This window comes from Triticum urartu, chromosome 6, assembly GCF_003073215.2.
Source record: "Triticum urartu cultivar G1812 chromosome 6, Tu2.1, whole genome shotgun sequence".
NCBI lineage: Eukaryota > Viridiplantae > Streptophyta > Magnoliopsida > Poales > Poaceae > Triticum > Triticum urartu.
In genome coordinates this window covers 486,112,738-486,184,646 of record NC_053027.1, presented here as the reverse complement: position 1 = coordinate 486,184,646, position 71,909 = coordinate 486,112,738, and the positions used below count along the sequence as shown (strand labels likewise).

The window sequence follows — 71,909 nt, the reverse complement described above, 5'->3', positions numbered from 1 at the left end:
CATTATGCTCCCTAAGACTTTAATTGAGCTACAGAATGGCCAACTGCTTGCTTACTTCTATGCAACGTGCTGTCTAAATTTGTAACTTGTCTGTGTTTTGGATTGGGCCCCAACATCATGCTCCTCTGGTGAGCTAAGAGAGATTTCTGTATGCAGGCTGCACATACTACCTTTTTTATAATTTTTAAAATATCACCTGCTTATGCTTCATGACGTGTAACATTATTGTTAGTCCTGTTTTGCCATGTACAAAATAGTTTGTCTTGCTCGCTTCACTGCTGTAACTATATTTTTGCCCTAGTCATGTGTACTTATAGAAACATTTCAGGATGACGTGACATCAACACAAAGATCTGCGAGCAGTGCGGCATGGCCGTTACCGAATGATTATGGATTGGAATTGGAATGTGCTGATGTTCTCGAGCATCAACTAGAGGTGGCAAGACAACGTGTGCATGATTCTGAACGTACAATCAACAAGTTGAGACTGGACATGCAGGTATTAGATGCAGGAGTCAAAAAAATTAAACAAGACACTGAGGTAACAATGAAGGAATTGGAGATTTTGCAGACTGAAATTTGTGCTATCTAAATCCGGCCAATCCTATTTTCTGAAGAGATTATAGTTCAAATGGTAAGTTATGTTGATGCGCGTCCATGATGTATGAGCTGTATTTGCCTAGTGTATGTAATTTGTTGTTTGTGTATGCTTTATTATCACTGGTGCCGGACCATAATGCCCAGTGGGTATAATCGGCTGTAATTTCTTTTTGTATAGTGTAGGATTATTCTACGTTTCTATGCCTTAGTCTCTTTATTGTATAGTGTATGTTTTTTAGAGGTGATAGTATAGAGTAGGATAATTCTTTGAATATGCTATATCGTTCAAACGGGGGCCAACTCGCCCAAACGTTGTAGTGACCATGGCCCTCCACAGGCCGTACGATCTATGGGCCATCTACGGGATGGACGATCCATGGCCTTCTATGGCCGTCGGATTCGTGGGCCTTCTATGGGTTGTCGGATCCGTGGGCCTTCTATCGGCTGTCGGATCCATGGGCCTTCTATGGGCCAGCGGATCCATGGATTTCTATGGGCCGTCGGATCAATGGGCCTTCTATGGGCCGTCGGGTCAATGGGCCTTCTACGTCTCGTAGGATCCATGGGCCTTCTACGGGTCATCTCATCTATGGGCCTTGTACGGGCCGTATAAGGGACCGTAAACGGGCTAGAGTGGAAATCGTACGTTTTATGGGCTAACCATAACGGGCCGTTAATAGGTCGTATTTGATGATGCTATGAAAATGGCCCAACAGATTAACGGGCCACAAATGGGCCGACTGTATCCACGGGCTGAATTTGGCCCACAAGCAGAAAAGGCCAATAATGGGCCGTAAGTAACCGAATGCTGAAAATGAGCCCAAGAATAAATGGGCCCTCAGAAGGCCGAAAGGTAACACGGGCTGGAAATGACCCAATGGAATAATGGGTCGCTAATGAGTATAAAGCGATACACTGTTCATTACGGGCCAGTTTCACCACGGGTCATTAATGGGCCAAGAGTTACAAAGGGACTCATATGGGCCGTACGTCATGGGCCATACATGGGCCGGAAGTTAAAACGGGCTGGAATTATATTGGACAGCCAGATGACACTACTGGGCCTAACCCGGATAGGCCATAAACGGGCCCTGGGTTAGCGGGTTGTAAATGGGCTATATGCGAACAGGCCGTTAATAGGCTTGCCGTGGGTCGGCCCGCCACCTTTTGACCAAGTCAAACGGGCCGGCCTTTTCACAGGAATGGGCCTCTATTGGGGTCGTGCCACGTGTCGATGTATCATAGGCGCTTTGGGTCCAATGAGTAGATGACATCTGTCCCAACGGTGCCGACACGTGTTTCCTCCAGCGAATGATGATTTTACACGTGGAAAATCCCCATTGGTCGGGGCTGTTAACGGGTTATCGGATCCAAAAGTGGACCCGATAGCTTAACGGCATTCCGTTATGGTGGATGCCACGTGTCGGTCACCCTTGACAAAAGCACTTCTGTGACGCGCGATTTATCGTCATGGAAGTGGAACACTTCTACGACAGCACATGTATGACTATCTTGATTCTGTCATAAAATTGTCATGGATGTACATGCATGACAGAAAACGTGACCTACTGTGACAAACACGTATCATCACGGAAGTGTATTTTTTTGTAGTGTGAGAAATATTCCACGGCCGACGGGTCTCCTCCTCCGACTTACGTGAGTCCTTGTGGTCTCGAACATCAATAAGATAATATGACCCATTATGTAGATTCTTGCTGACCACAAAAGGTCCTTCCCAAGGCGGGGATAACTTATGCATATCTGTCTGATCCTGGATGAGCCGGACTACTAAGTCGCCTTCTTGAAAGGTTCTGGTTTTGACCCGGCGGCTGTGATAATGACGTAGGTCTTGCTGATAAATCGTCGAACGAGCCGCCGCGAGATCACGCTCCTCATCCAACAGGTCTAGTGCATCTTGACGTGCCTTTTCATTATCAGCTTCAACGTAAGCCGCCATCCGGGGTGAATCGTGGCGGATGTCACTAGGGAGAACCGCCTTTGCTCCATAAACCATGAAGAAAGGTGTGTAACCCGTAGATCTGTTGGGGTTGTATTGATACTCCATAACACTGAGGGCAACTCCTCCATGCAACAACCCGGCATTCTTTGCAAAGGAACCATAAGTCAGGGCTTGATGCCTCACAGGATCTCTTGATTAGCTCGCTCCACTTGACCATTAGATTGAGGGTGAGCCACCGAGGAAACGTCAAGGCGAATATGCTCCCGTTGACAGAATTTTCTCATAGCGCCTTTAGAGAGATTAGTACCATTATCTGTTATAATGCTGTGTGGAAAGCCAAAATGAAAGATCACCTTCTTCATGAATTGAACCGCCGTTGCTGCATCACACTTACTAACCGGCTCTGCTTCAACCCACTTAGTAAACTTATCAACCGCCACCAAAAGGTGGGTCTTCTTATCCTTGGACCTCTTAAAAGGCCCAACCATATCAAGCCCCCAAGTTGCAAACGGCCAAGTAATTGGAATCATCCTCAATTCTTGAGCCGGCACATGAGACCGTCGTGAAAACTTCTGACAACCGTCACATTTACTTACCAAATCCTCTACATCAGCATGAGCCATCAACCAATAGAAACCATGAAGAAAAGCCTTGGCTACAAGAGATTTAGAGCCGGCATGATGACCACAATCTCCTTCGTGAATCTCCCGTAGAATCTCACAGCCTTCTTCAGGAGAGATGCAACGCTGAAACGCCCCTGTGACACTGCGATGGTGCAACTTGATACGTCTCCAACGTATCTATAATTTTTGATTGTTCCATGCTATTATATTATCTTCTTTGGATGTTTAATGGGCTTTACTATGCACTTTTATATTATTTTTGGGACTAACTTATTAACCAAAGGCCAGTGCAAATTGCTGTTTTTTGCCTATTTCAGTGTTTCGCAAAAAAGGAATATCAAACGGAATCCAAACGGAATGAAACCTTCGCGAGGATCGTTTTTGGAACAAACGCAATCCAGGAGACTTGGAGTGGACGTCAAGGAAGCAGCAAGGAAGCCACGAGGCAGGAGGGCGCACCCTAGGGGGGTGGGCGCGCCCCCACCCTCGTGGGCCCCTCGCAGCTCCACCGACCTACTTCCTTCGCCTATATATACTCATATACCTTGAAAACATCCGAGAGCACCACGAAACCCTATTTCCACCGCCGCAACCTTCTGTACCCGTGAGATCCCATCTTGGGGCCTTTTCCAGTGCTCCGCCGGAGGGGGAATCGATCACGGAGGGCTTCTACATCAACACCATAGCCTCTCCGATGATGTGTGAGTAGTTTACCACAGACCTTCGGGTCCATAGTTATTAGCTAGATAGCTTCTTCTCTCTCTTTGGATCTCAATACAAAGTTCTCCTCGATTCTCTTGGAGATCTATTTGATGTAACTCTTTTTGCGGGGTGTTTGTCGAGACCCGATGAATTGTGGGTTTATGATCAAGATTATCTATGAACAATATTTGATTCTTCTCTGAATTCTTTTATGCATGATTTAAATATCTTTGCAAGTCTCTTTGAATTATCAGTTTGGTTTGGCCTACTAGATTGATATTTCTTGCAATGGGATAAGTGCTTAGCTTTGGATTCAATCTTGCGGTGTCCTTTCCCAGTGACAGCTTCTACCTCTTGAGCACTGCGTTGGTTTTCCCTTGAAGAGGAAAGGGTGATGCAGTAAAGTAGCGTAAGTATTTCCCTCAGCTTTTGAGAACCAAGGTATCAATCCAGTAGGAGATCACGCACGAGTCCCTCACACCTACACAAACAAATAAGAACCTTGCAACCAACATGATAAAGGGGTTGTCAATCCCTCAACGGTCACTTATGAGAGTGACATCTGATAGATATGATAAGATAATATTTTTGGTATTTTTATGATAAAGATGCAAAGTAAAATAAAAGGCAATAAAAATAATAAGTGTAGAAAGATTAATATGATGGAAAATAGACCCGGGACCATAGGTTTCACTAGTGGCTTCTCTCAAGAGCATAAGTATTACGGTGGGTGAACAAATTACTGTTGAGCAATTGATAGAATTGAGCATAGTTATGAGAATATCTAGGTATGATCATGTATATAGGCATCACGTCCGCGACAAGTAGACCGAAACGATTCTGCATCTACGACTATTACTCCACACATCGACCGCTATCCAGCATGCATCTAGAGTATTAAGTTCATAAGAACAGAGTAATGCTTTAAGTAAGATGACATGATGTAGAGGGATAAACTCATGCAATATGATATAAACCCCATCTTTTTATCCTCGATGGCAACAATACAATACATGCCTTGCTGCCCCTGCTGTCACTGGGAAAGGACACCGCAAGATTGAACCCAAATCTAAGCACTTCTCCCATTGCAAGAAAGATCAATCTAGTAGGCCAAACCAAACTGATAATTCGAAGAGACTTGCAAAGATAACAAATCATACATAAAATAATTCAGAGGAGATTCAGATATTGTTCATAGATAAACTTGATCATAAACCCACAATTCATCGGTCTCAACAAACACACCGCAAAAGAAGATTACATCGAATAGATCTCCACGAGAATCGTGGAGAACTTTGTATGAGATCCAAAGAGAGATAAGAAGCCATCTAGCTAATAACTATGGACCCGAAGGTCTGAGGTAAACTACTCACACATCATCGGAGAGGCTATGGTGTTGATGTAGAAGCCCTCCGTGATCAATGCCCCCTCCGGCGGAGCGCCGGAAAAGGCCCCAAGATGGGATCTCGCGGGTACAGAAAGTTGCGGCGGTGGAATTAGGTTTTTGGCTCCGTATCTGATAGTTTGGGGGTATGTAGGTATATATAGGAGGAAGAAGTACGTCGGTGGAGCAACGTGGGCCCCACGAGGGTGGAGGGCGCGCCCAGGGGGTAGGCGCGCCCCCTGCCTCGTGCTCTCCTGGTTGATTTCTTGACGTAGACTCCAAGTCCTCTGTATCACGTTCGTTCTGAAAATCACGTTCCCGAAGGTTTCATTCCGTTTGGACTCCATTTGATATTTTTTTCTGCGAAACACTGAAATAGGCAAAAAAAACAGCAATTCGGGTTGGGCCTCCGGTTAATAGGTTAGTCCCAAAAAATAATATAAAAGTGTATAATAAAGCCTGTTAATCATCCAAAAACAGAATATAATATAGCATGGAACAATAAAAAATTATAGATATGTTGGAGACGTATCAAGCATCCCCAAGCTTAATTCATGCTCGTCATCGAGTAGGTAAATGATAAAAATAGAATTTTTGATGTGGAATGCTTACTTAGCATAATTTTCAATGTAATTATCTTAATTGTGGTATGAATATTCAGATCCGAAAGATTCAAGATAAAAGTTTAATATTGACATAAAAATAATAATACTTCAAGCATACTAACCAAGCAATTATGTCTTCTCAAAATAACGTGGCCAAAGAAAGTTATCCCTACAAAATCATATAGTCTGGCTATGCTCTATCTTCACCACACAAAGTATTTAAATCATGCACAACCCCGATGACAAGCCAAGCAATTGTTTCATACTTTTGGTGTTCTCAAACTTTTTCAATCTTCGCGCAATACATGAGCGTGAGCCATGGACATAGCACTATATGTGGAATAGAATGGTGGTTGTGGAGAAGACAAAAAGGATAGTCTCAGATCAACTAGGCATATCAACGGGCTATGGAAATGCCCATCAATAGATATCAATGCGAGTGAGTAGGGATTGCCATGCAACGGATGCACTAGAGCTATAAATATATGAAAGCTCAATAAAAGAAACTATGTGGGTGTGCATCCAACTCGCTTGCTCACGAAGACCTAGGGCATTTTGAGGAAGCCCATCATTGGAATATACAAGCCAAGTTCTATAATGAAAAATTCCCACTAGTATATGAAAGTGATATCATAGGAGACTCTCTATCATGAAGATCATGGTGCTACTTTGAAGCACAAGTGTGGTAAAAGGATAGTAACATTGTCCCTTCTCTCTTTTTCTCTCATTTTTTTATTTGGGCCTTTTCTCCTTTTTTATGGCCTTTTTTTATTTTTTATTTTTTTTCGTCCGGAGTCTCATCCCGACTTATGGGGGAATCATAGTCTCCATCATCGTTTCCTCACTTGGGACAATGCTCTAATAATGATGATCATCACACTTTTATTTACTTACAACTCAATACTTAGAACAAAAATATGACTCTAGGTGAATGCTTCCGACGGAGTACCGGGATATGCAATGAATCAAGAGTGACATGTATGAAAGAATTATGAACGATGGCTTTGCCACAAATACGATGTCAACTACATGATCATGCAAAGCAATATGACAATGATGAAGCGTGTCATAGTAAACGGAACGGTGGTAACTTGCATGGCAATATATCTCGGAATGGCTATGGAAATGACATAATAGGTAGGTATGGTGGCTGTTTTGAGGAAGGTATATGGGTGGTGTATGATACCGGCGAAAAGTGCACGGTATTAGAGAGGCTAGCAATGGTGGAAGGAAGAGAGTGCGTATAATCCATGAACTCAACATTAGTCATAAATAACTCATATACTTATTGCAAAAATCTACAAGTTATCAAAGCAAAGTATTACGCGCATGCTCCTAGGGGGATAGATTCGTAGGAAAAGACCATCGCTCGTCCCCAGCCGCCACTCATAAGGAAGACAATCAATAAATAAATCATGCTCTGACTTCATCACATAACGGTTCACCATACGTGCATGCTACGGGAATCACAAACTTTAACACAAGTATTCCTCAAATCCACAACTACTCAACTAGCATGACTCTAATATCACCATCTTCATATCTCAAAACAATTATCAAGCATCAAACTTCTCATAGTATTCAACACACTCAGAAGAAAATTTTACTAATCTTGGATGCCTATCATATTAGGACCAATTTTTATGATTAAAGAAAATTACCATGCTGTTTTGTAGGAATCTAAAAATAATATAAGTGAAGCATGAGAGAACAATAGTTTCTATAAAACAAATCCACCACTGTGCTCTAAAAGATATAAGTGAAGCACTAGAGCAAAAACAATATAGCTCAAAAGGTATAAGTGAAGCACATAGAGTATTCTAATAAATTCCGAATCATGTGTGTGTCTCTCAAAAGGTGTGTACCGGATGAATGTGGTAAACTAAAAAGCAAAGACTCAAATCATACAAGACGCTCCAAGAAAAACACTTATCATGTGGTGAATATAAATATAGCTCCAAGTAAAGTTACCGATGGAAGTAGACGAAAGAGGGGATGCCTTCCGGGGCATCCCCAAGCTTTGGCTTTTTGGTGTCCTTAGATTATCTTGGGGTGCCATGGGCATCCCCAAGCTTAGGATCTTGCCACTCCTTGTTCCATAATCCATCAAATCTTTTACCCAAAATTTGAAAACTTCACAACACAAAACTTAACAGAAAATCTCGTGAGCTCCTTAGCTAAAGAAAACAAAACACCATTTCAAGGTACTGTAATGAACTCATTATTTATTTATATTGGTGTTAAACATACTGTATTCCAACTTCTCTATGGTTTATAAACTATTTTATTAGCCATAGATTCATCAAAATAAGCAAACAACACACGAAAAACAGAATCTGTCAAAAACAGAACATTCTGTAGTAATCTGTAACTAACGCAAACTTCTGGAACTCAAAAAAATCTACCAAAATAGGAAGACCTAGACAATTTGTTTATTGATCATCAGCAATTGGAATCAATATTTTATCACGTTCTGGTGATTTTTAAAAATTGTTTTCGTGAACAGAAAGTTTCTGGAATTTTCAGCAAGATCAAATAACTATCATCCAAGAAGATCCTATAGGTTTAACTTGGCACAAACACTAATTAAAATATAAAAACAAGTTTAACCAAAGGCTAGATCAAATATTTATTCCTAAACAGAAGCAAAAAACAAAAAACTAAAATAAAGTTGGGTTGCCTCCCAACAAGCGCTATCGTTTAACGCCCCTAGCTAGGCATAAAAGCAAGGATAGATCTAGGTATTGCCATCTTTGGTTTTAGGGAAGAAAAGAGCAAACTTATTATCTATGGAATTAATATTTCTATTTTGATAAAGCACATGGCTATTAATGGTAGAAGAAAGATTAAGCACATTACGGAAATTTGCATCTAAGCTAGCCTTCATCTCTTTGATAGATTCCTTTTGGTAGGAGAGCAAAAGAGATGTAGATTCAACTTTCTCATTCATGGGGTGCCCAAATATGGTCTTCATCTTTTCATAAGTATCTACGACATCCCCTTCATGAAAACCTTCTTCAAAAATAGAATCTAAGACATGCTTAAACGAAGAAGGTAGGGCAACATAAAAGCTCTTTAAGTAAATTTCAATTTGGTATTGGGGCACATAGCTGGCCCGGATCCTTAATAGTCTATCCCAAGCATCTTTTAAAGATTCATCGAGTAAGTAACGAAAATTCTGGAATCATCTTCATCAAAATTATTAAGACTCTCATTGATAACTCCGGCAGATTTATCCATAGTATCTTTATTTATGAGTTTAGATAGAATAGCAGGATTGTCTAAAGTGCTAAAACTCGGGAGAGAAACCCCACCCCTTTTTTATTCCGACATGGCGAAAGGAAGACGAGCAGAAAAGAGAGGGTGAATAAAACGGCAAGGGTGAAGTGGGGGAGAGCAAAACGAGAGGCAAATGGAAAATAATGTAATGCGAGGGATAAGAGTTTGTGATGGGTACTTGGTATGTCTTGACTTGACTTGACTTGGCGCGAATCTCCCCGGCAACGGCGCCAGAAATCCTTCTTGCTACCTCTTGAGCACTGCGTTGGTTTTCCCTTGAAGAGGAAAGGGTGATGCAGTAAAGTAGCGTAAGTATTTCCCTCAATTTTTGAGAACCAAGGTATCAATCCAGTAGGAGATCACACACGAGTCCCTCACACCTACACAAACAAATAAGAACCTCGCAACCAACACGATAAAGGGGTTGGCAATCCCTCAACGGTCACTTACGAGAGTGAGATCTGATAGATATGATAAGATAATATTTTTGGTATTTTTATGATAAAGATGCAAAGTAAAATAAAAGGCAATAAAAATAACTAAGTGTTGAAAGATTAATATGATGGAAAATAGACCCGAGGGCCATAGGTTTCACTAGTGGCTTTTCTCAAGAGCATAAGTATTACGGTGGGTGAACAAATTACTGTTGAGCAATTGATAGAATTGAGCATAGTTATGATAATATCTAGGTATGATCATGTATATAGGCATCACGTTCGCGACAAGTAGACCGAAACGATTCTGCATCTACTACTATTACTCCACACATCGACCGCTATCTAGCATGCATCTAGAGTATTAAGTTAATAAGAACAGAGTAATGCTTTAAGTAAGATGACATGATGTAGAGGGATAAACTCATGCAATATGATATAAACCCCATCTTTTTATCCTCGATGGCAACAATACAATACGTGCCTTGCTGCCCCTGTTGTCATTGGGAAAGGACACCGCAAAATTGAACCCAAAGCTAAGCACTTCTCCCATTGCAAGAAAGATCAATCTAGTAGGCCAAACCAAACTGATAATTCGAAGATACTTGCAAAGATGACCAATCATACATAAAAGAATTCAGAGGAGATTCAAATATTGTTCATAGATAAACTTGATCATAAACCCACAATTCATCGGTCTCAACAAACACACCGCAAAAGAAGATTACATCAAATAGATCTCCACGAGAATCATGGAGAACTTTGTATTGAGATCCAAAGAGAGAGAAGAAGCCATCTAGCTAATAACTATGGAACCGAAGGTCTGAGGTAAACTACTCACACATCATCAGAGAGGCTATGGTGTTGATGTAGAAGCCCTCCGTGATCAATGCCCCCTCCGGCGGAGCGCCGGAAAAGGCCCCAAGATGGGATCTCACGGGTACAGAAGGTTGTGGCGGTGGAATTAGGTTTTTGGCTCCGTATCTGATAATTTGGGGGTAAGTAGGTATATATAGGAGGAAGAAGTATGTAGGTGGAGCAACATGGGCCCCACGAGGGTGGAGGGGGCACGCCTAGGGGGGTAGGCGCGCCCCCTACCTCATGCTCTCCCCGTTGATTTCTTGATGTAGACTCCAAGTCCTCTGGATCACGTTCGTTCCGAAAATCACGTTCCCGAAGGTTTCATTACGTTTGGACTCCGTTTGATATTCTTTTTATGTGAAACACTGGAATAGGCAAAAAATAGCAATTTGGGCTGGGCCTCCGGTTAATAGGTTAGTCCCAAAAATAATATAAAAGTGTATAATAAAGCCCGTTAATCATCCAAAACAGAATATAATATAGCATGGAACAATAAAAAATTATAGATACGTTGGAGACATATCAACAGCAGGGGCAGCAAGGCACGTATTGTATTGTTGCCATCGAGGATAAAAAGATGGGGTTTATATCATATTGCTTGAGTTTATCCCTCTACATCATGCCATCTTGCCTAATGCGTTACTCTGTTCTTATGAACTTAATACTCTAGATGCATGCTGGATAGCGGTCGATGTGTGGAGTAATAGTAGTAGATGCAGAATCGTTTCGGTCTACTTGTCGCGAATGTGATGCCTATATACATGATCATACCTAGATATTATCATAACTATGCTCAATTCTATCAATTGCTCAACAGTAATTTGTTCACCCACCCTAAATTCTGCTATCTTGAGAGAAGCCACTAGTGAAACCTATGGCCCCCAGGTCTATTTTCCATCATATTAATCTCCCGCCAACGTGCTATTTCTGCCGCCTTTTATTTTGCAATCTTTACTTTTCAATTTATATAACAAAAATACCAAAAATATTTATCTTATTATCTTTATCAGATCTCACTTTTGCAAGTGGCCGTGATGGGATTGACAACCCCTTTATCGCGTTGGTTGCAAGGTTCTTGATTGTTTGTGCAGGTACGAGGGACTTGCGTGTAGTCTCCTACTGGATTGATACCTTGGTTCTCAAAAACTGAGGGAAATACTTACGCTACTTTGCTGCATCACCCTTTCCTCTTCAAGGGAAAACCAACGCATTCTCAAGAGGTAGCACAACTCCCAATTGACAATTGACATTGACTTAGACCGCCGGGTTATCTGCCTGGCCAAGATTTCATCCTCTGGCAACTCACCCCGGGTCATCTAAGCCAAATACGGAACTGTCCAATCGGGAATAGCATGAAGAGCCGCCACCAATTGTGCTTCCGGGTCAGGGACAGCAAGATCCTCCTCTGTAGGTAATTTGACAGAAGAGTTAAGCAAAATATCCAGGAACATGTTATGTGGCACCGGCTTGCGCTGAGACCCTGACCGACTTAAAGTATCATCCGCCTCATTCTTCCTGCGATCAATATGCTCAACTTGATAACCCTTGAAATGACCAGCAATAACTACACTGACTGCCCGGCTATTAACAACCACATATAACAACAGAGGCTCCTTATCAATAGGGGCAGCAAGCACGGGCGGCTCAGCCAACTGTTTCTTCAGTGCCTCAAATGCCTCATTAGCAGCATCACTCCAGACGAAATGATTTGTCTTTTTCATCATCTGATAAAGAGGAATAGCTTTCTCACCTAACCGGCTTATGAATCGACTTAGGGCCGCAATACGACCCGCCAGACGCTGAACATCATTAACACATGCCGGCTTAGCCAACGAAGTAATGGCTTTGATCTTCTTCGGGTTAGCTCCAATGCCTCTGTTAGAAACCAGAAAACCCAAGAGCTTGCCTGCTGGTACACCAAATACGCACGTGGCCAGGTTAAGCATCATCTTGTAGACCCAGAGATTATCAAATGTCTCCTTCAAATCATCAATCAGGGTCTCCTTCTTTCTGGATTTTACCACAATGTCATCCATATAAGCATGAACATTACGCCTGATCTGATTGTGAAGGCAATTCTGCACACACCGCTGGTAAGTCGCCTGGGCACTCTTGAGCCCAAAAGGCATAGACACATAGCAGAAGGCTCCAAACGGAGTGATGAAAGCTGTCTTCTCCTGGTCCTTAATTGCCATCTTGATCTGAGGATAACCAAAATAAGCATCCAAAAAACTCAAACGCTCACAACCCGCCGTAGCATCAATGATTTGATCAATACGGAGAAGAGCAAACGGATCAGCCGGACAAGCCTTGTTTAAGTCCGTGTAGTCCACACACATCCGCCAAGTGCCATTCTTCTTAAGCACCAACACCGGGTTAGCCAACCACTCCGGATGAAAAACTTCAACGATAAACCCAGCCGCTAAGAGCCGGGCCACTTCTTCACCAATGGCCTTCCGCCTCTCCTCGTTAAAACGATGAAGGAATTGCTTGACCAGCTTAAACTTCGGATCAACATTAAGAGTGTGCTCAGCGAGTTCCCTCGGTACACCCGGCATGTCTGAAGGCTTCCATGCAAAGATGTCCCGGTTCTCACGGATGAACTCGATGAGCGCGCTTTCCTATTTCGGATCCAGATTAGCACTAATGCTAAACTGCTTAGATGAGTCGCCAGGAACAAAGTCAACCAACTTAGTTTCATCTGCCAATTTAAACTTCAACGAAGGATCATGCTCTATTGTTGGCTTTTTCAAAGACGTCATGTCTGCCGGGTCAACATTATCCTTGTAAAATTTCAGCTCCTCTGTTGCACAAACTGATTCAGCATAAGCTGCATCACCTTCCTCACACTCCAAGGCCACCTTGCGACTCCCATGCACCGTGATGGTGCCCTTATGACCTGGCATCTTAAGCTGCAAGTAAACATAACAAGGCCTTGCCATGAACTTAGCATAAGCCAGCCGCCCAAACAGAGCATGATAAGGGCTCTTGATCTTGACCACTTCGAAGGTTAAAGTTTCAGACCTGGAATCATGCTCATCTCCAAAGGCAACCTCCAAAGATATCTTACCCACTGGATACGCCGACTTACCAGGTACCACTCCATGAAAAACGGTGTTCGACGGCTTGAGATTCTTATCAGTCAGTCCCATACGACGGAAGGTCTCATAATAAAGTATGTTAATGCCGCTGCCTCCATCCATGAGTACTTTAGTAAATTTATAGCCCCCAACCTGAGGCGCCACCACCAGAGCCAGGTGACCCGGATTATCAACCCGGGGCGGATGATCCTCACGACTCCACACAATAGGCTGCTCTGACCACCATAAATAACATGGCACCGCCGGCTCAACAACATTCACTGCCCTCTTATGAAGCTTCTGATCCCGCTTACACAAGCTGGTGGTGAAGACATGGTACTGCCCACTGTTCAATTGCTTCGGGTTGCTCTGGTAGCCAGACTGCTGCTGATGATTCCCCTGATTATTCTGCTGGTTGTAACCACCTTGATTGCCTTGGCCGTGAAACCCGGAATTAGAGCCGCTGCCTCCATGACCCGGACCATGAGAGCCAGATCCTGAACCGCCATTTGGGCCATGGTTGTGTTGGATGGACTCCCTGAAGCTTCTCATTATGCTTGTCCCTTGAGCCGGCGGTCCCTTATGACGCTGGTTATAATTGCACGCACCGGTGTTAGCCACAAAATCATCAGCCTTGCGCTTACCGTTGCCGCCCTGATTGGTAGGGTTATACTGCTGTCCCTTCATGCCGCTGCTCTTCTTTCCCTTTCCCGATCTTTCATCCTCAGAGTCGGGGTCCTTGGTACCATCAGAGTCGGCATACTTAACAAGAGCCACCATAAGCTCCCCCATGTCGTTGCAATGACTCTTAAGCCGCCCAAGCTTCTGCTTAAGTGGAATAAAACGGCGATTTTTCTCCAACATTAGAACTGCTGAGCCGACGTTGATCTTATCTGAAGAATGTATGATAGTCGAGACCCGGCGCACCCAGCTGGTCATTGACTCGCCCTCAGCTTGAACACAAGAAACCAAATCCACAATCGACATAGGCTGCTTGCATGTGTCTTTGAAATTCTGGATAAACCAGGCCTTCAGCTCTACCCATAATCCGATGGAGTTAGCCGGTAGCCCCTTCAACCAGGTACAAGCCGTCCCCTCCAGCATCATGGTGAAGTACTTAGCGTACGCAGCCTCACTAACATCCAGCATCTCCATAGCCATCTCATAACTCTCAACCCAGGCCTCAGGGGGCTGATCTACTGTATAATTGGGCACCTTGCGAGGGCCTTTGAAATCCTTGGGCAGACGCTTGTTCCGTATAGTCGCCGTTAGACACGGCACACCAAAGGCTCTAGAAGTTACACCTGCCTCAACTGAAACCGTCGGGTAAACCGGCGCATGCTAGTGAGCCACCAGCTCGGTCTCCCAGCGCGCTCTGCTCTGGTCCACCAAATCCTGTGCATTGCCACCATTGCACGCCGAGTTATGTCCATGAGGCTGATTACGGCGCTGCTCAGTACTCGAGACTGCTGGCGAGTCAATGTGCCTACTGTAACTCCGGCTTGGACGAGGGGTCGAGTGAATCCGGTCATGACTATAGGAATAAGCCTGCTGTTGTACCAAGGCTGTTTGAAGAAGTTCCCTGGCCCTTCGGGTTTCAACCGTCGTCGGAGTCTCGCCCTCAACTGGCAGAGCCGCCAATTGCGTAGCTGCAGCATCATGTTGTCTAGAGGGGTGGAGTAATGACCCGACGGCGTCACTACGTGCTGAGTGTTGGGGAACGTAGTAATTTCAAAAATTTCCTACGCACACGCAAGATCATGGTGATGCATAGCAACGAGAGGGGAGAGTGTGATCTACGTACCCATATAAATCGACAGCGGAAGCGTTAGCACAACATGGTTGATGTAGTCGTACGTCTTCACGGTCCGACCGATCAAGCACCGCAACTACGGCACCTCCGAGTTCTAGCACACGTTCAGCTCGATGACGATCCCCGGACTCCGATCCAGCAAAGTGTCGGGGAAGAGTTCCGTCAGCACGACGGCGTGGTGACGATCTTGATGTTCTACCGTCGCAGGGCTTCGCCTAAGCACCGCTACAATGGATTATGATGGAAGGGGGGCACCCGCACCACGGCTAAGAAATGATCAACGAGGATCAACTTGTGTGTCTAGAGGTGCCCCCTCTGGCCCCCCGTATAATAAAGGAGCAAGGGGGGAGGAGGCCGGCCCTAGGAGAGGCGCGCCAGGTGTGGAGTCCTACTAGGACTCCCTAGTCCTAGTAGGATTCCACCTCCCATATGGAATAGGAAAGGGAAAAGGAGAAGGAAGGAAGGGGGCGCCCCCCTTCCCTAGTCCAATTCGGACCAGACTAAGGGGAGGGGTGCGGCCACCCTTGAGGCCCTTTTCCTTCTTTCCCGTATGGCCCAATAAGGCCCAATACATATTCCCGTAACTCTCCGGTACTCCAAAAAATATCCGAATCACTCGGAACCTTTCCGATGTCTGAATATAGTCGTCCAATATATCGATCTTTACGTCTCGACCATTTTGAGACTCCTCGTCATGTCCCCGATCTCATCCGGGACTCCGAACTCCTTCGGTACATCAAAACTCATAAACTCATAATATAACTGTCATCGGAACCTTAAGCGTGCGGACCCTACGGGTTCGAGAACAATGTAGACATGATCGAGACACGTCTCCGGTCAATAACCAATAGCGGAACCTGGATGCTCATATTGGCTCCCACATATTCTACGAAGATCTTTATCGGTCAGACCGCATAATAACATACGTTGTTCCCTTTGTCATCGGTATGTTACTTGCCCGAGATTCGATCGTCGGTATCTCAATACCTAGTTCAATCTCGTTACCGGCAAGTCTCTTTACTCGTTCCGTAATACATCATCCTACAACTAACTCATTAGTTGCAATGCTTGCAAGGCTTAAGTGATGTGCATTACCGAGAGGGCCCAGAGATACCTCTCCGACAATCGGAGTGACAAATCCTAATCTCGAAATACGCCAACCCAACATGTACCTTTGGAGACACCTGTAGAGCTCCTTTATAATCACCCAGTTACGTTGTGACGTTTGGTAGCACACAAATTGTTCCTCCGGCAAACGGGAGTTGCATAATCTCATAGTCATAGGAACGTGTATAAGTCATGAAGAAAGCAATAGCAACGTACTAAACGATCGAGTGCTAAGCTAACGGAATGGGTCAAGTCAATCACATCATTCTTCTAATGATGTGATCCCGTTAATCAAATAACAACTCTTTTGTTCATGGTTAGGAAACATAACCATCTTCGATTAACGAGCTAGTCTAGTAGAGGCATACTAGTGACACTCTGTTTGTCTATGTATTCACACATGTATTATGTTTCTGGTTAATACAATTCTAGCATGAATAATAAACATTTATCATGATATAAGGAAATAAATAATAACTTTATTATTGCCTCTAGGGCATATTTCCTTCACTGAGGCGGGGTGTTATTCATATGCGGAGAACCTGCCACGCGCGGCTGACCCGACACTCCACCTCCTGGTGCCTCAACCGTCTGGTTTATCACCGACGGGTTACTAGCCCCCGCTCCAGGTGTGTTGAAGAGGTTCCTCGACTCATAAATCGAGGGCCGATGACTCTAGCGTTTTCTTCTCAAGACTTCGTTTGAAGCGTTCTGATCCACCATAAGCCGGTACGAATCTGCTTAAATCCATTGTGCCTGGGCGTTTAAGATGGCCCGCTCTGCAGCCATCCTAGTATTTTCCGCTACCAATTCCGCCTTAGCTTGCGCTATCTCATCACGCAACTTAGCCACATCCACCTTATTCTATTCCTGGTTGTCCGGGGTTACCTCCACCCCCATTAGAGTCGCCAGATCATCCAACAGATCCGTCAAAACTTATTGAATTCATGCTCCAGCCAACTCATCCAAAAGTCCGAACTGATGGAGGGAGGCGGGCAATATACTTCAACACCCCCCCTCATGTCTAGGCTATTTTAGTCCTTAGACGTGGTGTCGGTGTCAAAACCGGCGGATCTCGGGTAGGGTGGTCCCGAACTGTGCGTCTAGGCGGATGGTAACAGGAGACAAGGGACACGATGTTTTTACCCAGGTTCGGGCCCTCTCGATGGAGGTAAAATCCTACTCCTGCTTGATTAATATTGATGATATGGTAGTACAAGAGTAGATCTACCACGAGATCGAGGAGGCTAAACCCTAGAAGCTAGCCTATGGTATGATTGTTGTTCGTCCTACAGACTAAAACCCTCCGGTTTATATAGACACCGGAGAGGGCTAGGGTTACACAGAGTCGGTTACAATGGTAGGAGATCTACATATCCGTACCGCCAAGCTTGCCTTCCACGCCAAGGAAAGTCCCTTCCGGACACGGGACGAAGTCTTCAATCTTGTATCTTCATAGTCCAGGAGTCCGGCCGAAGGTATAGTCCGGCTATCCGGACACCCCCTAATCCAGGACTCCCTCAGTAGCCCCTGAACCAGGCTTCAATGACGAGGAGTCCGGTGCGCAGATTGTCTTCGACATTGCAAGGCGGGTTCCTCCTCCAAGTACTTCATCAAAGATTTTGAACACAAGGATAGTGTCCGGCTCTACAAAATAAGTTCCACATATTGCCATAGAGAGAATAGTATTACACAAATCTAATCTGCTGACGTATTCCATAGCGTGACATCACACCACGACCAACCCTTTATTCGAATCATTTTACTGTCCCACCTCAGCGCGTTTAGCGAGGCGGTTTCCATGGCACGTCCTTTCGAAGCAGAGACCGTGTCCCCCTTTACTTACGGGATTCTCATCAATACGGACGTGGGTAACCCAATCGTGCCCGTTGGCATGTTTTCTCGATCAAAGGCGAGTCCCAAACGGTTACGGGGAGGGCCCTTGGTATTCAACCTCTTATAAAGAGACCAAGGCCTTACCCCTTTCTTTCAATCTCAAACGAGTTCGCCCCTTGCCTCGAGTTCCAACACCCAAGGCTCCAGATTTCAGGCGCTTCGGACCTTCGACAATGTACGGTTCCGACCTTCGAGGCCGATGGATGCCCTCCTCCGTCACGGAGGAGGACGTGCTAAAGTTGAGAGAGTCCAGGTTCTTGACCGGCAGAATCTTGCATAGGCTGCCTGCTCAAGGGCAGGTCATTCCCACTCCCAAGCCTGGTGAGAGCGTGGTGTTCATGTCTCACTTCCTTCGGGGGCTAGGCTTTCCGACGGATCCCTTCGTGAGGGGGCTCATGTTTTATTATGGGCTGGAATTTCATGACTTAGCTCCGGAGTCCATCCTCCATATTTCTTCATTCATCGTCGTGTGTGAAGCCTTCCTCCGTATTACTCCTCACTTTGGACTATGGCTCAAGACCTTCAAAGTAGAGCCGAAGATGATCGAGGGACGGCACGCGGAGTGCGGAGGCGCTGTTCTAAGCAAGAATGTTGATGCTCCATGGCCCGAGGGCTCTTTTCAAGAGGAGTTCGGCTTATGGCAACGAGAGTGGTTCTATATCACCGCTCCCAGGGGCACCAAGTGGGTGGCGCCACCTGCCTTTCGCTCGGGTCCCCCACCACAGCTAGCGTCATGGGTCAATAAAGGACTGGACTGGGGGCCATCCAAGGACATGCCCTTGTTGTAGGGCCGCATTCGAGATCTCTTAGAAAGAGACATCAGCCTGGTCGTGGTGATCCGCCGAGCCTTGCCCCGCAAACGTCGCCCCCTTCGCCTGTGGGAGTTCAATCCGGAGGGACCACGAGCTCTCCAGCATTTCATGGGCGCGACACCCATGAAGATGTACAAATTGTTCTTCTAATCACACGCAGTGTGTCCGGACTTGACCGAGGACACAGGTCTGAGCTGCAATCGCCCGGATACTCAAGTAAGTAGCCTTGTGCCCGGACTCGCTATCCGTATATTTATCATAAAATTGCCCCTAAAAGAGTTATCCTTTAAATAGGAGTGGATAGCGAAAGCAAAGCTAATCAGGTGTCCGGCCCCCCTCCCCGAGATCATGCCAGATCCCGTGCTAGTCAGGATGTTGGAGGTTGTGCCTTTAGAGGAAAGCGAGGGAGGGGACAAGGAAGCTACGACCTCCTCGAAGGAGGCTGTTTGGAAGGGAGGAATCGAAAATTCCTCTCCTCAGGGGAAGAAGAGGACCACCTCTAAAGACCCGGAGACCATGGCCTCAAAGCGGGGGAAGAAATCTTCATCAAAGGGTCCTGCGCCGGGGGATACTTCGGCCGAATTATGCCCTCAAGGGGATCAGCCCTCCACCAAGCCGTAAGTAGAGAGGGGTTTTCTTTTTAAGAGATGAGAGGAATCATTGCTTTATATCTGAGAAGAGTAACCGAAAATTTACCTTGTAGCTCGGACCTCAGCCCTTCTTAGCAGAGCTCGTCTTCGGGGGATGATGATGGAGAGCGGAACGCCTCCCCCTGTCATACCGCCTTGCGAGGCAGGCGACCCTGAGGTATCGTCGCGGAGGGTTTCCCCGAATCCGGCAGGGCCGAAAGGTAGTCATATGGCCCCGCAAAGCCCTCCGCGTCCGGCCTTTGAAAAAGGCCATAGGACGAGTCCGGCACCATCCGGTGCACGGTCGGGGGAACTGAAGGATCTGCTAGGGCGAGCATCTATCTTAGAGGAGCACCGTGCATTGATGGGCACGGTGATTGAAAGGATTTCATCCGCGGAGAGCGGATTGCACGAGGCCGTCAGGAGTTTACTGAGAGGTTTTGAGGTATGTGAAATAATGTACCCTTTTTGACAGTTGCGCATAGATAAGATGCGCCCTGTGTAGATAGTAGCCCCTGAGACTCTGTGCGTTGTCAAAAGTGACGGCGCGCGGAGGATCATAATCCCAGGTCTAATATGCTGCCTTCATACGTAGGTGGCGAAGTGTCCGGTGGCCAGCCGGACTGATGAATTTGTCGAGCTAAAGCGGCAACTTGACGTGGAAGATGCTGACATCGCGCTTGTCAACAAGCGGCTTGACGAGGCACAAGGTATGTAATTCCTCCGGCGGCACCTGTAATAGGAGCTTTATGCCAATATCTTACAATGTGTGCGTTTGATACATATGGTCCCGCTGCCATGGAGAATCTTCGGGCGGAACTTGCCCGAGCCAAGGAGCAAGCCAGGAAAAGTGATGCGGCTACCGGAAAGGCAATTGAAGAGCTTAAGGCCGAACAGGCTGCTCACGGCCGAAGCAAGAAGGAAATGGCCGAGATGGCCGTGAAGCTGAAGAGCGCTGCTGACTGTTGCAAGCTTCTTGAAAAAGAAGACCGGGCGGAACAGACGGACCTGGAGAAGGCCGTTGCGGATGCCAAGGATGCTCGCTCTGCGATGAGAGCTATGAAGGAGGAGCTGCGTCAGGCCGGAGATATTAAGGGCGAAAAGTCCTTTATGCTGCGGAGGAAGTTCTGTGATCCTAAACATGCTCCGTTAGACCGGATGTGGAGTACGGCGGACACCTATCTGGATTTGGCAGCGAGTGCCGCAGATGCGGCCGAACACTTCCGAGATCAAGAAGATCGCGAAGTGGAAAAGCTCTTCTGGTCGCAGTTCCATAATCCAGAGCGGCCGCTGTCATTAGCCAATCGTTTGGCCGAATGGGCCGAGCTGAATAGGTTGTCCGGACTCGCCATGAAGTGTGTCATGAGTCATCTGTGGCCGGAGAGACCAGAGCCGAAAAGTTATTTCAACTTGGTGCAGCAGTTCCTTGGTGCGGTGCCGCGTATTGATGCGATGAAGAGGTCAGCGTGCATAGAGGGTGCGCGGATGGCTCTTGCCCGTGTCAAGACATACTGGGCGGAGATGAAGACCACCGTTGTTGCATCCCGAGATTCGGACGAAAGCCGAGTACCTGCCGAGCACTATTTTCAGGAAGTTCTGCAAGGCGCTCGTGTAATAGAGACGCAGTGCTCGAAGGATGCTATGTTCGAATAGCATATGTTATTGTAAAACAATGTTTTTGATAAATTGTAGAAGCTTTTTATACTTGTGCCTGCAAGTATTATAACACCTCATGTGCGGCCGTTTAATATATATATATATATGTGTGTGTGTGTGTGTGTGTGTGTGTGTGTAACCTGAAAGATGGCAGTCGTCGGCTTCAGCCCCCACGCAAATAATGCGGGGGTGTTCGGAGAAGGCGCATTCTCACACTTGATCCAACGTCTTGGTCCTACAAAGGAGGTGATAGCGCAGCGAACTAGGCAATCGGACTATAATGCTTTATCACTTTCACTTAGCCATAGGAGTTTGACAGTGAGGCTACTTATATAGCCCCTGGTGGCGCCTGCGCTCGCCCGAACTCGGGGCGCGTATGTGCCTGGCCGGGAAACGGCCCTTCGTTAATGCGGAGGAATCCTAAAGATTTCGGTAAGTCATCGAGTGGTTGACCAGTCTCACGCTATATCATGACAGTCAGTTTTCGGCTTTCTCTACTGAGGTGCTCGCCTGGCCGAACCGAGGCACAACCGCAGTAGTTCTCCTGGTGCCGCCTTAGCCGATAGAGGGAACGTAAGGCAGCAAAACACAGGAGCCGGGCAAACCCAACATTTGACCAAAGACATGATTCGGAGCTGATGCATATAAGGCCAAACTCGCGACGCCGAACACTCCCTAAGGTATTCGGTCTTTATTAGGATGGGTAGGACAACGCCCTTAGTAATAAGCCCCTAGTGTCCAGGTACGCGCAAAATTCTGACGTGGGCACATGCCAAGACGCCAGCCTCCTCCTTGGTTATGCCAAGAAACCAGGGGATGTGCATCAACAAGAGACAGTAAAAAAGGTTTACGCAGGGTCTTAATCTGAAAAGAATCCTTGGAACGGGTCCCTGCTGCACGTCTGCGCCTGTGTCTCTGTTGTGCCGTATCCTGGACGGGCACAGCACGGTGTTCATCTGTAAAAGAGAGGAACTTAGTTGAAGAAAGGTCGTGCGAGAACGTATGTTAAAATAAACAAAGTATGATTCAAAAATCGGTGAAATTGAGCTTTATTATCTCTTATTTTGTATGCGCGGAGCCCCTAGTACAGGGGTATGCGGCTATTAAGCCTTTATCCATTGTATTTTTATGCCGGACTCGTCTACCCGTGTCCGTTGTCTTGACGACCTTTGGCTGGTGAAGCCGCTTTATTGTGGGGCTGTTAAGGCAGCCGCACAGTCTTCCGCGCGGGAGGAACACTCAATGTCTCCCTTTAATGAGATGATGCCTCGTGGACTGGGCATCTTAAGCATAAGAGATGCATAATGCGGTATTGCGTTAAAGCGGGCGAAAGCTTCGCGTCCCAGCAGTGCTTGATAGCTACTTGAGAATGGGGCGATGTGGAAAGTTAGCTTTTCGCGACGGAAGTTATCGAGGGAGCCGAACATAACTTCTAGTCGGAGAGAACCCATGCAATGGGCATCCGGGCCTGGCGTTACCCCTCTAAAGGAGGTTTTGCTATGGAGAATTTTTGTTGGGTCTATCCCCATGTGGCGGATTGTGTCCTGATATAACAGGTTTAAACCATTGCCGCCGTCCATCAGGACATGTGTAAAGTGGAGTCCGTCGATTATTGGATCTAATACCAGGGCAGTCCAACCTGCGTTCCGGATACTTCTAGAGTAATCCTGATGGTCGAAGGTGATCGGTTTTAGCAACCATCGGCGAGACCCCTTTGGGATAGGCCGTATGGCGCGTATCTCTATGGGTGCCGCTCGTTTTGTCACGTGAAGTAAGTTTACTGTTTTGACTTCTTGTGGGAAATTTTTTTGTTTCCTGGTGCTCTGCTTGTGGGGTTCGTCATCGTCCTCACTTGGTGTGTCGAGCCCCTTGTGTTCGGCGTTGAGTTTGCCGGATTGCTTGAAAACCCAACAATCTCTGTGGGTATGGTTCACAGGCTTCCCAGGAGTACTGTGTATTTGACATATCTTGTCCAAGATTTTGTTTAGGTTGGACAGCTCGTCCCTGTTATCATTGAGGGGCGGCTTTCTCTGATTCTGTCGCGAGCTTTTGAATCTGATGTTGACTGTCGTGCTCTTTGGGCTGTTTCCCTTATTCCGGCGCTGGTCCTTGTTGCGTCGGGGTTTTCCGTTTCCATTCCTAACTTCGGATGTACTTGGGTCGCTGGTGCTACATCTTGCCAACCAGCTGTCCTCTCCTGCGCAAAAGCGGGTCATGAGGCTTGTTAATGTGGCCATTGTTCTTGGCTTTTCTTGGCCGAGGTGTCTGGCGAGCCATTCGTCTCGAATGTTATGCTTAAAAGCTGCTAGGGCTTCGGCGTCCGGACAGTCGACTATCTGATTCTTTTTAGTAAGAAATCCATTCCAGAATTTCCGAGCTGACTCTCCGGGCTGTTGAGTTATGTGGCTGAGATCGTCTGCATCCGGAGGGCGGACATAGGTCCCTTGAAAATTTGCCCGGAAAGCATCCTCGAGCTCTTCCCAACTTCCAATGGTGTTTTCGGGAAGGCTTTTAAGCCAATGCCGGGCTGGGCCTTTGAGCTTGAGGGGTAAGTATTTTATGGCGTGGAGGTCGTCTCCTCTGGCCATGTGTATGTGGAGGATATAATCCTCAATCTAGACTCCAGGGTCTGTTGTTCCGTCGTACGCCTCTATGTTTACGGGCTTGAATCCCGCTGGAAATTCATGGTCCAGAACCTCATCGGTGAAACATAGGGGGTGTGCGGCACCCCTGTATTTGGGTGTGCCGTGATGTTCGGATATTTGTTGTGTTGCATTGCTTACTAGAGCCTGCTTTCTTGGCCCATAGATCGATCTGGCTGGGCCATCTTTTTGGTGCGAATCCTTGAGTGGATCGCGTGCCGGCTTGTGTGCGGCGCCACTTGCCGCTCCATGCTGGCTGTGCGGTCGTCTATCCGACCGGGTGGCTTTCTTATTTTTTGACTGCAGGGGCTCTAAGGCCTCCTCGTCAAATTCAGGCAGTAGCTTTCGCTTCGGATAGCTTTTTGTGCGGCGACTGCCGCCATATTTGTCTGCGGTGTTGAGTACTTTGCTCCATCTGATTCTGAGTGCATCTTCCACAGTCTTGAGCTTTTGCTTCTGCTTTTTCAGGCTACGCGCAGTGGCGACGAGCCTTTTGTGGAGGTTCTTCTGCTCCGTGAGCTTATCCGGCGTAAGGTCGTCCGAAATGTTGTTTTCGCCGGGGACGGGTTGTTCGGTTTGTTTATCCAAGTTGCCTTGTTCGGACGGTTTCTCGAAGGCATGATCGTCGTCCACCGGCTCGTCCTGCTCTATGGCTGGGTCTGTATGGCTGCTGTCTCTGTCAAGGCGGGGCTTGGAGCGGCGCTTACGTCGCCGCTTTGATTGCTTTTCAAGTGAACGATTCCTCGTTGCATCCCTGTGTTCCTCGTCGTCGCTTCCTTTGGGTGTGTCCACCATGTATACATCGTGAGATGAGGTGGCAGTCCAGTGCCTTATAGGCGTAGGTTCATGTTCGTCTCCTACATCGTCGTCCATACCGTCGATGTCTTCGGAGTCGAAGTCAAGAACGTCGTTTAAATTATCGACAGTGGCTACGAAGTGGGTGGTGGGTGGGGATCAAATTTCTTCGTCGTCCACATCCCAATCCTGCCGATCATAGCCCGGCCAGGACTCTCCTGACAAAGAGAGAGACCTGAGTGAATTCAGAATGTCGCCGAAGGGCGAGTGCTGAAAGATGTCTGCGGCGGTGAATTCCATGATCGGCGCCCGATCGGATTCGATTGGTAGGGGCGTGGAGGGCTCGGAGTCCGGAGAGGGGTCTGACACCTTGGAGTCACGGGCTTCGCAGAGGACAAGGCTGGTGTTCAGCTTGATCGCCGTAGAGATTGCAGCCCCCGAGGCGGTGTCTAACCACCCATCCTCGATTGGTGTGGTCGGCTCTGAGCTAAGGGTCAGAGCGGACACAGGTGCGGCCTCCAGGGCACTGTTCGACGGCAGAGCTAGATCATGCCCATCGTGATAGTGCGGCGCGCTCGGCTGTGGCTCAGATCCGTCGAAGATCAAGTCTCCGCGGTCGTCCGCCGTGTAGTTTAAACTTCCAAATCTGACCTGATGGCCAGGGGCGTAGCTTTCAATCTGCTCCAGATGACCAAGCGAATTGGCCCGCAGTGCAAAGCCGCCGAATACGAAGATCTGTCCGGGGTGAAAAATCTCACCCTGGACCGCGTCGTTGTTGATGATCGGAGAAGCCATCGGGCCTAAAAGTGACGACACAGAGGAACTCTCAATGAAAGCACCAATGTCGGTGTCAAAACCGGCGAATCTCGGGTAGGGGGTCCCAAACTGTGCGTCTAGGCGGATGGTAACAGGAGACAAGGGACACGATGTTTTTACCCAGGTTCGGGCCCTCTCGATGGAGGTAAAACCCTACTCCTGCTTGATTAATATTGATGATATGGGTAGTACAAGAGTAGATCTACCACGAGATCGAGGAGGCTAAACCCTAGAAGCTAGCCTATGGTATGATTATTGTTCGTCCTACGGACTAAAACCCTCCGGTTTATATAGACACCGGAGAGGGCTAGGGTTACACAGAGTCGGTTACAATGGTAGGAGATCTACATATCCGTATCGCCAAGCTTGCCTTCCACACCAAGGAAAGTCCCTTCTGGACACGGGACGAAGTCTTCAATCTTGTATCTTCATAGTCCAGAAGTCCGGCCGAAGGTATAGTCCGGCTATCCGGACACCCCCTAATCCAGGACTCCCTCACGTGGGATCAATGTCGGCCGCAGAATCATTTTATTTAATACTACGTTGGCAGGGTCTTGAACTCAAGACCTCTTGGCTCGGATACCATATTGAATTCATGCTCTAGCCAACTCATCCAAAAGTCCGAACTGATGGAGGGAAGCGGGCAATATACTTCAACAAAACTTGAGCCGGAGGGCGCGCTGAACCGCCAGCACCCGCTGCCGTCACCGCTGCTGCGCTGGAAGTCATGGCCGCGGCGGCTGTCGAGCCGAGAACCGGCTGCGTGCCAGCCATGAAAAATCGCCACCCTGTTCGGCGGCTCATGGGGGTCCGGAATACCGTCGCCATCGAAATAGCCCCGGAGCCGTCCGTCTTGCAATTGATACATTGAGTCGGTCTCGCCTGTGGACGACTCACCATCAGAGTAGATGGCCGTCTCACCGCCAGACATAGAGCCTTTAAACTCAGCCGCATTGATACATCCGACAAAGGCATGCTTCACGGCGGGTTTAACCCGGGCGGGTCGTGCACGCTAAGCCGTCTCGATGATGTCGGTGCAGATGTCCGGCTCAGGGCCCGGTTCGCCGATCTTGCCGATGAAGACGTGGATTCCGCCAAAGGGTACCCGGTACCCGTACTCAATTGAGCCGGCCTCGGGGCCCCAGTCTGCGTCGTCGATGTAGAGCTTGCCGCGACGACTCTTGGTCATCCGGCCCACAGCGTATCCCTTGATCCCTTCGAAGCTGCCCTTCAAGAACTCAAAACCACCGTGTGCTGGCCCCACGGTGGGCGCCAACTGTCGTGGAAGTGTCACGACAGATGTCCTCATGGAAGAACTTAGTTGTGGAACCATTGCGACGAGGTTAGCTTAAAGGGGTTAAACGGGACAAGGACATGAGGAGTTTATACTGGTTCGGCCCCTTGCAGTGAAGGTAAAGGCCTAGTCCAGTTTGAGGTGGTATTGCTAGGGTTTCGATTACCAGGGAGCAAATACACTTTTCATGGCTCTCGATCTGTTGTTTCTTTCACTAAGCCGCTGCCGGGTCGCCCCCTTATATACATGGGTTGACGCCTTGCGGCCTACAGAGTCCCGGCCGGCTGATACAAACGTGTCCGGCTCGGTGACTTATCTTACATGCCTTACAATACAAGTTTACATATACATGACGGTTTACACTTACGGGCCTTAAGCCGCCTTCGGGTTTGGGCCCTTTTAACAAACCTGTCTATTGAACCGCCATCTCTAATATACTCTTGGGCTTCATTTAGATGAACCGCCATGTGGATGACCCGGCCCCTCCTGGGCGGGTCATATCTGATAATCATATCCCCAACACCTCCCCACTATATATAGGGGTGAGGGGGAGGGGGCTCCGGCCCTAGCCCCTCCTCCAAGGGAGGGGGCGGCGGCTAGGGTTCTCAAGCAGCAGTGGCCGCGGTGCTTCTCGGCGGGTGGCGGCGCGAGGGAAGGCGAGGAAGAAAGGAGATAGCACGGGCTGAGAAGGGGGGAGAGTGGCGGCTAGGGTTCACCCAATCGGTCGTTCTCCTTGGCCTAACACGCAGCCCAGCCATCCACATGATGATACACGAGGGAGAGCATATGAAATCTCGAAACTACCCTCATCGGCCCTCCAAAACTACATGCGGAGGCAGGATCTCTCTACTAATTAGAACCAGCACTAGTCACCCCCTCTCCCGCAGCCCCTGACAAAAGTGGCCCACCTCGCATGGCCCCGTAGGTCATAGACACATAGGACTGTAGAACGAGTGAAAAACGACGGGCACTATTCATTGCTTGTCGCATCAGAGTTGATCCAACAGCCCAAATTGTTTTATCTGAAGATCTGACGTGCGGGATTCATTTGGACAGGCTATCCGACGGCCAGAAAACACATGCCCTGAGAAGCCTTCATTTCTTTCCACAGTCTAGATTGGAGATGCTCTAAAAGTATGACGGTCGAGGCGAGAGTGAGACACAAATTACACACTGGAACGGTCAGATCCAAAAACGAACGGCCTGATGGCGTGAGCAGGAAAAGATTTCAGTTTTATTACTGTCCTTAATTTGCATGCAACTAATTAGAATAGAAAACCCTAAAAAAGGATATAGTAATAAAATAAAAAACAAAGGGGGGAAAAGAAAGAAAGAGGGGCCCAGCCCCCGTCGTGGCCGATACGCGAAGGAAAGAGGATGTCCCTCCAATCCCCTCATCTCATCTTCCAAAAACAAACCGAGTCTGCAGTTGCAATTCCTATACGACCTCGATCCCCCTCTTCCCCCAACAAGTCGAATCCGCCCGCGTTGAGGAAGGATGTGCTCCCAAGCCCCCAAATCCCTAGACCTAGACCTCGACCTCGACCCCTCCCCAGTCCCCAGATCCCTAGACCTCGACCCCGAATCCCAACCCTGCCCCGGCGTGACGACGACGGCCGAGCTCCCCGACGAAGCGGAGAACCCCTGCTTGTCGCGGTTTCGCCACCGGCGACTCCTCGCCTTCCTCTCGCGCCAGCGCTACGATGTCGCCTTCAACGGGTACGTCCCCTTCCTTCCCCTTCCCCAATTCAGCACAGGAACCAGCCCAGGGCTGTCTACTTGTTTGCGGAATTGATCTAGGTTTATTGCAGGCTGATGCTACAGGCGAGTGAGCCCTTCTGCTTGGAGCGTCTGCAGGGGCTCGTGAGGAAGGGCCTGTGGGAGGATGCCATCGACTACCTTGATGGCTTCCTGCCTGCCGGCCCCAGGAGCCTCCACGCCCACGCCTTCCGCAACTTCCTCTTGATGCACCACTACTTGGCCAGCATCGCCGCCGGGGATGAGTCCGCCATGGACAAGCTCCGGGCCCACCATTGGATGCAACACGTCGTTGATGCCTGGAAAACGAAAGCGAACCACACATTTCCTCGTGTCATGGCCCAAGCCCTGCTCTCGTCGGAGCAGCTCCGGTATCTCTCCCTACGGCCTCTAACTTGCACGCATTGCTCATTCCGTTGAATTCATGGAGGGTTCATCGTATGAGTTTTCTTGTTTCAAGAATGTGAATCACCCTATATGCTGGTTAGGGCGTCCATGGACTGGGATGGAGTGAGGAGGGAGGCTGCGTACATCCTCTCCAGGTTAGCTTCGAGGACCCCAGAGCTCAACAGGCCGCTCACATTGCCGACTTGCTACACCAAGCCGCACCAAGTGCTTCCCATTGACGTTGCCTCTGGGTAATTCATCTGATCTCAAGCCTATGCTAGTTATTTGCTGCTCAATGTGCCAAGTAACCACCTTTTGGTATTTCATGTGTATGTCGTATGTGTGTGGCGACTGATGAACTCGTGTTATCTTCAGATGAAAGCTTACGAGCTGGTTCAGGTAAAGCGACTTCCCTGCTCCAACAAATTATGAAGGAAGGTAACCTCTCACTCTTGTTTTGCTCTCTACCTATGTCATTTGCCACCGTTTTGGTTTACTCTCCGCTTATGTTTCTCTCTAGTTTTTACTGCTGTGGTTTTAATATTTGCCAAGTTTGTTTTGTTTCACTTGATTTATGCTTTAATCATTCCTGTGATGTGGTCTATGAATCAGTAAATACCTCGGCCATCCTACATTTTATTGGAAGTCTTCCGTTTCGGTCTTAAGGGCATTGTTTGCCCCTATTTGTAGAAGTTTTCTCTAAATAATGTAGGCAAACGTCCAAATGCGAGCACATCACAGCCTGTTGGCCTACAATACCTTGTGCCGCTACATTCTGTTCCACCCCTTAGCGTCTGGTTGTAGTGCACATTGTTTTCCCTTATTTATCTCTGAACATCTTCAATGGAAACATATTTCCCTTAATTTTTCAGTTCTTTCTTTCTTCTATTGGTTGCTTCACATTCTATGGCTATTTTATTTGCATGATATTTCATGATTGCACTTCCGAGAAATGGTGCCTTCCTTTTGCTTAGTCTGTGTTTTGCTACTTGCTGCTATTCCAACTGTCTGCTGTGCTGCAGGTGCTCCTGTTGCTCCAGTTCCGCTGACAAGTCCTGCTAAAAGTTCTGGTACCTCGTCATTGACAAATGCAGGTGAAATAAGTTGGACGACCTCAATTTCTTCTAAACTAGGGAAAATCTCCATCTACATAATTATCCTAATCTTTTTCATTGTTAGAGAATGGCAAATGCATGAGTGATTGGGCTAGATAAATCATTGACAATATTACTTGATGTAGTTAAAACATGGAGACTTTTACGATTTTAATGTGTCAGATGGCTCTTTTCCAAATTCGGTATCTATAGTTATTACTTGTTGTAATTCCTTGGCTCCTTGCTATGCTTCATTATATTGCAATCTTTATTGTTTGGTTTCTATGCATGTTATTTTCCATAGTTGTAGAATTTATCTTAGAATTATACAGTTGGAAACCTTTTTTTTTGCTTGTTGGCTTGTTATTTTGTTGTTTATTGTTGTTCTGTATCATTTTTACCTCCAAATGTTTGTTTACCAGAGATAACCAAATTATGCATCAAGGGACTGTATGCACCATTGTTACTAATACTCGATGGCCTCGGTAGGCTTTGATGGTGCTCTTTGCACTCCATCAGTTACTGATACCTGTCACCATATCTAAATACCAGTCCTTGCAGGTGCTCCTGTTTCTTCAGTGTGCCAGACTCTGAACATGACAAGAGACGCTGAAAACTATGGTATCTCATCAGTGACAAGTCCAGGTAGATTAATTGAACCCCTCAAATCATTTTGATACCAAGAAGAAATTCTATCGGCTTGATCTGTCCCTATTATCTTAATTGGGAAGAACACCAAATAGTATAGGTAAGTGGATATATATATGTATTACTGACAATGGTATGTGAGGTTTCAGTTTCATTAATCCAGTTCATGACTGGCCCCGCTTTCTGATTTCTTTTTACCACGTCTCTCCTAACTTTCTACGGGAAAATACTTGTTAAAAATTAGAATTTGGACATTATTCTTGAGTCGGTGAATCGTCCATTTGTTACCTGTTTTTGTTCTTTACTTATTTTCTGTCTCATGGTACTTTTTGGGTTGCATTTGCATTCAGGAGCTACCAAGCTTTGCATACTGCAAACATGAGATGCACCATATATAGGTTCTGCTGAAAAATCCTTGGCTTGAGAAGAAACTACTCCCTCCGTTCACTTTTATAAGTCGTTTCAGACAACTGAAAATGAGCTGTTTTACGAGCTGTCTGAAATGTTTAGAGCGCCTTATAAAAGTGAACAGAGGGAGTAGTTGAATTTAAGTTGGTGCAGCCTCTTTTTGAAATGTGCACAAGCCCCTGTGTGCACCTTTGGTCAATGTGATATTCACTGTTAGAGAACACTAGATATTATGCTTTGACTGTAGTCAACCCAATAATCCTCATGAGCACTGATTCTTGGACAGGCCCAGAAAAGAGTCAAGAAGGTGCCTGCGGTGGTTTCAATCCCAGAAAGAATCCACGGGCAGAATTGGCAACTATTGATGAATATTTGGATTCAAAAAGGCAACGTACTACTGGGACTTTTGGGGAAGCAAGTATGGTAAGATGCTGGTTTTTGTCCCTGCTTCTATTAGCAAATATTACAGTTAACAGCAGAATGACACACTGCAAAAAAAATTCATTCTAAACTATAGCTGAATAATACAATATTGAAAGAACAAAGTATGCTGCTGTCAGTAGGACTTGGACTTACCAATATGTTTGTATATTTGCAAGTATAAATGTAATGTCGAATGTGATATTTTATTTTGTACCGATCTTGGTAGGGTGAGTAAGATTATTCCAAAGCTGCTCGAGGTGCCTCTCTTAGACAAAATTATTGACATTGCTAATTATAAATGGTTGCTTATGTCAATGTCGATAAATAACACATGGCTATTAATATGGTGGCAAAAATTAACTTCAACTCAGGACGTGGTACATGGGAGGTGGGACTTCTTTTTTTTAGTAGCAATAGAGTGTGGAAACTAGGCTTGCATATTTGCCAAACATTTTGCTGAACTGCACACCGATTCATTTGCATTTTTTGAATGATAAATTTTCAGTAGTGGCGGTTTGTTTTCATGTGGCATGAATTCACGCAATTCACACAAGTGGAATTGGTGTTGGACTGCAGGTGCCGGTGAATGAAGTTTGGGCTGAAGCTCACTAGCTGGCTGGTGAAGTCAACCACCTAGGTTCATAACCGAGATATGGTGACAATGGTGGTGGTGGTGTACCTGCTAACTCGCACTTTGTTTATGCTTTGAACTTGGATGTTAATTATACAACTCTGTTTCCAAGTGCCTACTATGAGCTAGTACTTCATAAAGTAATTGTGCTGTTAATTATGCAAATATGTTTCTAAGTGCCTACTATGAGCTAGTACTTCATGAAGTAATTCTGCTAGTGTTGGTTAATCAGGCTGCTTACTGCCGGCATTTTCTATCACTGAAATGAAAATTAATCAGATTATTGGATCATATCATTCAGTAACAGTATTGCCAAAAGTACACTATTAAGTGTGACCTCAAGCATTCTTTTATGAAGTTCTTTTATTAAGTTGCTCAGAAGAATAAGTGCGACAACATACATGACGGCCAACATCAAGAGTCATTGCCATCCTATAGCTAACCTATGAGCTTCGATGTTCTTATATTACATGCACGCCGTTCATCGCTAACATCACAAGCCAATTTTTTTTTAAACGTTTATCACTAAAATGACAAGCCAAGAAAAAATTTAAACGACACTTCTTACACCCTGTTTGTTTGGGTTTTTGCCTCTGTTTTTGCAGCCTTTTCACTTTGACAAAAAAAACCACAAAAGCTTCTAAATAGGTGATTTTTGTTTCAGTTTTTGGCTTATGAATCAGTACTGTTACAAGTGAAAAGCCGAAGTAAAAAACACCAATTTAGAAGCTTTTTTGGCTTCTTTTTTTGCCGGAGTTTTGAAGCTGCAAAAGCAGAAGAGAAGCCCAAACAAACAGGGCCTTAATCTCTCTCATGATCATGCAATGACCACCTGAATTTGATGCCACCTCTAGCTCTTGGATGAGTATGGAAGGAGGCGAGGATGGAGATTAGTAGCCTCGCTACACGCAAATGCTTACAAGATTTCAGGGTCAGTGATCCCTTCAATAACAACTGCCGAGGCTCCTTCAAAAACACCATGATCATCACAACAAATCGCGCCAACAGCTCCTCTGGATATCGTTGGAAATATGAGCAAATTACTACGAGATTTAATCCGAATAAACAGAAGATAAATCATGAATACAGCAATAGAGATTAAACTAATCATGTGAACTAGCATAGCAGATGAACAGATCACATCTAGGGCACATACTAGAAACATGAATTCTACCACGATCTCGAACAGGAAAGATAGAATCACATACGGTGCAGCGGGAGCAACACCGCCGGCGTTGACGTTGTCACCCATGTCGTCGAGGACGAGGTTGCCGAGGTCGGGGAAGAAGTCATCGTTCGCGAAGTCGTCGCTGCTAGCAGTCGCGCGAGTGCGCTCCCCAAAAATCTGATCGCCCCTCTAACGTACAGGATCACGAGAGGCGGGGTTCCGGAGGCCTGCTGTCCCTTCTCCCGGTGCACACCGAAAGGAGGGATGGAGAAGACTTGCTTGGCGGCGCAATGATCTGGAACGGTGGTGAGAAACCATACGAAGCGGCGGCGGCTAGGGTAGACGTCTGCCTGACTATATAGTGCGGGCCGGGTAGGTCATGGGAATAAACCCTACGTCCGAGTCGTCACGATCCAAAAGAATCGGAAACGGTTCAATAATTAACGCGTCCGTTAATTATTAATTAATGACTCATTAATTTTCCCGAGCAGCAAAAATATAGACAACGTGCATAGCTCTGTCCTCGGCTCAGCTCAATCCCGCAACCCGCAACCCGCGGCGCGTCGTGACGAGGCGAGCGAGGAGGAGGAGCGCGCGTGTAGGTCTTCTCTTCTCATGCTCATACAAGTGGTAGAAGAGCTCACCTTGTAAAGAGGTGCAACTCTCTCTCAACTTCCGGGATGGGACTAAACTTTAGCCTCACTCACTCCACTCACATGTGTGCATGAATGGGCCAAGAGAATTTCAGAATTTTAGTTGGGCTTTAGGCCAAAGGCCTACTAGCAAAATTCCAACAATCCCCCACAAAGTCTCATTGGCACATCTCATCATTTAGTTTCAAAATATTGTTTATATACCGGTGCTTAGTGGAGACTGTGAAGTTGAACTTCCACTTAGAGATTTATATTACACTAGATCACAACTTGAATAGTGGATTATGCCTTGAACTACAAGTTTTCTGCGAGACTAATTTCACACAAATTCTTGACCGATACTTGGCTGCCGCAAGGCTTCCCCGCGGGTGGAGCGTATACGTCATACTCCAGGGCCTTTTCATGAATTTATTAGAGAACACCCAATTCTCACAGACTGCGACGTTAACAGTCAAATTCATATAGGTGTGTTCCTCAGAAGATGTTCTGCAGGACAACATCTCTGCTTACCCGAATAAGCCACTTGGAATACATTAAGATAAGTATCAATCTGCCATGCAGATCAGGAGAGTATTGCATCTTCACGGAGTGGGATAGTTAATATAGGGATACTCTCCTCCCAGCTGACCAACAGCTTGTCTCCCACTTCTACTTCACGGGATCTCCGATCACATAGAGTGGGTTACCACTATGGACAACTCATGCGGTGGGTCTCAAACCCATCTCCATCGATGCATTATCTATCACATTACGTGATAGACCCTTTGTGAAGGGATCTGCCAAGTTTTTCGACGTCTGGATATAATCCAACGTAATAACTCCGGAGTTCCTCAATTTTCTGACAGATTTTAGTCTCCTCTTCACATGTCTTGAGGACTTCATATTGTCCTTCGAACTGTTTATCTTGACGATCACAGTTTGATTATCATAGTTCATCAGGATAGGGGGTATTGGTTTTTCAACCATAGGTAAGTCCATCAAGAGTTCACGAAGCCACTCTGCTTCAACGGTGGCAGTGTCCAATGTTGTGAGTTCTGCTTCCATAGTTGACCTTGTTAAGATGGTCTGCTTGCAAGACTTCCAGGAAACAGCGCCACCACCAAGTGTAAAAACATAACCACTTGTGGCCTTTATCTCATCAGCATCAGAAATCCAGTTTGAGTCACTATAACCCTCCAGTACCCTTGGATACCCGGTGTAGTGAATCCCATAGCTCGCGGTGCCTTTCAAATAGCGCATAACTCTCTCAAGCACATGCCAATGATCATCTCCCGGTTTTGACACAAACCGACTCAGCTTGCTCACAGCAAAAGAGATGTCAGGCCTCGTGGCACTCGCCAAATATATAAGCGAACCAATAATCTGAGAATACCTCAGTTGATCTCTAGCAATCTGTCGATTCTTTCGAAGCAACACACTAGCATCATATGGAGTTGGAGAAGGTGTGCAGTCGCTATACCCAAAACGACTCGAGACCTTTTCCACATAGTGAGACTGAAGCAGTGTGATCCCACCATTCTCATCTCTCAACAGCTTGATGTTTAAAATAACATCAGCTACTTTTAGATCCTTCATCTCAAAACAGCGAGATAAGAAATCCTTAACCTCCTTGATTAAATCAAGTTTGGTTCCAAATATCAATATGTCGTCGACATACAGACAAAGAATAACTCCTTCGCCCCCACCATAGCGATAGTACACGCACTTGTCACCATCGTTTACTACAAAGCCGGCAGCAGTTAATGTTCTTTCGAACTTCTCATGTCACTCCTTAGGAGCTTGTTTAAGGCCATATAAAGACTTTAATAACTTGCACACCTTTCCTTCCTGACCAGGTACTACAAAACCATCTGGCTGATCCATGTAAATTTCCTCCTTCAACTCTCCATTGAGGAAAGTTGTCTTAACGTCCATTTGATGAACGAGAAGACCATGTGAGGCAGCCAGTGATAGTAGCACCCGAATTGTGGTCAGTCTAGCCACGGGTGAGTAAGTATCAAAGAAGTCTTCACCTTCAAGCCGTGCCTTGTACTTTTCAATCGTACCATCAGGTCTAAACTTCTTCTTGAACACCCACTTACATCCTACAGGTTTGCACCCATAAGGACGGTCAGTGATCTCCCAGGTACCGTTAGCTAAGATGGAATCCACTCGCTACGTACAGCTTCCTTCCAGTACTCGGCATCAGGAGATGCATAGGCTTCTGAAATAGTCCTGGGTGTGTCATCCACGATGTACACAATGAAATCATCACCAAAGGACTTTGCAGTCCTTTGTCTCTTACTCCTCACAGGAGTTCCACTGTCACCCTCAACAGGATTCTCAACGTGTTCCATCGCAATGGTGGGTTCAGGAATTACAGTGAATTCCTCACTAGATGGAGTAGGTATCTCCTGATTTGATGAACTCGACATATCCTTCATAGGAAATATGTCCTCAAAGAAACCTGATCGTCCCTCTCCCGTACAGGATCACGAGAGGCGGGGTTCCGGAGGCCTGCTGTCCCTTCTCCCGGTGCACGCCGAAAGGAGGGATGGAGAAGACTTGCTTGGCGGCGCAATGATCTGGAACGGTGGTGAGAAACCATACGAAGCGGCGGCGGTTAGGGTAGACGTCTGCCTGACTATATAGTGCGGGCCGGGTAGGTCGTGGGAATAAACCCCACGTCCGAGTCATCATGATCCAAAAGAATCGGAAAACGGTTCAGTAATTAACGCGTACGTTAATTATTAATTAATGACTCATTAATTTTCCCAAGCAGCAAAAATATAGACAACGTGCATAGCTCTGTCCTCGGCTCGGCTCAATCCCGCAACCCGCGGCGCGGCGCGACGAGGAGGAGGAGCGCGCGCGTAGGTCTTCTCTTCTCATGCTCATACAAATGGTAGAAGAGTTCACCTTATAAAGAGGTGCAACTCTCTCTCAACTTCCGGGGTGGGACTAAACTTTAGCCTCACTCACTCCACTCACATGTGTGCATGAATGGGCCAAGAGAATTTCAGAATTTTAGTTGGGCTTTGAGCCAAAGGCCTACTAGCAAAATTCCAACAAATATTGTAGGTGACACCGTTGCATCAGTATTCATTTTATGGGTTCCATTCAGGGAGGGATCCAGTGCGGCCCTCCTTTGTACATTCTCCTGCTGCTCATCTTTTATCTCTTCCAAGTGACGGTTTATAAATAGATGCGTCGACAGGGGATTTGGAATTCACTTTCGTGGATTGCTCAGCGCCTCGCATGCCAGATAGCACAGTGACGAGACCTCAATGAATTTGGTCCTTGGACAGGGTGTTGCATAAGGAGAATAACCAAAGCTTCGGGTTCGGCGTGTCATCAACATAAATTGGTAAACTGCATCATCCTCACGTAGTGACGAGACGCATTTCACCATGTTACAGTCAAGCAAAGAATGCCGCCATGAATCACGCCACATTTCATATTGAACATACCAAAACGTTCTCTCCATCCCTTGCAAAACAATCTTATAGTGTGGGACGGTGGGAGTAGTTAATAGATGAGGCAACTGTTTTGTCTCGGTTTCAGAAAAGAAAGATATACTTAAAAGGAGTAAAACTATAGATTAATGCGTACAAACATTCACAATGCCACAAAGGATGTTGCACGGAATAATGCAAATACCAGAACCTATATATTACAATATCCATCTATTATTACGCAATACTATAACTGTAACAAATTACAACGTCATTTCAATCCCAAATAACATAATCATAAAACATTCTTCAAAAGTTCAAATACAAGCACAAGAACCTTAAATCAAAGCCCCAGTCATAGCTCATAGCAATACACAAACCACTTCTTGCACAACCCGATATATAGCTCGACAGTCGACACCCAGTCTTGCCATAACCAAACCTCTCCAGTAGCAGCGAACACGACTCCAGGCATATGTATTATCAAGTACGGGCTGCTCCGACGCTAGCGGTGCGAGACCATTTTTGCGCCATTAGCCACGAAGGCAAACCCATAGGCATACTCAGTTTCCGTCTCGGGACAGATGATTGGTTCTCCCATGGTACTCGTGGCCTTTTACCCCCTTGTCTTGGCCCTCTTCATTCCAAGGCTGTTGTGGAAAGGGGATGCGGAACCAGATCTTTGCATCCCTTCCTCACGGAGGGTGCCGTTGAGCATTGCCAGCTCCCGGAGCTGCTGCTTCTTGAAGAAGTCCTGAGACTCGTCCTGCTTATAGACAATAGAATACAAGAACTTTGGGGCACTGATTCTGCAGAATCAGAAGACAAATAGAGGAGATATCAATATAAATACATACCATTGGCCTTAACAGATCCTCAAGGATCTCGCGGGCTTGCATCAGACGAGCATCAATAATTTCAACAGGCAGCTCTGCCTCAACCAATATATGTAGGGGTTCATTCAGATGTTCATATCCTGGCTTTCCACGCATCATTTCCTCCTACAAAGCATTACCACAAACTACAAGGTGAAGTCGACTGAAGTACAAAACAAACACAAGCATGCAGAAAGGGGGGGAAAATAACACTTGAATGACATATGGTTACCACTGGAAACAGACCGAAAACAAGTAATACAAGTTTTTTCCACCAGAACCAAGCAATTCTTTGGTGATAATTCACTCTTACAGAAATATGTGAGCTCAGAAATAACATAAAATAAAAATTAACAATAAGAAACCGCTGGGGAGAAAACTGAAAAACAGCCAGTATAGATAACAAGAGATAGGAGTGGGGTTGCCATAAAAACTAAAACCCAGGTTCCATTTATAACATCGGGTAATAGGAAAGGTGAAAATTATATAGCTCTCCCTAAACATGCTTATGGTACAAATTTGCTTGAAACAAGCCAATAAATATGCTCCAGACTTGCCAATATATCTAACTGGGGAGATTAAGAAAGCATGGTATCAAGAGTTTTACCCGAGCTGGATCTTTAATGCTACCCCGGCCTCTTATAAGCACACGGCAGTCAGTAGTTGCCTCCACTCGCTTCAAGGAATTTCCTCTGGGACCAAGGATGCGACCAACGAAGTTGTACTAGAAAAATAAACAAAAAGCATCATGACACAACTCCCACAACAATTCAAAGTGTAATAACATAGTAATAGCACACTTACTGTTGGATATTTGTCTACTGGAATATCAACCCTCATTGTTTTCTTGACAATTAGTCCAGATGAGCTGCCTTGAGAACCTCCAAGCCAACTATAAGCTGATGAACTCTGCAATGGTTACAGCTCGATTATTTAGAACAATGGATATGGAGCGACAGGAGTAGCTTTTGCCGTAAGCACTTGAAAAGTTACAAAATTCAAGCCAAATGTAAAGAACTAGTCAAACACACATGACTTATGAGCAATCAGAATAGTTACAGGATTATACTTCATAAATAACAGTTACCACAGTTCGTTTTGCTATCAATATAATAAAGATCTACAAAGTCAACACTATTTTCCAGTTCAGATACTCTCAAATATTGTGTAATAATCATCCCAACTCATCTTAAGGGTAGCAAGGAAAATGTGTAGTAATAAGTAGCATCACTGTGACCAACTAGCAGACTGATGTTAGCATGTCAATTAAGTAGCATACTGGTTAGACTTCTGACATATGGTGCCGCATTAGTGAGTTAGAGTGTTAGCATGTTATCCGAAGTTCCAAAATCCAACAGTTGTGATACAGAGAGGAGTTTAATGGCATCTTTTGAACCCTCTGCCTGGAAGGGATAATAAAGTTAGCAAAGTTGGTACAAGGATCAAGCAGTATCAAGAGCATTAGCTTTAGCAGTGCAAAAAGCAGCTTGAAACCCCAGATTTAAGATTTCAGGAATAATAAATTAGCATAAGGACCAAGTGGTACCAAGAACGTAACCAGGTCTGTTAGTGTCACAGTCAGTTAGAAAGACCTGATCTAAGCTTTCAAAGATGGTAATTAGACATGTAAGAGTAAGTTATGTTAAATGGTCAGTATCCATACTTCTGATTGAAATGCTGAAGTCCATCCATTCATATCAGTTGCTGCTCCATTTGAATATAATCCTCCCGATGTTAGTGGACTACCATGTTCAAAGCCACTTTGGTTTAAAAGGGAGGCGTTCTCCAATAGTGTGGAAACACGTAAAATTTCTGTTTCAAATTGCAATTTCAAGAACAAGATGTAGAAAGTCAGCAGTTAGAATTAGTGATTAGCAATATACATATATACCTGACGAGTTAGTGTAAATAACTAATCTACAGAACCTTTCATCCCTTAACAACGGAAAATTAACAAAGTCATAATAGTGTCAACTGCAAATCTGTATAGTTAGTTGTAAAGGACTATTACATTTATGCTGGGAAGATATGCGAATAAATTAATTAATATGCACTTGCAGAAAAAAAATAGTAGCAGAACAAATATTCGTAGAACAAGCAGAATTCAACAATATAAATAGAGTTACAACATTACAGCTAAACGGAGGAACATGAAAGAGGTATACATCAAATGCTTAAAATTTTGCATCCCTTTTGTAAGATTATTAATTACAGCTATAGAATATTAGCACACTGGTGTTCATCCAACTAAGTTGGAGCTTCCCTGTGATCCTGGTAATCTAAAATATCCTCCGCCACAAATAATCCCATCAAGGAAGGATATATATTGCCCCATAGACATGCCGTCTAGTGTCATGGGCATCCGGGTCAAAGCTCAAGGGGGCATGACATGTCTCTTTATATCATGATTAGCACAGTTTTGTTAGGATTACTATGAGTGAAGATTAAAGGGTGCATGGCAGCATCTATTTCTATGAATGAAGATAAGTTAGGATTACTTCCCCTAGAGACAAAGTAATAAATCTCCTCTTCTAAATAACCCCTGGACTGGTAATAGAAAATTGCACGGCTGCAAGCTCACTGATGATCATGACACATTGGGACGTGACAGAAAATGAGGTACTATGCAGCTTAGTACTTTCAAAAGGCATGCCCCCATCAGGTTGCTGGATGAGACAAAGTCAATGTAGTCCAGCAAGCCTCAGCCAAGTTAGTGAAGCCATTCATCGAAGACTAAGCTACAATGAGATAGTCGTGGGACGCCATTCTCATAAAGAAGATTAGTCATGTAGAGTTGTGGATGAGTACATGAATTCGTGGAGATAAAGATTAAGGCTGCGTTTGGCAGCTCAGTTTTTTTCAGGTATTTGTAGAATACTATGGTTTCTCAGAAACCGCAGTTTTCAAAACTTTGAGGTGTTTCTCCAATACCATGTTTTTTTAGTATTTAAGAAATAGGTCTTGACCACTCTTTTCGAAACTGAAGAAGTAGAAAAAGTGGTTTTTAGAAACTGAAGTATCCATTGCCTAGGCAACTGAACACTGAGGTTTTAGATTACTACGGTTTTGAGGAAACCATGTTGCCAAACTAGGTGTCCAAACCAAAGCAGAAGATGAGTGGCGAGGTGGGGTAGTGGTAGGTAGGGTGGTGAAGAAACAAAAGATATTAAGAGTTTTCATCATTTGCTAAGGCAATACTCCAGTGTGGTGGTTAAGCAAGCAGGGGGAGCACTAGTGTAGTGGTTAGCTAAACAGCAATCATGAAAGAAGCAGCAGCAAGGTAAAATAAAGCATATCCCCCTCGACAATATCTACAAAGTAAATGCACACACCAAGAATAATACATTTGTGGTAAATCATTCTCGGTTGCAAATGAAAACAACCTAAAGAGCAGTCATGGAAACGATTGTTACTCATTTTATAAAACAAACAGAAGCAACAACACTACTCATTTTATAAAACAAACAGAAGCAACAACACGGTAGAATAAAAGCATATCCCACCACACAATATGTACAAGGTAAATGCACACAACAAGAATGACTGAGTTTGTGGCAAATCTAGCTCGGCTGCAGGTGAAAACAGCTTCCTTTGTGCAGGAAAAAGGGTAACCACCATAAGCAACGAATCAGAGGCACACAAGCAAGGAAAGTCAAATATCCTCGCCATCACAACAGAATATTCCGAATCGTGTGGAAGAAGCAGCAATTGGACCAGCGCGCAGATGTTATATCATAACACAAATGGCATGATTAGATGAGAGCTCACCTTGATTCAGCAGCCGTATGCTGTGAGGGAGCACCGGGACGAACGGGTTGAGCTTGTGGCGCTCAGCGAGCAGCTCCGCAAGGTACCTGGTAGAAAGACAAAGAACCATTATTAGTCATCGTCTGTCACTCTTATCGTACAGCACAGCCAAGTCAGCTTTCTCCCCCTCACGAAACTCGCCAAATAACCAGCAAATCCCCGCTGGATCACGCGGTACAGAATCGCAAGGCGATCGGCGAGCAAAGTGAACACCGGCCGAAGCGAGCGGCTGGCCCGTTTGATTCAGCGAAAATCGAGTGAAGACACGACAGGACGCAATGGTTACCACAAAGGGGAGATCTCGCCGCGGGGAATCAGATCCGATCCCAAAAAGCCCTAAACCTCGCCGGGTTAATTCAGATTCAAGCCGCGGAACCTTGGTGACACCCCAAAAACACGCCGAATCGGCGCTGTGAGGGCCCGAATCTGGCCTCCCCGGCGCGATCGGAGCCTAGCCTCGCACAAAGTGAGCGACGGCGGCTACTCCAGCCCCTTCCAACAACGCACACCTTCTAGTATAGTCCAGCCTAGTCCACTCCACAAACGACAAGACGGGAAGCTGGGGGAGGAGGAAGAGGGAGCTGGGGTGCTTACTTCTCCTGGTCGGCGACGGCGGCGGAGGAGGCGCGGAGGCCGGAGATGCGCGGGGAGTGCGGCGTGGTGGACGGGGAGGGCGAGTAGGCCATGTACCGTCCGGACGACATCTCTCTCTCTCGAGCAGCAGCTAGTCCTCTCCAACCGGCGGTGTTTGTTAGGCTCGCTAGCTGGCTAGGGTTGCGGCGGTGGCCTGCTCGCCCGGCGCCTACACGCTGTCTCTACAAGGAAGGGACGGCGGCGGCGGCGGGGGGCGAGAGGGGGCAAGAGGGGGAGGGGGAGGAGGCCGGGCGGGCGGCTTATAAGGAAGGGAGGGAGGAAGGGGATGACGATGCGCCGCGCGACGCGGTAACTAGCGGAGTGTGTGAATGAACAGTTCTTCTCGCGGACGCGGGGGTGGGGAGGGGCCGCGGCGGCGTCCGGTCTCCTCTCCGGGTTCGGTTCGGCGGCCGGTAAAAAAAATGCCGGGAAACTGGCGGGGCGTTGGGCAAACCCGGACGGGGCGGGGGGGGTCAAGATGCCGCAGTGGTAGGTGAGGTGGGCTTTTACTCGGCCGCCCTAAAAATAGCTGCCTGGTTTACCCGCGTCTGAAGATTTGCCGAGCTAATCTCAAAAGAAAAGAAAAAACAAGATTAGGCGAGCTGAGCTGGCCCGTGGTTTACTCGAGCTAGTTAAAGTGTGTTCAAAAAAAAAAAGAGCTAGGTAGAGTGTGAAGCCAAGGGACCTGTGTAACCACCTCTAAACAGTCGACCTCCATCATCACATGCGTCATAATTCAATATCTATTGTGACGCCTATCTTCGAGGAAATCAGGGAGAGAACTGCAAATTTTGCTTCTTTTTCGGTGCAACATGTTAGTAGGGATGCCAACGGCACGGCTGACCTTTGTGCCAAACATGCTATTTCCTTAGTGGTATCTGAGTGTTGGATGGATAACTATCCATCCTTCATTATAAGCAGCCTTAGGGCTGAGTGTAACCGAATTTCTTTCATGCAATAAAACTCTCATATTTCATGTAAAAAAAAAGCCAAGGGACCTGTATGCGGTTCTTCGTCTTTTTCGAATGCGACCTGTCTGCGTTGCTGCCAACAACAATACTGTTTTATGTTACGGTTTCTGTGACGCGATCGGAAGGACACTGTTTTGGAAAATGTCGTTGCCATCACACATATATTTGTATGTTGTTCATTCATTGGGGGTCTATGGCTAGTGGAAATCAAACCGATCATTAGTTCAGTAATGATCCGGTAGTACGTGGTTAAGAGCATCTCTAGCCGATCCGGTATATGCCCGTCCCGCAAAAATTCGTTGAAGGGCGTCGGCAAAAAAAAATACATATGGTACCGTGAACCCTCCGACGGAACAGATCTCGTATACTCGTCTCGTGAATGTTTTGGATGCGTTCATGGGATCTGTTCCGCGCCAGAAGGCTCGCGGTACCACAAATTTTGCATAGCTTCGTGAATTGAAGATTTCAACAAAAAATTGAATGAAAAATAAACGTATGGATATAAATGGTCCGAAAAGCAATTCACAATACAACAATTGTTTTCTTTGCAACAAATGTTCAAAGTTTGAATAATTATTGCAACACCAAATTGTTCGAATCACACACAAGTACATATGAATAAAATTGGGAATCTATCTCGCCCCATGGAGTTGTCAATGATGCTTAATAAGATCAAGCTTGAGTGCTTGTGTGAATCACGATTCTCAATCTTCCGGTAGGTTTCAAGAAATGCAGCGATCTCATTTGCGTCATGGCAAGCTTCATACCACTACCAACATTGTCATAATTGTATTCTAAGTCCAAATCTCTCTCATCCTCGATGATCATACCGTGTAAAATTACACAAGCAATCATGATGTTTCTGAGAGATTTTTTATCCCAACAGCGAACAGGACCTTGAACAATGGCAAACCGAGCTTGCAATACACCAAATGCCCTCTCGATGTCCTTTCGACAAGCCTCTTGTGCTTCGGCAAAGACTTTTTATTTCTTGATTTTGTGGTCACTAATGGTTTTCGCAAATGTTGACCAGGAAGGATAAATACCATCGGCAAGATAGTACTCCATGGTATACTCATGGCCATTGGCGGTATAATTGCAAACCAGAGCTTTGCCACTAGCTAGTTGAGCAAATACATGAGATCATTGGAGGACATTGATATCATTTAGAGACCTCGGCAAACCAAAGAAACAATGCCAAATCCATAGACCATGTGAAGCCATGGCTTCAAGCACAATGGTGGATTTTTGTTTGTGGTCGGTGTATTGCCCTTCCCAAACCACCAGGCAGTTCTTCCACCTTCAACGCATGCAATCAATACTACCTTACCTAGCATGCACGGACATCCCCTTTCTTCGTTCATTTCCATGAGCTTCTTCATGTCTTCCTTGTTTGGAGCCCGAAGGTACCCGGGCCAAAAATCCGGATAGTTGTCTTTGCAAAGACACGGACGCATTTGATGATGGTATCTTCTTCGATGTGAAGATATTCATTTCTATGGCCCCTTCTCAAATTCATCCATGAGATGCAACAACACTAGGGTGTCGACATCGTCGTCGAGGATCATCTCTTCTATGCCCGAATCATCAGACGAAGACGAGGAGGACGAACTCCAATCCATCTAAAAAATACACGCCCGTGAATTTCATTCGAACCTTACCTATCAAAATTGAATGACAATAATCGGGAAATGCATAGGTGGGCGTTGAACATACCTTCCCCGAAGCAAAGTTGGCCGCACCTTGCTTCTTCCCCGCCGGCCGAAGCAAATCTGGCCGAAATACCGCCCTCTGGCGCGTGCGAACGATCCCGACCGATCCGAGCCTCACAGGCGCTGGAGACCAACCGGATTCGCCGGCTACAAGGCCACGCGCCAAGCTACGGGGAGGCGCCGACAGCGTCGGCGAGCCCATGGACACAAATGGACACCCCCGCGCTCAAACTTGGTGGAATGTGTAAGTGCATCTAGTGCCACCCCTAGTTGGTTTTGGAGTATTGACGACAAACCTAGTTGAGGGACTAATGTGTTTGTGAGAATTGCAGGATAACACAGGTAGAAGTCTCTCGTTGATTCGGTTTCCCTACCAGAGATGACCCCTAAAAATGTATGAAGACATTGAAGTCAGAGGTGGTATGTGAAGACATTCACATTGAAGACTATGATAAGAGAAGACATCGCGTGAAGACTATGGAGCGCGAAGACTTAGCAGTTTCGTCGTTTTGTGTTTTTCTTTGTTGAGTCATAGGAACCACCGTACTGTTAAGTGGGGTCCAAGAGAACCAGTCAGAATGACTGAAGTGATGCTTAACTAAAATCCTATGTCTTCGAGTGAAGACTATGAGAGCAAATCTTGTCCAGAGTTGGATAAGTCAGCTTTGCTTGTAGCCCAAGTAAAGTTGTCGTGTGTGTTTGAAATCTGACCGTTGGAACACGTGTCAGTTCCTTAGTGACCAAGGGTCATTTCGGACAAATCAGGTCGGGTTGCCTAGTGGCTATAAATAGCCCACCCCTTACAACCATAAATGGTTGGCTGCTCAGAGTTAGAGTACGGCTTTTGTCGTTTGAGAGCAACCCACTTCGAAGCCTTTGAGAGAGAATTCCTTGCGAGGATAAAGCCCTAAACACCCAGAGCCAAAGAGTGTTAGGCATCACTTAAGTTTTCCTGTCTGTGTGATCTGAAGACTTATTACACTTGAGGACTGTGAATCCTCCAGCCGGTTAGGCGTCGTGTTCTGAGCATCCAAGAGTCATTGTGGATCGCCGGTGAACGAAGTTTGTGAAGGTTTGGAAGTCTACCTTGAAGACTTACCAGAGTGATTGGGCGAGGTCTGTGTGACCTTAGCTCAAGGGGAATACTGTGAGGACTGAGTGTCCTGAGCTGTGTGTTCAGGACTGGGTGTCCGGGACTGTGTGTCCTCAGGTTTAAATACCTATCCGCCCTAACCAGACGTACAACTGTCATTGCAGTTGGAACTGGTCTACCAAACATTTGTCTTCACCAAGCTTACTGGTTCTATCCTTCCCATCTCTTTATTTATAGTTGGTTCTTGTGAAGTCATTGCCTATTTGCATTGTCCATTTGTCTTCATTGTGTGACTGTTTGTTCAGATTGGTTTCATATTATCTTCCATCCTGATCCGTACTGCCTAGTTGCTGTTAGTCTTTGTACTTTCACTTCATTGAATCCTTAACTATGGCTTGTCTAGGGTAGTCTACCTTCCGCTGCATGGTTATAGGTTCATTTCTATCGTTTGTTTTCAAAACTCCCATGTTTTGAAGACTTTCATAAAAATCGCCTATTCACCCCCCCTCTAGTCGATATAACGCACTTTCAGAATGGATGCGGCGCAGGGCGGCGGAACTATCAGACGGTGTGGGCAGCAATAACCAACGGGTATGTGCGGTGGCGGCGGGGAGTGGAGGCGGGAACGGAAGTGAGTGAAAAAGAGTTCGCGCCGAGGAAAGGGGGGTCAACAAGAACATGCGCTTCTCCCATAGATTTGGCGGAAATGGATTGCGGTATGAAGGATCCTCAAAAACATTTCCAAGATGGGTGAATATGCAGGATATATTCGGGCCGGCAAAATGGCCTCCGTCCAACAAACCGGTGGGTTTTTTGCTGGATGACCCGATTTGCGGGATCTACTAGAGATGCTCTAACTAGTTTTGAAGCTTTGCTTGCGCTCCTTTTCTTCTTCCATCTCACGGCGTTTTTTTTTGTGTGTGTGTGAATATTATTACGGCGTCTTTGACTCATATATGATTGATACGTATATTCATATGCATAATCATCATGTGTTTGATTCCACCGTAAGAGAAGCAAGTTTCTTGGTACTACGTTTCATCCCCGCTTGACCCCAATTTCCCATCAGACCCGAATTTCCTCGGCCCAAAATGAATCCCATCCCCGCCAGATAGTCAACACGCGCACTGGATAAGAACGGCGGCGATCGACGTCGCCGTAGCGTGGCCATGTCACCAGTTAATTTCCTTGCTTTTGTTTACGCGCCGCGGAAACGTGTAAACTCCATGTGTCGTCCATAGGCTCGGGACAAGCCAGCCGGTACACATGTGACCTGCGTCGCGGCGTGCACTGCACAGCATGATGAACGATGAAGCTTCTCCCCCATGCATCTGCAATTCCCACAGTCATTTTTAAAAGAATGGAACGTGTATATCTTATGCAGCGCCGGGAACACATGGCTGGGCTCTCGTCAAACCATCAAATTGACAAACCACCCGACCCGTAAGCGACACCGGTTCATAGGCCGGTCCCCTAGAAGCCTAAGCGTACGTGTAGTTCAGCGGCAAGTACTTGGCGAAAACAAAAGCGTAGCGGAGCACCTTCGTGAAGGAATACAGCGACGACGTGCGACTTTCAGGCCCCGTTGATCCCTTCGCCGTCTGCGGCACGGGCGCATATTTTACTCCGTAATAATGTCGAAAGATAAAACTGCAGACGACAACCATCAGGCGGGCGGGGACGGGATCAAGTCGCTCCGAGTCCGAGAGCGATTACCGGGCGGGGCAGGATGAATGGCGACGGCCCGGCCGGGCGTCGCCGTCGGGCCAGGCTGTCCCCTCCGGAAAGGAAAAGGAGAGGCGGGGAAAAGGGAAAAGGTTTCGTGCGCTGCTGATGGGCGATGGCTGGCGCCGGGAGAAAAAGAGGAGGAATCCGCCCGTCTGCCCAACAACGTCTCGATTGATGAAGTGGCGAGGAAACAAAGGGAGCCGGGCCGGGCGAGCTGGTGTGCGTTTTGGTCCGTGTGTCCAGGAGGATCTGAGACGGACCGGTAACCTCCACGTCGAGGCGGCTGAATATGCCACGGTGCAGGTATCAACACAGGGGATACCACTACCTTTTTTGACGAAAAAACTTTGAATTTATTTAATTTCAATCATGACAATACAACGAAAACTAAAAATAATAAAAATTACATTCAAATCCATAGACCACCTAGCGATGACTATAAACATTGAAGTGAGCCGAAGGCGCGTCATCGTCATCGTCCCTCCCTCGACGGAGGCGGGCAAACCTTATTATAGTAGATAGTCGGGAAGTCGTCGTGCTAGCGCCCCATGGGACCAGTGCACCAGACCAACAACCGCCGTCGATGAAGAGTAGCACAGATCGAAAGGATCAAACCTAAAAACACACGAACGTAAACGAACGACGACCAGATCTGAACAGATCCATCAAAGACTGATCCACTAAAGACATACCTCCACATGCCCACCGAAGATGTTAGACGCACCACCAGGATGAGGGTTAGGCAGGAAGAACCTTACTCCATCTTCAGGGAGCCGCCGTCGTCTCACCGTTCTGAACAAGACACAAACCCCAACAAAACTCAAAGAAACGTCTGAAAACGAAGCCCCCCAGACGACAAAGGTCGGGATCCACCACGCCCCCCATGGCCCTAAGGCCACCGGAGACAAGGCGGACCGGCAACAGCTTCGGCGGGAGACAAGGGAACCCTAACATTTTTGGGGCCCAGAGAATTGACAATTTGATTGTCGTCGTCATTAAGTTTGGTTACCATGTCGCTGGCCGCGTTATACCGCCTACTTACTTAGGCCTCCTTTGATTCACATGGTAGGAAAAACGTAGAAAAAGGAATTTCATATAAAATAAGAATCCTATAAATAGGAATGGGAAAGGAGTTGTCGTTTGGTATACATCATTTTATTGAGTCTAGTCTAATGTTTATTTTCCTATGAAAATTTTAGATCAATAGGAAGGAGCACTTATCGGCTCCCTTTTTATATTAAATAAAAGAAGTCACACAAGTACCATAAGGAACATTCAAAGTAGTGGGTTCAAAGGTTCTAGCCTATTACAGGACAACAACCTCGCTGAAAAAAAGAAAGAACAAATATAACTAAAAGAAACTAAAGTTTTCACCCTACATCACGGATACAGGGCAAACTGCGCTCAGCGTGCTTCCCCTTTTTTGTGTTTTGTCTCTCCATCCGAGAGATCAAACCACCCGGAGCATCGTCATTGTTTGCGACCAGCACGAGGCCTCCAACACCGAGATTGGGCTCACAGTAGCCACCAAAGCGAAGATTTTGCATCCTGCGGGCAAAGCAGGGGGATGTCTGAGTCCAGTCCACGCAGTGTAGTCTAGGCTAGCGGCTGGATGTCGATCTTGCGCTCCCAGATATGCATGCACTCTACCCCCCTCCCCCCCATTAGCATTGTCGGCACCTTCAGCACCGACTGCAAGTGATGGCAGAAGAGGTCTATTTGCTCCAGCATGTGATCCTTGAAGATCAGTCTCCATTTCCAAAATCATTCCTAGGATCTGTTTAACAAAAAATCATGTCACACCATTAAAGATTAGGTTCTTTTTAACCTTCCACAAAGACCAAAGCACAACAAAACAAATGGTGTTAACAACATCAAGTTTTTCCCCGTTACCCAAAGAGAACTAATGGATTCAAAACATGTCGCTAATGACCTATTTGCAAAAATCGGCCAAACCTGCTTTGGAGCTATGCAATCAAAGAGAAGGTGTTGCACTAATTCCTTACATGTGCAGAAAAGACAATCTTCAGGTTTATTCATATTCCTTTCTTCGGATTATCCTTGGTTAGTATTTTATTATGACTAAGCAACTAGAGGAATATATGAATCTTGGGAGGGATGACCAACTTCCGAACAATGGGAATGTAAACAGGAGTCACACCTCTAAACTTGATGATAGCATACAAAGAACTTGATAAGTAAATGTCAGAGATTTCATATTGCCAAATCAGGGACACCCTCTTCTTTATAGAAAATGCTACTAGCTATGGCTTGTAGCTCATACCACTGCTCCATCATACTATCAGTGAAGATCCTCCTAAAAGTAAGCTTGAGGGTGCTCTCATCCTATATTTGATTAATGGTGCTACACTGTTCTCTACAAATGCAATAAATGTCCCAAAACTGGACAACTAGGGGGGTTTCCAAAATAGGAATCCTCCTAGAACCTGATTTGATGACCATCCCCACAACCCACCTGTAGCCAAATTTGACAGCTCTAGCAGCCCACATAACCCCTTTCCAAAAGACGGAAGAATTTACTGAGCTATTGCATAAGATATTGGGGGAGAGGTATGGTATTTGGCATCAACCACAGATCTCCATATTTTTCCTTCCCCAAAGGCATGTCTCTTAATCCAAGATCCTAGGATGCAAATATTGAGGTCTCTTAAGTTAGCGATCCCTAGCCCTCCAAAATCTTGGTTCATCCACACCAATTGCCAATTGGCCAAATGCAGTTTTCTATGGCCCTCAAAGTCATTCCAAAGACAATTTTTCATTCAAGAATTTATGAGGTTCAAAACCCACTTGGGAAATTTAAAAAAGTACATAAGATAGACGGGGATGCTAGCAAGGCAGGATTTAATTAAGATAATACTCCATTTGTAAGAAAGGAGATTACCCCTCCATCTTGCAATCCTTTTAAGTTTTTTTTTTCAATTAAAGGTTGAAGGTCTTCCCTAGAGAGTTTATTAGAATGAAAGGGGATGCCTAAATACTTGATTGGGAAAACCTATAGGGAAACCAAATATGTCAGCAAAGCAAGAAACTTATCATCTAGGTTTAAAGAGATCCACTTTTGTCATAATTAATCACATTTTCAAAGCAAGTAAGGACCCATTTGAGGTTGGCAGCCAAACTGGAGTCACCATCAACAAACATGATTGTATCATCTGCATACCACAGACTGATAATTCCTTCAGGGCAAAAAGCATGTCCTAGGCCCTTAATAAGTTTTTCCTTAGAGGCTTTGTTCAACATTTTGGTTAAAACATCCACTACTAGATTCAAAAGCAGGGGAGAAAGGAATCTAGGATAGGTCCTAGATTGCCTTGCGCCTTTGCATGACTCTTCTGCTAAAAAAACTCATGTTACATTGCCCTAAAGTTCCATTACTAAGTATGAAACCACATGTTTTACATCGACAACTACAACACCATTTTTTTGGGAACATTGCCAAACAAAAGCCAAGCATAGAGTTGAAGGAAATATGCCCTAGAGGCAATAATAAAGTTATTATTTATTTCCTTATTTCATGATAAATGTTTATTATTCATGCTAGAATTGTATTAACCGGAAACATAATACATGTGTGAATACATAGACAAACATAGTGTCATTAGTATGCCTCTACTTGACTAGCTCGTTAATCAAAGATGGTTAAGTTTCCTAACCATAGACATGAGTTGTCATTTGATTAATGGGATCACATCATTAGGAGAATGATGTGATTGACTTGACCCATTCCATTAGCTTAGCATTTGATTGTTTAGTATGTTGCTATTGCTTTCTTCATGACTTATACATGTTCCTATGACTATGAGATTATGCAACTCCTATTTACCGGAGGAACACTTTGTGTGCTACCAAACGTCACAACGTAACTGTGTGATTATAAAGGTCCTCTACAGGTGTCTCCAAAGGTACTTGTTGAGTTGGCGTATTTCGAGATTAGGATTTGTCACTTCGGTTATCGGAGAGGTATCTCTGGGCCCACTCGGTAATGCACATCACTATAAGCCTTGCAAGCATTGTAACTAATGAGTTAGTTGCAGGATGATGTATTATGGAACGAGTAAAGAGACTTGCTGGCAACGAGATTGAACTAGGTATTGAGATACCGACGACCGAATCTCGGGCAAGTAACATACAGATGACAAAGGGAACAACGTATGTTGTTATGCGGTTCGACTGATAAAGATCTTCGTAGAATATGTAGGAGCCAATATGGGCATCTAGGTTCTGCTATTGGTTATTGACCAGAGAAATGTCTCGGTCATGTCTACATAGTTCTCGAACCCGTAGGGTCCGCACGCTTAACGTTCGTTGACGATATAGTATTTATGAGTTATGTATGTTGGTAACCGAATGTTGTTCGGAGTCCCGGATGAGATTATGGACATGACGAGGAGCTCCGGAATGGTCCGGAGGTAAAGATTCATATATTGGATGATATGGTTAGGCTAAGGGGTCAGGCCCACGGGGCTATAAGTCGGTGCAAAAAGAGTTTTGCGGAGGCCAGGGGGGCAAACGCCGGAGACCCTGACGTCTGGGCCAGACGCCAAGGATTGTGGCGTTTAGTCCTGGAGTCCGAGCGGGACTCTTGCCTTTCGGGCAAAACTGACTTTGAGGAGGCTTTTGCTCCAAGTTTCGACCCCAGGGCTCAACATATAAATAGAGGGGCAGGGCTAGCACCAAAGACACATCAAGAAACACCAAGCCGTGTGCCGGCAACCCCGTCCCCTCTAGTTTATCCTCCGTCATAGTTTTCGTAGTGCTTAGGCGAAGCCCTGCGAAGATTGTTCTTCACCAACACCGTCACCACGCCGTCGTGCTGCCGGAACTCATCTACTACTTCGCCCCTCTTGCTGGATCAAGAAGGCGAAGACGTCATCGAGCTGCACGTGTGTTGAACGTGAAGGTGCCTTACGTTCGGTACTTGATCGGGACGGATCGTGAAGGTGTACGACTACATCAACCGCGTTGATAAACGCTTCCACTTACGGTCTACGAGGGTACGTAGATTACACTCTCCCCTCTCGTTGCTATACATCACCATGATCCTGCGTGTGCGTAGGAAATTTTTGAAATTACTACGTTCCCCAACAAGAGTTGCATGTAACATTTATCGCATCTATGTTATTTACACACAATGTAGAATTGGATCAATTTAAAATATAACTTGAGTAAACATACCTCATTTCGTTGATAATTCCATAGCATAGATTTGTAAGACAACACATATTTGTTGATCTTCAATTTAATTAGTGAAATACGTGTTATATGCCCACTAAAAGCATTATTGAATTTGTTGTTGAGTCAAGTTTTCAAACATGATTTTTGTTCACCATTGGGCATGTAAGGTAAGCAATAAAAAATACATATACTTTTGGTGGCATATCACACATACTCCCTCCAGGCGGGAACATCAATCTGACGCGGGTTTTTAGGTCTTTGATTTGATTAGCAAAAGATATGTTATTTGTCACAAAAATTTATATTTTAGATTCGACATCGAATGCAGTTTCTAAACATGTGCTTTTTGTGGCATAGTATATATGTTTCGCTAGTTAAATTGACGACTTAGGATGTCGTGTCAGACTTCTATTCCCATTCAGAGGGAGTATTAAAGCAATTTGATTGTAATTCAACCAATAGTGGATTTGTTTCTATCTTCTAATGAATCTTTTTCGGCTAGAATTTACTTCCTACATACATACCTCCCTAGAAGCTTGGTCAACCAAAGACCTAAGAAAAGTATCCATCTTATAAATCTCGACGGAGGGAATAGTTATAGGGTTTATCAAACAATATTCTCACAATCTCTTCTCACATATTTATGTACAAGATTTCATCTTGGAGAGTGGACCTACACTAGACCTATGCATGGGCAGCCCAGGCCGGCCCGAGGCCAAGCCCGATTGCCCGGCATTTGGGTCGGGCTTGGGCTCCATTTTATCGCCCGAAGCTCGACCCAAAAGCCGAAAAGCCCGAAATGACAACAAATGTATATTTTACTCGAAATGTAGATACTCCCTCCGTAAACTAATATAAGGACGTTTAGATCACTACAGAGGCCGTATATTATATTATTTTAGTTCCCTGAATATAAATATTTTAATTGAAAAATGTCACTATCATGTGTTTCAGGCCGAGCCGGGCTCGGTTTGGTTTTTTGCTTCAGGCTTTGCCCGACCCGGGGTATGATCAGGTTTAACCTAGACCCATCTCATTTACTCACTCCGGTCTTTTTTACTCTGCATATTAGATTTATGTCAAGTCAAACTTTGCAAAGTTTGACCAAATGTATATTCAAAAATACCAACATCTACAATACCAAATATATATATATATATATATATATATATATATATTATGAAACTACATTTCATAATGAATCTAACAATATTGATTTGGCATTGTGAATGATGGTACTTTTTCTTCCCATGACCGGAGGGAGTACTAGCAGTACATTACATACATGAGCTGGGTTTGAGAGCTCGAGGGTAGTTTCTGAGCACGGAACACACTCTCACCCACTGAATCACGCCTGAGCAGGGTACATTGATCACCGACACACACGTTGTCAGTCCGAGTGGCAAACAACCACTGCCAACGCCATGAAAACACGAGGTCCCGGTTCGATCGATCCCTTGGTCCAGACGGCCGCCGGAGCCAGTCCGGAGGACGGACATAATCATTCCCGTCCAGACGACACCACACACACAGCGGCGATCGTCCAGAGGGGCAGGTGCCGTTGGCCAACTCGAAACAAAAACGGTTGTTGCGGCAGCGCGATGGAGCGACGCGGGTATCCAATGCCGCTGCCGATTCTGGTTGGCAGTTATCATAGGTTTCGGACACGCTGTGGGCTGTCACTTTTGCCTACCTGTACCGATCGAGTTCGTCGATTTCCCTTTCTCTTTCTTATATAGAAATCCCGCACAGAGCTTTTTGATACGGAGCATATGCTGGAGGAATAAAATATGGGTAGGGTGGTGTCGAGTGAGGAGAAATGTGCCAACGGAGAGGTCAGATGATTGATGCGGCGTTGTGTGGTGTAAGTTTGGAGGACGATGTGACGCTGTAAATTAGTGTACTGTACAACCTGATTAGTGTTGCCTTTCAATAGTTTGATTAATTATCATATTTTTCATGAGAAGGACAGGGATCTATTATAAAGGTTCACTAAGTACAAATCACCCAGACATAAATAGAAAAATAGATTGAGACCTTGGATCATTGAACAACCACTATGGTCGTCAGAACTAGCTGTGACGCGCCGCTGTCGCAGTTTTCCTATCGGAGTCGGCCTGACCTTGTCGATTATAGCCGGGAATTTGTCGTGCACGTACATCTAGAGATAATTGTTTTATCTTTCCACGCATATACCATGCATTATTCCGAGAGGATTCTACCCCCCCCCCCCCCCCACCCCTCGAAATGTTTCCCGTGAGGGCTTGAACAAATATGATACAGTAGTAATTTCTTCGTGAACAGTTAGGATAACAAAAAGAAAATATAAATTGGTCAATGGAAGTCCATTTGTAAAGCTAAGAAGCTTGAAGCCATGGGCCAGACCAACCTCAATCTAAATAGAGTTTGGCAGATTAAAAACCCCTTCAAAATCAAAATTTTCTTATGGCAATCAAGTGATTATGGGTTGCTTATCTTCTACTGACCATACTATTAAGACAGACATGGTAATGCTAACGTTCGTTGGTCTCTTTGTAAAGAGTCTGATAACATCAATCACATATTGTTTATGTGTGCCCTCACACAATTTTATGTGGAGTCGTGCCCTAGGAATGGTTGAATGTCCACTGGAATCCCCTTCATTTCTCAGCTTTTAGGATGCGTACTACGCTGCATATCAAATAATGACAAACCCTAAAGGACCAAAATAGATCGCATTAGCAACATACAAACCGTTTAAATTTTTTAGAGTAAATTCCGGTTTTTACCCCCTATTTTAATATTTTTGACACTAATTACCCCATTTAGCCATATTTCATCCATTTTACCCAATTTAACAAAAGTTCTGCCACAATTTACCCTGTTTAAAATTTTGTGAGCGTTCTGACCGACATGTCCCAATTGTCAGGTCCACTTGGCATCCCACATCGACCGTTTTTTCCTGCCTATTTTCTTCCTGCTGGACCGGTCCTCCCAGCTTCTCCTTGACCGGGAACAGGACCAACCTGATGGAGGTCGCTCGCGTCGCATCCAACGCACAACGCCCGAGTCGGCCGTGGGCCACGCTTGCCTCCAGTCGGTTCTTGCTTGTGTTGCCTGTCCCCTATCGATTGCATCGCCCGTCTAGGTTTCCAACCCACACACATGCTAGGCTCGCTCGAACCTTGGGTTGGGGATTGTCAGGCAGCGGTGATGATGATGGCGGTGGCGACGATGAGTGCTGAGCGGCCGGCCATGCGATTTCATACCTCCTCGAGCAGGGTTGTATGGCCGCGACATCCAAGCAAGAAATGACCCCGTGGAATCCGATGGCTCCGTCAAGCTCGCCGACGTTGGCATAGGCGCGTCCTTGTACATGATCCCATCAGGCTGTGACCAGTTCATCTTACTACTTTGGCGACATAGCAGGGACCCCATGAGGATGTGCTCAGTTGATGGCGGGGCTATGGCGATGGCTGGTCCAACAAATTAGTGAGGTTGGTGAACAAACAATCCCTCTCAGTCGTACCCCATTCCACAAGATTTTGACCATATCTATCATAGCAATTTGTGTAGTCTGATATTTTCCCGACTCATGCATTAGCCGGCGAGGCGTTTCATTAGGACAGAATTAAGATGCTTATTAAAGATCATGTGTATACATGTCACCCTTCTGCAATGTGTAGGAGCTAAGAAAGGTGAAGACTGACAAGGTGTTTGTGCCGCTGCTTGTGTAGCCTGTCATTGCCACTGCCACTGTTTGGTGTATTCTGTAGTTTGTGTAGTTGTGAACTAGTGAAGCTATCTATAAATGGGAAGCATTATTCAATCCTGTTTCGAACATGTGAATCCAGAGCAGTCTATAGCCTATATTAATCAGTTTTGACAGTAGTGTGAAGCAGAAATATGATCTGTTTGGCAAAAGAGAGATAATTTGACAGCATGATCCTTGAATAAGGAGACGAATTGACATCATGACCCAGGGAACAAATAGGCAGAAATAGTTGTCATAACACAATTTTTTCGCATTTTATTTCCATGATCTGTTGCAAATAATAGAGAAGGATCTATTTTATAAATAATAGGAGAATACCATCAACTCCAAAAAATAGACAGGGTAAATAGGCACAACACAATTGGACCTGCCGGTTAGAATGCTCACAAAAAATTAAACAGGGTAAATTATGGCAACATTTCTACTAAATAGGGTAAAATGAATGAAATCCTGCTAAATGGGGTAATTAGTGTCAAAAATGTCAAAATAGGGGGTAAAAACCGGAATTTACTCATTTTTTTAAGATGCATTACTTCCAAACCAACTGTCCAAATCAAAATTGTTTTTCATTGTTGTGTTCCTACATGATGAGATATTCCAAAATAAATACCACATGGGCATATTTAAATGGATAGTTCTGAAAAGAAACTTTGAGGCACGAAAAGCAAGTTTGAGGTATAAATATGCTTTTCTTGTCCGGGCTGACTTTCTACCACAATGATAAGTCAACATTTAGTATACATTATTTGACTGTGAAAAGCATGTTTATGAAAAGTAGGAGTTTGCATATAATTCAACAACCTTCTGTGTAGTTTCTATGGCATACACTAGCTTCTTCGAAATAACACAATGTAGCTAAGTTACAAGTTACTTTTTGTCAAGTTAATTTATGTTTTAAAAATACAGGGGAAAATTCTTAAAAAATTGTATAAAAACATTAAAAACATGGAACTTTCTCTTAGCGCATACAATTAATAAAAGACAGTCTACCCACCGTTTGTCAGAGAAAATAGGTTTATATTAAACATTTTCTTTTCATCATAGCAAGTTTCTTTTCAGATATATCCAACATAAGTTTTCCATGTGGATTAAAATTTGAAGTTCACATAACAAGGAACAATAAAAAAATTCAAGAAAGCGTATGGATATAGTTTTACTAAAGAAAATACTCCCTATGTAAAGAAACATAAGAGCGTTTAGATCACCAGTTTAGTGATCTAAACACTCTTATATTTCGAGGCAGTACCATTTTTATTGGTATGTGCTAGAAAAGCAAGTACATACAAGGAACTTAATTTTGCTGGTAAAAAGTTGATTTTCAAAAACATTTGTTGGGATGTGCTCATGTAGGATTTAGTTTTGAAGATCTTGTCGTGAGAAACACGATGGGTGAAAGCAGATTTTGATTTGGCCACATGGTTTGAAGGTTACACATTTTTCAATTCTAAAATAAGTTCGAATGGGACTAACATTGTCTCATGTGGAATGTGCTAATTTTGTACTTCCTCCGCCCAAAGTATAGTGCGTATTAAAAGTTTTGTAAGTCAAATTTTGTATACTTGGATCAAGTTTAGAGAAAAACTATCAACATATAGCATATCAAATCAATACCATTAGATTCATCATGAAATATATTTCCGTGTGGTCTATATTACATATTGTAGACATAGATTTTTTAAAACTTGATCAAAGTTTATGAAGTTTGACTTTTGCAAAAAGCAATGCACACTATATCATGGGACATAGGGAGTTTTCATTGAGTGATGTGCATGCATTCCATGTCTTTTCTGCAAACGCTGGAAGAAAAGGTGCACATGCATTCTCTACCATTAGATAGAAACAAATGTATTATTGAGCATGTTTTTCCTAACTAACCACCTGATGGTTTGTCGAAACTGCTTGCTTTCTTGCAACAATAGCAACCACTGTGTAGGGCTTTCGAACGGGATGCATATGCTTTACAAATGACTATAGGATCAAATGTATTGACCAGATCTTGGGGGTGAATGGAATATTTTAACAAATTCTTTGAAAACAATAATAAACATATCTACAACAGAACCATAATGAAGAAAAACTATAACTGGAGAGTAGCAAAGGGACATGCATGGAAAACGCAATAAGTAAAACAACATGAGCAAACTAGATCGATAGTCAACTTAACTAGTAAGCAAACATACTTTATAACAAAGTAAGCGAGTACAAATCTGAACATAAAGCTAAGAAACAAAATATAAAAGTATCCAGACAAATCTTTACAAAAGGAGAGGGGGTAATTCCTCGTAAGACGCAAATTACAGAAAGTAAACGCGCGAAAAATTGGAACTCGGATGCTCGGTGAAGACAAATTGATTTTTTATCCCGCTTACACTGTTGACACAATTCTACGTATGGGTTGGAGAGGTTCAACCATAGCTCCGAAGACACAAAAGGCTTCACCTTGTTATCCTTGAGCTAAGTTCCCCTAAATTCTTACAATTACTTGAGGTAGATCTTGTAGTGATCTTTAGACCTATATAAACTTATTTTTCGTCTATCCCACACACTGTGCTTTGAACGACTCCTAACCATCTGAAGTATGCACAATCCTCAACTGTAACAAGTCCAAGTTAGGCTCAAGCTCAATTGGATTCTTCGGTGACACTCAATCATTATGGTTTAGGTTTTGTGTGGTTTTTATCATTTATAATTTCTCCCAAATCAGTGCCAGGAGGGGTGCTCACTACGCAACACTTCGCATAATTTCTCTCGAGCAGCGATGTCTACTATGCAACCTTCTTCATGAGGACTCGTGTTGGGCCTCCAAGCACAAAATTTTGTAGGACAGTAGCAAATTTCCCTCAAGTGGACGACCTAAGGTTTATCAATCCGTGGAAAGCGTAGGATGAAGATGGTCTCTCTCAAACAACCCTGCAACTAAATAACAAAGAATCTCTTGTGTCCCCAACACACCTGATACGTCTTCAATGTATCTATAATTTTTTATTGTTCCATGCTATTATATTATTTGTTTTGGATATTTAATGGGTTTTAATATACCTTTTTATATTATTTTTGGAACTAACCTATTAACCGAAAACACACTGCAAATTGTTGTTTTTTTGCCTATTTCAGTGTTTCGTAGAAAAGGAATATCAAACGGAATCCAAACGGAATGAACCCTTCGTGAGGATCATTTTTGGAATAAACGCAATCCAGTAGACTTGGAGTGGACGTCAAGGAAGCAACGAGGAAGCCACGAGGCAGGAGGGCGCGCCCCCACCCTCGTGGGCCCCTCATAACTCCACTGACCTACTTCTTTCGCCTATATATACTCTTATACCCTGAAACCTTCGGGGAGAGCGGCAAAACACCTTTTCCACCGCCGCAACCCTCATTACCCTTGAGATCCCATCTTGGGGCCTTTTCCCGCGACCTGCCGGAGGGGGATTCGATCACGGAGGGCTTCTACATCAACACCATAGCCTCTCCGATGATGTGTGAGTAGTTTACCATAGACCTTCGGGTCCATAGTTATTAGCTAGATGGCTTCTTCTCTCTCTTTGGATCTCAATACAAAGTTCTCCTCGATCTTCTTAAAGATCTATTCGATGTAACTCTTTTGCGGTGTGTTTGCTGAGATCCGATGAATTGTGGGTTTATGAACTTGATTATCTATGAATATTATTTGATTCTTCTCTGAATTCTTATATGCATGATTTGATATCTTTGCAAGTCTCTTCGAATTATCGGTTTAGTTTGGCCTACTAGATTGATCTTTCTTGCAAATAGGAGAAGTGCTTAGCTTTGGGTTCAATCTTGCGGTGCTCGATCCTAGTGACAGAAAGGGAAATGACACGTATTGTATTGTTGCCATCGAGGATAAAAAGATGGGGTTTATATCATATTGCTTGAGTTTATCCCTCTACATCATGTCATATTGCCTAATGCGTTACTCCGTTCTTATGAACTTAATACTCTAGATGCATGCTGAATAGCGGTCGATGTGTGAAGTAATAGTAGTAGATGCAGAATCGTTTTGGTCTACTTGTCACGGACGTGATGCCTATATTCATGATCATTGCCTTAGATATCATCATAACTATGCGTTTTTCTATCAATTGCTCGGCAGTAATTTGTTCACCCACCGTAATACATGCTATCTTGAAAGAAGCCACTAGTGAAACCTGTTGCCCCGGGGACTACTTTACATCATATAAGTTCCGAATCTACAATTCTAGTTTACTATTTATTTTGCAATCTTTACCACAAAAATACCAAAAATATTTATCTTATTATCTTTATCAAATCTCACTTTTCCAAGTGGCCGTGAAGGGATTGACAACCCTTTGTCGCGTTGGTTGCAAGGTTCTTATTTGTTGTGCAGGTACTAGTCGATTTGCGTGTAGTCTCCTACTGGATTGATACCTTGGTTATCAAAAACTGAGGGAAATACTTACACTACTTTACTGCATCACCCTTTCCTTTTCAAGGGAAAACTAACGCATGCTCAAGAGGTAGCAAGAAGGATTTCTGGCGCCGTTGCAGGGGAGATTTGCACCAAGTCAAGTCGAGATTTGATCTCCCGACAACTAGCCATTTCTGGCGCCGTTGCCGGGGAGATCTATGCACAAGTCAAGACATACCAAGTACCCATCACAAACTCGTATCCCTCGCATTACATTATTTTCCATTTGCCTCTCGTTTTCCTCTCCCCCACTTCACCTTTGCCGTTTTATTTGCCTTTTTTCATTCGTTTCTTTTTGCTTGCTTCTTCTGTGCTTGCTTGTTGGATTGATTGATTGTCACGATGGCTCAAGATAATACTAAATTGTGTGACTTTTCCAAGACTAACAATAATGATTTTATTAGCACTCCGATTGCTCCTATTACCGATGCCGAATCTTGTGAAATTAATGCCGCTTTGTTGAATCTTGTCATGAAATATCAATTTTCTAGCCTTCCTAGTGAAGATGCCGCTACCCATCTAAACAACTTCGTTGATTTGTGTGATATGCAAAAGAAGAAAGATGTGGATAATGATATTGTTAAATTGAAGCTATTTTCGTTTTCGCTTAGAGATCGTGCTAAAACTTGGTTCTCTTCTTTGCCTAAAAATAGTATTGATTCATGGAATAAGTGCAAAGATGCTTTTATCTCTAAGTATTTTCCTCCCGCTAAGATCATCTCTCTTAGAAACGATATTATGAATTTTAAGCAACTTGATCATGAGCATGTTGCACAAGCTTGGGAGAGGATGAAATTAATGATACGTAATTGCCCTACACATGGTTTGAATTTATGGATGATTATACAGAATTTTTATGCTGGATTGAATTTTGCTTCTAGAAATCTTTTATATTCGACTGCGGGAGGCACTTTTATGGAAATCACTTTAGGATAAGCTAATAAACTCCTATATAATATTATGGTTAATTATTCTCAATGGCACACCGAAAGATCTCCTAGTAAAAAGGTTCATGCGATAGAAGAGATTAATGTCTTGAGTGGAAAGATGGATGAACTTATGAAATTGTTTGCTAATAAGAGTGTTTCTTCTGATCCTAATGATATGCCTTTGTCTACTTTGATTGAGAATAATAATGAATCTGTGGATGTGAATTTTGTTTGTAGGAACAATTTTGGTAACAACGCGTATAGAGGAAACTTTAATTCTAGGCCGTTCCCTAGTAATTCCTCTAATAATTATGGTAATTCCTACAACAACTCTTATGGAAATTTTAATAAGATGCCCTCTGATTTTGAGACTAGTGTTAAAGAATTTATGAATTCGCAAAAGAATTTATTACCTCACAAAAGAATTTCAATGCTTTGATTGAAGAAAAATTGCTTAAGATTGATGAGTTGGCTAGGAACGTGGATAGAATTTCTCTTGATGTTGATTCTTTGAAACTTAGATCTATTCCACCTAAGCATGATATCAATGAGTCTCTCAAAGCCATGAGAATTTCCATTGATGAGTGCAAAGAAAGAACCGCTAGGATGCGTGCTAAAAAAGATTGCTTTGTGAAAGCGTGTTCTTCTAGTTTTCATGATAATAATGATGAAGATCTAAAAGTGATTGATGGTCTCCTGTTAAATCTTTGTTTGCCAATATGAATCTTGATAAAAACGGGACTGGAGATGAGTCAACTTTAGTTAGAAGGCGTCCCAATGATTCGGAGTTTTTAGATCTTGATGCAAAAATTAATAAAAGTGGGATTGAAGAGGTCAAAACTAGCAATGAACCCACTATTTTGGATTTCAAGGAATTTAATTATGATAATTGTTCTTTAATAGATTGTATTTCCTTGTTGCAATCCGTGTTAAATTCTCCTCATGCTTATAGTCAAAATAATGCTTTTACCAAACCTATAGTTGATGCTTTAATGCAATCCTATGAAGAAAAGCTTGAATTGGAAGTTTCTATCCCTAGAAAACTTTATGATGAGTGGGAACCTACTATTAAAATTAAGATCAAAAATCATGAATGTTATGCTTTATGTGATTTGGGTGCTAGTGTTTCCACGATTCCCAAAACTTTGTGTGATGTGCTAGGTTTCCGTGAATTTGATGATTGTTCTTTAAATTTGCATCTTGCGGACTCCACCGTTAAGAAACCTATGGGAAGGATTAATGATGTTCTTATTGTTGTAAATAGGAATTATGTGCCCGTAGATTTCATCGTTCTTGATATAGATTGCAATCCTACATGTCCTATTATTCTTGGTAGACCTTTCCTTAGAACGATTGGTGCAATTATTGACAAGAAAGAAGGAAATATTAGATTCCAATTTCCATTAAGGAAAGGCATGGAACACTTTCCTAGGAAGAAAATTAAATTACCTTATGAATCTATTATGAGAGCCACTTATGGATTGCATACCAAAGATGACAATACCTAGATCTATTCTTGTTTTTATGCCTAGCTAGGGGCGTTAAACGATAGCGCTTGTTGGGAGGCAAATCAATTTTATTTTTGTTCCTGTTTAGTAATAAATAAATCATCTATCCTCTATTATGATTGTGTTTTTTATGTTTTAATTAGTGTTTGTGCCAAGTAAAGCCTTTAGGATCTTCTTGGGTGATTGTTATTTGATCTTGCTGAAAAAACAGAAAGTATGCACTCACGAGAATAATTTCCATTTTTTTACCAGAGAGCGATAAAATACCAATTCTAACTGCATTAGATCAATATACAAATTATTTAGGACTTCCTAACTTATCAGGGTTTTTGGAGTTACAGAAGTATACGAAACCTACAGATTGCTACAGACTGTTCTGTTTTTGACAGATTCTGTTTTTCGTGTGTTGTTTGCTTATTTTGATGAATCTATGGCTAGTATCGGGGGGCATGAACCATAGAGAAGTTGGACTACAGTAGGTTTAACACCAATACAAATAAAGAATGAGTTCATTACAGTACCTAAAGGTGGTGATTTGTTTTCTTATACTAACAGAGCTCATAAGATTTTCTGTTGAGTTTTGTGTTGTGAAGTTTTCAAGTTTTTGGGTAAAGATTTGATGGATTTTTGAACAAGGAGTGGCAACAGCCTAAGCTTGGGGATGCCCAAGGCACCCCAAGGTAAAATCCAAGGACAACCAAAAGCCTAAGCTTGGAGATGCCCCAGAAGGCATCCCCTCTTTCGTCTTCGTCTATCGGTAACTTTACTTAAGGCTATATTTTTATTCACCAGATGATATGTGTTTTGCTTGGAGCGTCTTGTATGATTTGAGTATTTGCCTTTTAGTTTACCACAATCATCCTTGCTGTATACACCTTTTGGGAGAGACACACATGAATCGGAATTTATTAAAATACTCCATGTGCTTCACTTATATCTTTTGAGCTAGATAATTTTGCTCTAGTGCTTCACTTATTTTTTTAGAGCACGGTGGTGGTTTTATTTTGTAGAAATTATTAATCTCTCATGCTTAACTTATATTATTTTGAGAGTCTTTTAGAACAGCATGGTAATTTGCTTTGGCTATAAAATTAGTCCTGATATGATAGGCATTCAAGATGGGTATGATAAAAACTTTCATATAGAGTGCACTGAATACTATGATACTTGATAGATGTTTTGAGATATAAAGGTGGTAATGTTAGAGTCATGCTAGTTGGGTAATTGCAAAATTGAGAAATACTTGTGTTAAAGTTGGCAAGTCCCATAGCATGCACGTATGGTAAACGTTGTGTGACAAATTTGAAGCATGGGGTGTTCTTTGAGTGCTTTCCTTATGAGTGGCGGTCGGGGACGAGCGATGTTCTTTTCCTACCAATCTATCCCTCTAGGGGCATGCGTAGTAGTACTTTGCTTCGAGGGCTAATAAACTTTTGCAATAAGTATATGAGTTCTTTATGACTAATGTTAGTCCATGGATCATACACACTCTTACCTTTTCGCAATTTGCTAGCCTCTACGGTACCGTGCATTGCCCTTTATCACCTTGAGAATTGGTGCAAATTTCGCTGGTGCATCCAGACCCCGTGATACATGTCAGATGTGGGGTTCCAGCAAACCCTTAAGGTTCGAACACTGGGGTGCGCGTGAAGTCTTTCCCTCCTACCGATCTACGCTCTAGCTCGCTAAGTTCTTGCGGACGAACTCGACGAACTCACAACACAGAAAGACACGGGGTTTATACTGGTTCGAGCCACCATTGTGGTGTAATACCCTACTCCAGTGTGGTGGTGGTGAATTGCTTCTTGGGTTGATGATGAACAGTATAAGGGAAGAACAACCTTCTGAGGTTGAGGTGTTCTTGTGCGTATGAACTTGTGGTGTGTAGATTCCCTCAAGCTAAGATGAGATGAGATGCGATCCGATCCCTACTATGGTGGTGGCTAGTCCTATTTATAGAGGCCCTGGTCCTCTTTCCCAAATATTGAGCGGGAAGGGAGCCAACAATGGCGGGCTAATTTGAAGGGGGGGCAGCTAGTACAAGCTATCCTGACAAAAGGTAGTCTGCGCCTGTGAAAGGCTCTGGGGTGACAACGTCTTGGGCTCCACGATGACCTCCGTCTGCCGTCCTTCTGGTCTTGGACTTGTTGCATCGAAATGGCAACCTTTGCCTGAGGCCTCGGTACTCCGCGGCTGCGCTTGCCTCCTTTGCACCAAAGGGGAAATAAGGACGCTGCGCGCGCTGGCACCCGCCTGGTGTCGATCGTCATGGCTCACGTCACGAGAGTCTCGTGAGGTTCGCCCTGCCTTGATATCTCCGCTCCTCGTGAGCCTGCCTAGATAGGCCACTCCAGAGGAGGTCTTGCGTCGTCCGCCTCGCGAGGGTCTTGGGTGCCTTGTTGGTGAAGATGGGTCGTACGGCCTGCTGCTTGGCCACGCCGTGGGCCGCAGGCAGGCAAGTCTGGGGACCCCCGTTCCCAGAACGCCGACAGTAGCCCCCGGGCCCAAGGTGCGCTTGGGCTTGGCTTCGCGGCGAAGCCAAGGGTCAAGTTCGGAGCACCACGGGCCCCAAAAGCCTGCGGCCTCAGTCGACGCGTGGCGGTTGATTGGACGTGGGCGTCTCTGCTTCCCCACGCTGCCCTTCAATCCGCCTGGCTATGCGGCCCCGCTTCTTGCATAGTTATTCTTCCATCGCCACGCCTGGTTCTGCCAATCTCCCTGCTTCCTCGACGCCCTACTCCACCTTCCCAATCCGACCAGTGCTCCGCCCGCTTCACCGCCATGGCACCGAAACAAGCCGAAAAGGGGACGAACCCTCTGTCCTCGACAAGTGCGCCTCCATCCTTCGAGCCGGCGCTCGGCCGGCCTCGGGTGCTCAACGACGAGGCCATGGGCAAGGTGTGCCCCATACTCGCCTCCAGCTTCAACGAGTGAGGAGAGATGCTGGCCTGGCCTGCGTCTCGCTCCAGCATGGCTCGGGCAGTCACCGAGGTTCCGATCTTCATTGATGCCCTCTGGACTGGCCTGCTTCCTCCCTTCTCCGCCTTCTTCAACGCGGTGCTCGAGCACTATCAGATCCACATGCTCCATCTCGACCCTCAATCTGTGACCCTTCTTGCCGTCTTTGCTTTCATGTGTGAGGCCATGGTGGGCATCACCCCCTCCTTGGCACTCCTCCGCCACTTCTTCTCACTGCATCTCACCGGTGCCCGACAGAGCTCAGGGTGTGTGGGCTTCCAGGTCGTGGCTACGACAGCAGGCATGGGGATCGACTTCGAGCTTCCTTCATCCGCGAGCGAGTTCCGCATGCTATGGGTGTTTGTTGATGCCGGCGTGATCAACCCTCTGCTCCAAGCTCCGGTGGGGCCTGCCATTCCAAACTTTGGCTGGGGCCATCAGAAGCTCACGAGCCCCTGCCTTGCCCCCGTCTGGGCTAGGCTGAGGTGGCTGAAGGACCTTGGCGTGACTGCACCCATGGTGGTGAGGGAGTTCGTCAGGCGTCGAGTTGCTCCGCTTCAGCGCCACTCTCGCCCGATGTGGGCCTTGCTCAGCGGACAGGACAACATGACGTTTCAGGAGGAGGGGCTTCCTCTTGCTGCGTGCCAAACGGTGCTCATAGTCCTATCTGGTGTCCCTCTGTCGGACGAGATGCCCAGGAAGAGCTGCATGTTGTACCGCTGCGAGAACAAGGTCACCTTTGCCGTGAGCACACCTTCCTTTGATGAGTGGGGGCTGCACCCAATTGGCTTGGTGGGGCCCTGCGTGAATCCCGTCATCGTGGTCCCATTCTTCGCCGCCGGTGCCGAGCTCGCCCCAGGTGACGGTGCGGGGGAGCGAGCTATGACGGGGGTCGGCTGCTCAGGTGCTAAGGAGCACATGCCGAGCGGTGATCCGAGGGCATCGTCCTCGAGAGCTTGTGACGCCCCTCCTGAGGCGTCGGTCGCTGATGAGATGCGGCATGCAGCTCCCGAGGCCGAGGCTCCAGGAGCCTCGGGAGGTCACAGCGAGAAAGAGCCGGGCTGTTCGCTGCAGCCGGGCTCCCCTGAAGCCATCCCTCTTGGTTCTTCTTCGGCTCCGCCGCGCTCCGGCCGTCACGTCCAGCCCTTCGGTCGCCTTTGTGTGGACTTCGAGGAGCTCCGCAAGAGGAAAGGACCCCCTAGCGGCGGCAGCATCTTCGGACCGTTGAAGCGTCGGAAGTACATCGCTATCAACGAGTAAGTACCTTATCTTGGTGATCTTCTATGTGCCGCCTTCCTTTCCTGACGATTGTCCCCTCAGGCCCCCTTCTGCTAAGGCCGTGAAATCTCTAGAGAAGCATCTCCCTCTCGTCCCATCGCACCCGTCTGCTACCAAGGCGCCCCGAGCTTGCGCCTTTGCCGTCCTTTCTTCGGGGCCTTGCTCGGAGCGTAGCAGGCGTGCCAATGGCTCCTCCCCTGGTCACGGTTGGTAGATGGCTAGTCTCGATCCTGGAGTCTTCTTCAAGTAGCGGGCCTTGTTTGGTTCGGGCCCCTCGCAAGGGTCAGCTGGCGCCTGGGGCCGTGCTAGCCCCCAGCCCCCAACCGGGAGGTGGTGCGCCACTTGATGCTCCACCCGCAGCCCCCGAGGTGGAGGACGAGGTGGGCCGAGCATTCGAGCTCGAGCGCGAGCACAACATGGTCCGCCACGATCTCTTCCAGGAGGCGATGGGCGCGATGAACCGCCTTGGTGAAGAGCTTGCTAGTGTCGACTCGCGTATTGAGGCTGAAGGTCTTCGGTTGGTGGAGGAGCGACGCAAGTGTTAAGGCATATCTCTCTTGATGTAGTTTTGGTGATTGATGACAACATATTTGCGGACTAACCATGTGCTTTGAGCATTTCAGAGATTAATCCTTTGGCTCGAGACGATTTCTTTCCCCTCGGAGTGTTTTTCAAGATGGTGTAGCTCTTTCGTTTCTTGTTGGTGGACTAGTTTCGTAGGAGTCACCGTACTATCAAGAGGGGGTCCGCTTTGGTAAGGGTAGGGTGGAATCATCACGTACACTTTCGTTTCACACCCTCTAGGCCTTCCCGCGTCGTTGGAGGTTTGATTCTCTGATGTTTGGATTGTTACCCCCACTATAAAAGGGGGTCCCCTTCTTCTTCGTTGACCTACCTCTTCCCCCAAAAGCTCCATTATTGCTCCAAGCTCCATTTTTGCCCGATCTCTCTCCCTAGCCAACCAAACTTGTTGATTTGCTCGGGAGTAGTTGAGAAGGCCCCGATCTACACTTCCACCAAGAGATATTTGATCCCCCCACTAATCCCTAGTGGATCTTGTTACTGTTGGGTGTTTGAGCACCCTAGATGGTTGAGGTCACCATGGAGCCATAGTCCATTGTGGTGAAGCTTCGTGGTGTTGTTGGGAGCCTCCGATTGAGTTGTGGAGTTTGCCCCAACCTTTTTTGTAAAGGTCCGGTCGCTGCCTCCAAGGGCACCAATAGTGAAATCACGGCATCTCGCATTGTGTGAGGGTGTGAGGAGAATACGGTGGCCCTAGTGGCTTCTTGGGGAGCATTGTGCCTCCACACCGCTCTAACGGAGACGTACTTCCTCTCAAAAGGAAGGAACTTCGGTAACACATCCTCGTCTTCACCGGGTCCACTCTTGGTTACCTCTTACCTTTACTTGTGCAAGCTTATTAGTGTTACTTCTCTTGCTTGCTTGTATGTTCGTTGTTGTTGCATCATATAGGTTGCTCACCTAGTTGCACATCTAGACAACCTACTTTGATGTAAAGTTTTAATTTGGTAAAGAAAAGCCAAGAAAAAATTGTTAGTTGCCTATTCACCCCCTCTAGTCAACCATATCGATCCTTTCAATTGGTATCAGAGCCTCGTCTCTTTTCTAAGGACTTTGCCGTCCAAAGAGTATGGTTGACACCATAGACGGTGTGGAGGAGCACTCCCGTGTGAATCCGATCTCGTCTACGGGTGATGGGGGAACCTCGGTCTCCCGTGAGGAATTCAATGTAGCCTTGGAGACATTGAAAACCTCAATGACAACCGAGGTTGAAAGCATGTTTACTAAATTCATTGAAGGACTTAAACTATCTACTGCACCTTTGAAAGTGGGTGATCCCACGGACAAGGTGACGGATGCTAACTCCGACAAGGGGGAAGCTAGTAGTGAAAAGGTTCCTTCTTCTAGTGGTAAAAATGGCACTGGCATCTTTGCCCATGTGGAACCACCACTTGTTTATGGTGGACTGATTCCTTCCACTCACTTGAATCATGCCGGTCCTCCCCCTAAGATTGTGAAAAATGAGGACTTCGATTCTTGGGTTTATCGCTTTAAGCGTCATTTAAATCATGTGAACACTAATCTTTGGAGAATCACTGAAGAAGGTTTTGAAGGAAATATGCCCTAGAGGCAATAATAAAGTTATTATTTATTTCCTTATATCATGATAAATGTTTATTATTCATGCTAGAATTGTATTAACCGGAAACATAATACATGTGTGAATACATAGACAAACAGAGTGTCACTAGTATGCCTCTACTTGACTAGCTCGTTAATCAAAGATGGTTATGTTTCCTAACCATGGACAAAGAGTTGTTATTTGATTAACGGGATCACATCATTAGGTGAATGATCTGATTGACATGACCCATTCCATTAGCTTAGCACCCGATCGTTTAGTATGTTGCTATTGCTTTCTTCATGACTTATACCTGTTCCTATGACTATGAGATTATGCAACTCCCGTTTGCCGGAGGAACACTTTGTGTGCTACCAAACGTCACAACATAACTGGGTGATTATAAAGGTGCTCTACATGTGTCTCCAAAGGTACATGTTGGGTTGGCGTATTTCGAGATTAGGATTTGTCACTCTGATTGTCGGAGAGGTATCTCTGGGCCCTCTCGGTAATGCACATCACATAAAGCCTTGCAAGCATTGCAACTAATGAGTTAGTTGTGAGATGATGTATTACGAAACGAGTAAAGAGACTTGCCGGTAACGAGATTGAACTAGGTATTGAGATACCGACGATCGAATCTCGGGCAAGTAACATACCGATGACAAAGGGAACAACGTATGTTGTTATGCGGTCTGACCGATAAAGATCTTCGTAGAATATGTAGGAGCCAATATGAGCATCCAGGTTCCGCTATTGGTTATTGACCGGAGACGTGTCTCGGTCATGTCTACATTGTTCTCGAACCCGTAGGGTCCGCACGCTTAAGGTTTCGATGACAGTTATATTATGAGTTTATGAGTTTTGATGTACCGAAGTTAGTTCGGAGTCCCGGATGTGATCATGGACATGACGAGGAGTCTCGAAATGGTTGAGACATAAAGATTGATATATTGGACGGCTATATTCGGACACCGGAAGTGTTCCGGGTGATTTCGGAGAAAACCGGAGAGCCGGAGGGTTACCGGAACCCCCCCGGGAGAAGTAATGGGCCATATGGGCCTTAGTGGAGAGAGAGAGGGCAGCCAAAGGTGGGCCACGCCCCTCCTCCCCCCTGGTCCGAATTGGACTAGGAGAGGGGGGGGGGGCGCCCCCCTTTCCCTCTCCCTCCCCACTTCTTTCCCCCTCCTAGTAGGAGTCCTACTCCTACTAGGAGGAGGACTCCTCCTTGGCGCGCCATAGAGGGCCGGCCGGCCTCCTCCCCTTGATCCTTTATATACGGGGG

At 45.4% G+C, this 71,909-nt stretch overlaps 2 protein-coding genes across 8 annotated transcripts; one reads left to right on the top strand and one right to left on the bottom strand.

Annotated features, from left to right (window-relative positions):
• The first annotated feature begins 28,364 nt into the window (after positions 1 to 28,364).
• LOC125514435 lies at positions 28,365 to 32,565 on the top strand. Of its 6 annotated transcripts, XM_048679765.1 has the most exons (9): positions 28,365 to 28,707; positions 28,800 to 29,117; positions 29,235 to 29,384; positions 29,509 to 29,571; positions 30,156 to 30,227; positions 30,650 to 30,712; positions 30,789 to 30,872; positions 31,570 to 31,706; positions 32,283 to 32,565. In XM_048679765.1, the coding sequence occupies exons 4-9, from the start codon at positions 29,562 to 29,564 to the stop codon at positions 32,316 to 32,318; spliced, it is 402 nt and encodes a 133-aa protein (XP_048535722.1). In that variant the 5' UTR covers positions 28,365 to 28,707; positions 28,800 to 29,117; positions 29,235 to 29,384; positions 29,509 to 29,561; the 3' UTR covers positions 32,319 to 32,565. The 6 variants fall into 6 exon arrangements, 2 of the variants coding, with proteins under 2 accessions (XP_048535722.1, XP_048535721.1); XR_007286446.1 differs by lacking the exon at positions 30,650 to 30,712 and having other exon boundaries at positions 28,371 to 28,707; XR_007286448.1 differs by lacking the exon at positions 30,650 to 30,712 and having other exon boundaries at positions 28,371 to 28,707; positions 30,789 to 30,975.
• A 5,243-nt stretch (positions 32,566 to 37,808) lies between these two features.
• LOC125514434 (KH domain-containing protein At5g56140-like) lies at positions 37,809 to 43,299 on the bottom strand. Of its 2 annotated transcripts, none has more exons than XM_048679762.1 (7): positions 42,869 to 43,299; positions 42,236 to 42,321; positions 40,131 to 40,279; positions 39,272 to 39,376; positions 39,075 to 39,191; positions 38,450 to 38,593; positions 37,809 to 38,361 (listed from the first exon to the last, which is right to left on the bottom strand). In XM_048679762.1, exons 1-7 carry the CDS (start codon positions 42,976 to 42,978, stop codon positions 38,209 to 38,211), a joined length of 864 nt encoding a protein of 287 aa, XP_048535719.1. In that variant the 5' UTR covers positions 42,979 to 43,299; the 3' UTR covers positions 37,809 to 38,208. The 2 variants fall into 2 exon arrangements, with proteins under 2 accessions (XP_048535719.1, XP_048535720.1); XM_048679763.1 differs by having other exon boundaries at positions 37,809 to 38,358; positions 42,869 to 43,292.
• Positions 43,300 to 71,909: the final 28,610 nt, after the last annotated feature.

What these genes read in the sequence shown, in the direction of transcription:
- LOC125514435 (XM_048679764.1), top strand. Translation starts at nt 29,472, where the DNA reads ATGTGTGTGGCGACTGATGAACTCGTGTTATCTTCAGATGAAAGCTTA. An exon ending in CCAACAAATTATGAAGGAAG is followed by an intron (nt 29,572 to 30,155) that starts GTAACCTCTCAC and finishes GCTGTGCTGCAG; the next exon opens with GTGCTCCTGTTGCTCCAGTT. An exon ending in CTTTTGGGGAAGCAAGTATG is followed by an intron (nt 31,707 to 32,282) that starts GTAAGATGCTGG and finishes GTTGGACTGCAG; the next exon opens with GTGCCGGTGAATGAAGTTTG.
- LOC125514434 (XM_048679762.1), bottom strand. Translation starts at nt 42,978, where the DNA reads ATGTCGTCCGGACGGTACATGGCCTACTCGCCCTCCCCGTCCACCACG. An exon ending in CTTCAGCATTTCAATCAGAA is followed by an intron (nt 39,377 to 40,130) that starts GTATGGATACTG and finishes TAACCATTGCAG; the next exon opens with AGTTCATCAGCTTATAGTTG. An exon ending in CAGTAGACAAATATCCAACA is followed by an intron (nt 39,192 to 39,271) that starts GTAAGTGTGCTA and finishes TTATTTTTCTAG; the next exon opens with TACAACTTCGTTGGTCGCAT.